Genomic DNA, 72,089 nt, shown 5'->3' on the forward strand with positions numbered 1-72,089 from the left:
GATTAGTTGCCACCACTGGGCTGATGCAACAATCATATCCAATTGTCACTCTCCCCGCCCAATGCTTACAACTGCATTTTCAAATTCTCAACTGTCTAGTCTTTGGTCCTCCATTCACCACGACATTTCTGCAACTACTGATCTGCACAATCACAGCCTCACCTCCACCTTTGATGCCCTTGTCCCCATTTAAACCATTACTCTCTTTTACCCTTGTTGTTCTCCCTGGTATGGCCCTCATCGGTGCTCCTTTAAGCCCAAGGGATGCAGACTTGAATTTTATGGCGGACAAATGGTTTAGCTATTCATCACCAGATCTGACTGGACCACATAAAGCACTATCGGGCCCTGCTCTCCTCGCCCAAAACTGCTCACTATCCCAGGATCATCCTGCAATGATAACCTCTGGCTTCTATTCTCCACTACAAACAATGCTTAAATCCCTCTCCCTGTCCATTCCACCCTCATCTCCAATAACAAGTATGAGGAGGTCATGAACTTCTTTGTCACGAACATTGAGACCATCCGTTCAGCGGCGTCTGCTGCTTCTGTCCCTTCACCTAGCCCACCAGGACAAACTTCACCTATGGTTTCCCCCTGTCCTAGTCCTGAACTTGCATCTTTCTCTAGTTTCTCTCCAATCTCCCCTCATGCCCCCTCCAAGCTCACCTTGTCCATGAGATCCACCTCCTGCTCACTCGAACCCTATTTCCACCAAATTGATAACCACCCAACTTCCCTTCCTGGCTCCCATATTGGCTGATATTATTAACGGTTCCCTCTCCTCAGGTACTGTCCCCCTCCCCTTCAAATCTGCTGTCATCACCCCTCTCCTCAAAAAAACATCCCTAACACCTCTGTCCTTGCAAACCACAGCCCCATCTCCAAACTCCTTTCCTCTCCAAAGTCCTTGAATGTGCTGTCGCCTCCCAAATCCATGTGGATCTTACCTGCAATTCCATGTTTGAATCCCTGCAATCAGTTTTCCGCCACAGTACTGAAACGGCCCTTATCAAAGTCACAAATGACATCCTATGTGACTGTGACTGTAGTAAACTATCCCTATTCGTTGATCTCGATCTGTCTACAGCCTTTGACACGGTTGACCATAACATCCATGTGTAACGCCTCTCTCCCGTCATCCAGCTGGGTGGGACTGCACTCGCCTGTTTCCATTCTTATCCATCCAGTCATAGTCAGAGAACCACCTGCAATGGTTCTCATGGCACCACAGGTGGCTCAGCTGCAGAGGGGTGGAAGAAGAAGATTGAAAGAACAATAGCGATAGGGGATTCATTAGTTAGGGGAAAAGATAGGCGTTTCTGTGGCTGCAGATGTGACTCCAGGATGGTATGTTGCCTCCCTGGTGCCAGGGTCAAGGATGTCACTGAGCGGCTGCAGGACACTCTGAGGTGGGAGGGTGATCAGTCAGATGTTGTTGTCCATATCGGTACCAACGAAATAGGCAGAAAGAGGAATGAAGTCCTGCAGGCAGACTATATGGAGCTAGGAAAGAGATTAAAAAGCAAGACCTCAAAGGTGGCAATCTCCGGATTACTCCCAGTGCCACGCGCTAGTGAGTACAGGAATAGGAGGATAGAACAGATGAATACATTGCTGGACAGATGAAGCAGGAGGGAGGGCTTCAGATTCCTGAGGCACTGGCGCCATTTCTGAGGAAGGTGGGACCTGTACAAGCCGGACGGGTTGCAGCTCAACAGAGCCGGGACCCATATACTCATGGCGGGGGGGGCGGGGGGCGGTTTCTAGAGTGCTGTTGGGGAGGGTATAAATTAGCTTGGCAGGGGGATGGTCACCAGCATATAGGAGCAGAAAAGAGGAATAAGGTGCATAAAAGAGTAAGGGCTAAAAATTCAGTTTGGGGCGCCAAGCTCGCCTGGGCGCCGGAATTACCGCTGTGAGCGGAGCCACTTGCGCCATCCGGATATTCAGTTTCTGCGCCCCAAATGGAAGCGGGCCGCTAATCGAGGCTTCCCGCGCCCCGCTTGGGGCGCTGAAACTGAATATCGGCGCGCTAAGGGCCGCAGCGCCACACGCTGCGGCACGGCACGCTGCGGTACTGCAGGCCTTCCTCCCACCTTTAAGGGGGAGGTGCCTGCAACAGCGCGATCCCCGCTCGCGAGTGCCGGCAAATGAGCCCGGCACCAAGGAGAAGTGCCGGGCTCTCGGGACACAGCCGGCAATGCCGCGGGGGGGTGGTGTAGGAGGCCGGGGATGGAGGTGCTGGCAGGCGGCCGCCGAAAAAGCGGCCGGCCGCACCTCCACCTTAACTAGCGCCACTACCGCCACAGGTAGGCCCCTGTGTACCAGTCGCTATTTGCGGCCGGCGCTGAAGAGGTGGGCGCAACCAAATATGGTCATCGGGGCGGGAGCGGGGTGCTGCGCACACCGATGACGTCATTGGTGGCGGCGCAGCGCTACAGGCTAACACCGCCATTAGCGCCCAGCTAAATATCGCGGTAGGTGTGGCCAGTGGCGCAAAAGCCACTGAGTGCCCTCTTTGGGCGCAAACTGGTGGCGCAGGCCACTGAATTTCTAGGCCTAAGAGTGTTGGATAGTACTAGAGAAGAAAGTAGTACTAGAGGTGGAAGTAGTACCATAGTAGATAGGAGCAGACTAAGAAAGACTTTGAAAAATTCAAAAATGTATTTAGAATGCATGTACGTAAATGCACAAAGTGTGGTGAATAAGGTGGATGAGCTACAAGCACAATTAGCTGTGTGGCAATATGATGTTGTGGCAATAACAGAAATATGGCTTAAAAACAGTGAGGACTGGGCACTTAATATTCAAGGGTACAAGTTACATAAGAACATAAGAGCATAATACATAGGAGCAGGAGTAGGTCATTTGACCCCTCGAGCCTGCTCCGCCATTCAATAAGATCATGGCTGATCTGGTCTTGGCCCTAACTCCACTTCCCTGCCTGCTCCCCATGACCCTTGATTCCCTTATCATTCAAAAATCTGTCTATCTCCACCTTAAATATATTTAATGACCCAGCCTCCACAGCTCTCTGGGGAAAAGAATTCCAGAGATTGACGACCCTCTGAGAGAAGGTACAGCAAGTAATTAGGAAGGCAAATGGATTGTTGGCCTTTATTGCAAAGGGAATGGAGTATAAAAGTAGGGAAGTCCTGTTACAACTGTACAGGGCGCTGGTGAGACCACACCTGGAGTACTGCGTACAGTTTTGTTCTCCTTATTTAAGGAAGGATATACTTGCAATGGAGGCAAATTCCTCCTCATTTCCGATTTGAAAGGGTGCCCCCTTATTCTGAAATTATGCCCCCTAGTTCTAGATCCCCCCACAAGGGGAAACATCCATTCTGCATCTACCCTGTCAAGCCCCTTCAGAATCTTATATTTTTCAATAAGATCACCTCTCATTCTTCTTAATGAGTATAGGCCCAACCTGCTCAACCTTTCTTCATAAGACACCCCTTCATCTCCGGAATCAACCTCGTGAACCTTTTCTGAACTGCCTCCAATACAAGTATATCCTTCCTTAAATAAGGAGAACAGAACTGTACGCAGTACTCCAGGTGTGGTCTCACCAATGCCCTGTACAGTTGTAACAGGACTTCCCTATGACCAAGTCTGGATGATGTGCGATTTGGAGGGGAACTTGGAGGTGGTGGTTTTCCGATGCACCTGCTGCCCTTGTTCTTTTAGGTGATAGAGGTCGCGGGTTTGGGAGGCGAGTTGCTGCAGTGTATCGTGTAGATGGTACACACTGCAGCCACGGTACACCAGTGGTGGAGGGAGTGAATGTCTAAGGTGGTGAATGGGGTGCCAATCAATTGGGCTGCTTTGTCCTGGATGGTGTTCAGCTTTTTGGGTGTTGTTGGAACGGCACTCTCCAAGTAAGTGGAGAGTATTCCATAACATTACTGACTTGGGCCTTGTAGATGGTGCAAAGGCTTTTGGAAGTCAGGGTGTGAGTCACTTGATGCAGAATTCCCAGCCTCTGACCTGCTCTTGTCGCCATAGTAATTATATGGCTGGTCCAGTTAAGTTTCTGATCAATGGTGGCCCCCAGGATGTTCATGGTGGGGGATACAATGTTGGTAATGCTGTTGAAGGTCAAGGGGAGGTGCTTAGACTCTCTCTTGTTGGAGATGGTCATTGCCTGGCACTTTATTACTGATAAACAACATTATTATTCAAAGAAAATGAATGTTCTCCCTGATTGCTCAGAGCAATGTGCTGAAGATTAATCTTCAATTCCTTGAGATGTGAAGGAATGAGCCAAATAACCTATTCAGAAAAATACACTATCTTTTGAAAGAATTCTGGCCTTATTAAAACATGACAAACTGGGTTTGGAAATCTAGAAACCCAACGATGAAAAAGCTGTGAAAGCATTCGGGCTATTGAGATAAGATAGTTGTTGGCACTGAATCAATAACCTTATTGAAACAGAAGGTTAAAGGCTCTGGCAGGCTGAACCTTTTGGAATGAAACAATGGTTCATCCTGGAAAAGGTATTCTAACTTACACTTCGTAAAGAAGCACATAAAAGTAAGAAACATCTGCCTTCGTAAAAATGACATCAAGTAAAAAACACACCTGCCGTAACACCGTTTTTATGGTAAACTTAGAACACTTAGAGAGGAGACATAATTCTGTAATGCTACCAGCTGAGGTGACTGTAAGAATTGCAGGGGTCAGCAGAAAAATGACTAGAGATAATTAGCTTACATCAGCAGAAAACCTTAAAGGAAATACCACTGGAAAAGGGTATAAATATTGAACTCTCAAATGGGATAGTAGACTCACTGTAATCGGGCAAAGCGATTTTCGGCTTCAGAGGCGGCTCTGTAAGTCTCCAACTCTTTGTACCTCGGGGATCAAAGGTATTTGATTTTGGTGGATATCCTGAATAGAACTTTAAGAACTGTAAAACTGTAGTGAAGTTAAGATTTGAGAGTAAGGTTCTCTGATAATAAGATTGTAAGCTCTCTCTTTTTGGAATTGTTAATGTTGTGATTGACCCACCAACTGTAAATTACATGTCGGTTCTTTAATAAATCTATATATTTTTAGAATTGTCTCACATAAGACTTCTGTATCTAAAGCTCGCAAACTCAATCTCTGTACACTCTTTGGTGAAGAGTTGCAGAATTCTGGGGGAGTTTTCCGGACCCTCATAATATCCGGAATTTTACAGTCTAGCTAAACTTAGTAAAAGTGCTCTCTGGAGGACGGTAACATTTTCAGATTGTTCCTTTCCTTTAGGGAGAGATAGTCCGGACCTTTAGACCCAATTAAGCATCTTTAGGATTCGGCTACCTCAAACTTTAGTTGAAAATGAACGTCTGAGAAATATGCCTGATCCGGGGTAGCCCTAAAGGGGATAGGATGAGTAAATATCCCTTCAGAGACGCCAGGACAACCCTGGAGGGTTGGCATCCCCAGGTTGAAGGCAGTCACGGTATGTACACGGTTAAGATTAAGTCCTGTCAACTGATTCATCAAGCTTTGTGGAATTTACCTTAACTGAGGATTTGGGTGGAAGAGGGAAGGCTATGGAGGAGACAATTTGAAATACTTTTGTATTTCATAACACAAAGCACCTCTGTTTGAACTATAGACAGCAAAATTATTGTTTGAGAACCAAAGATCTGTCCTATAATTGTTTCCATTGCTTTGTGTAACCCCATCTCTTCTGTTACTATTGGTGGTTTTCTCACTGGCGTCAAGGGCCATGGAGTCAAACCAACCCTTGAATCCCTAAAAGTTAGAATTCAAACTCTCCACTGTCACGTGATTGCCTCAGGGTGAAGAAGCTGTGGATCGTTGAGTCACAATCGGGTTAATTTTCTCGCATCACTTTGCACAAAAGTCTTTTGCTTGCCTGTGAGCACCAAATATATATAACACTCAGTGAGCTCTTGATTAGAGGTGGATACAGTGCCTGCCCAGTACCAAAAAACACAGCCTGGGCCTGGAAGGACCAAAGAGCCTCAAAGGCTTTAGTTTCTCATTTAATATGCTCTGCCAATTTTTCCATTCTTCTCCTCTCATGAAGGTGTTGCCTCATCAGTGGTACAGTCCCATGGACACTGAACATCCTCCAATACTGTTTCCAGTGGGGTTCCGCAGGGCTCAGTACTGGGTCCTTTGCTTTTTGTGGTATATATCAATGATTTGGACTTGAATGTAGGAAGTATGATTAAGAAGTTTGCAGATGATACAAACATTGGCCGTGTGGTTGATAATGAAGAAGAAAGCTGTAGACTGCAGGAAGATATCAATGGACTGGTCAGGTGGGCAGAAGAGTAGCAAATGGAATTCAATCCGGAGAAGTGTCAGATAATGCATTTGGGGAGGGCTAACAAGGCAAGGGAATTTACAATAAATGGTAGGACACTGAGAAGTGCAGAGGGTCAGAGGGACCTTGGAGTACATGTCCACAGATCCCTGAAGGTAGCAGGACAGGTAGATAAGGTGGCTAAGAAGGCATCAGGATACTTGCCTTTATTAGCCAAGGCAAAGAATATAAGACCAGGGAGGATATGCTTGAACTGTATAAAACACTAGTTAGGTCGCAGCTAGAATACTGCATGCAGTTCTGGTCACCACATTATTGGAAGGATGTGATTGCACTAGAAAGGGTGCAGAGGAGCTTGACGAGGATGTTGCCTGGGCTGGGGAATTTTAGCTATGAGGAAAGATTGGATAGGCTGGGGTTGTTTTCTTTGGAACAGAGGAGGCTGAGCGGAGACCTAATTGAGGTATATAAAATTATGAGGGGCCTAGATAGAGTGGATAGGAAGGACCTATTTGCCTTAGCAGAGGGTTCGATAACCAGGGGGTATAGACTTAACGTAATTAGTAGGAGGTTTAGAGGGGCTTTGAGGAGAATTTTTTTCACTCAGAGGGTGGTGGGAGTCTGGAACTCACTGCCTGAGAGGGTGGTAGAGCCAGAAACCCTCATCACATTTAAAAAGTACTTGGATATGCACTTGAAGTGCCATAACCTACAAGGATATGGACCAAGTGCTGAAAAGTGGGATTAGGCTGGATAGCTCTTTGTCGACCGGCACGGACTAGGTGAGTCGAATGACCTCCTTCTGTGCTGTTAATTTCCATGATTCTATGATTCAATACCTAAAAACCAGTTTCCAGTATTGCACATAACTGAGAAAATACCTCCACAGAAAGGCTAAACCCTTCCAGGTGCTGCTTTTCCAATAGGTCTACGTGTGGCGTGAGGCCTCTGCAGTCTCTCCCAATGATAGGTTCTTCAATTGTCTGAACTCTCTGGACCTTCCCAACCATTCCTTCCTAACCTTTCTCTAATATCGCTATGGCTACAACGAGCTGTGCAAGGGCCTTGTTTCACTCCACAATCAACAGCTGTTAAGTTTACTGCCTGTGTTAAAGGCTGGTCTGCATGTTCCTTACAGAGCTGGTACAGTTCACCATCACAAATTATGGACTATGAGAGACACTTACTGCCAGCATCAGCACAGATCATTGACACTAATAAAATTGTATCTGTAATTTTTTTCTATTGTTTATTTTAATACTCAGTCTCTGATATTACAGCAAATTAACATTGCTGGTTGGAAAATCTGTATCTGCAACTATAAAGCTTCATTATTTTTAACCATTTTAATCTATTTTTATATCCTTTAGCCGTAAGTCACCCAGTGGAATTGAACTGCTTCCATTGAAGAGGCTGGAAATCAGGGAGCTGCGGGCGGCTCGTTACAGAGAGAGAGAGAAAATAATCTTTCTTCAGGCGTTATACCGACCATTCGCACAAATGCGTCCACTACATGCGGCGGGGACAGCACTCACAAATATTTATGCATTTACAAACAAAAGGTTGCTTGGAATGAAAATATTAACAGCATATATTAAATAAGTTAAATCAGATGAGTACCCTGCCAAACCTATTCATAGCTCACAGAGCATCACTGCATCTTTCAATTGCTGTGTTTAGTTTTAGCTGAGAAAGGCAGTGTTGACCTAGAGAGAAAGGCATAATCCACAAAGAGCAGTGAGATAGTGGAGGGGCGCTGGACTTTCTGGTGGTGCTCTGAGGAGTGAGGATCTGATGGCAGGCTTCCTCGGCCCATTTTCCTGCTCCTTCCATTATTGGGTGGTCTAACAGAAGTAAATCCAGACCCTTCTTTCTCACTCAGTGTTGGATGTGTTTAACAGGTTCAGTTAATAGTTTCACATTGATAAAACAATAAGCTGGAAATGATAACACACCGAGCACTGATCTCGATCAACTCACCATTGGAGATAAAGTTGAAGAAGGAAATGCACAGAGCTGGGAACGTAAGAACATAAGAATTAGGAGCAGGAGTAGGCCATGTGGCCCCTCGAACTTGCTCCGCCATTCAGTAAGATCATGGCTGATCTTCTACCTCAACTCCACTTTCCTGCCCTATCCCCATATCCCTTGATTCCTTTAGCATCCCAAAAACTATCGATCTCTGTTTTGAATATACTCAACTACTGAGCATCCACAGCCCTCTGGGGTAGAGAATTCCAAAGATTCACAATCCTCTGAGTGAAGAACTTTCTCCTCATCTCCATCCTAAATGGCCGAACCTTTATCCTGAGACTATGACCCCTAGTTCTAGACTCTCCAGCCAGGGGTAACAGCCTCTCAGCAGCTTGTCTAAGAATTTTATACATTTCAATGAGATTACCTTGCATTCTTCTAGTTTCTACAGAATATAGGCATATTCCACTCAATCTCTCCTCATTGGACAACCATCTCATCCCAGAAATCAATCTAGTGAACCTTTGTTGCTCCCCCTCTAAGGCAAGTATATCCTTCCTTAGGTGAGTAGAGCAAAATTGTAAACAGTACTCCAGGTGTAGGCTCACCAAACCCTATATACAGTACATAATTGCTGCAAGATTTCCTTATTCTTATACACCAACCCCCTTGCAATAAAGGCTAACATATAATTTGCCTACCTAATTGCTTGCTATACCTGCATGATAACATTCTGTGATTCGTGTACATGGACACCCAAATCTCTCTGCATACCAACATTTACCAGTCTCTCACCCTTTAAAAAGTATTCTGCTTTTCTATTCTTCCTACCAAAGTGGATCATTGACCTGAAATGTTGGGGTCGATTTTAACTCAGTCGTGAGGCAGGCTTTGAGGCATGCGGGGGGTTAAAAATCGCAAAAACTGGGGGTCGGGACCCCCCCTGCCTGGTTCCTGACACCTAGCCATTTTAACCCAGGCGTGTCTGATGGTCCCGAATCAGTCCCGCCTCCAACAGGCGGGGCTGGTCTTTAAGGCCCTTAATCAGCACTGATTGGCCTTTATAACGCCATTTTAACCATCCCTTGCAATTTTAACCCTTTTCCCACGTAAAACACGCCTGGTGGGAATCACACCTCTGAAACCTGGCGTGAGCACTATTGGCTTGCTGACTATCAGCTGCGGGACCACCATTAAAGAGAAGATTTGATCAGTCATCATTTGCAGGTGGCAGGACCTTGTTGTTTCAGGCCTGAGGCAACTTTTACCAGGCTTAACCACACCTGTGGAAGGTTGGAGCCTCACACACTTCTCCAGTGTGAACTCCTGGGAAACCCCTCTTGCCACCCTCACTCAGCGCTTCCTCAACTGAGGCATCTACCAGAAGCATGGGAGGCCTTTTTTTCCTTCCCTTCTTGGCATTAGAGGAGCTCGAGCACCAGGTGCGGCAGCAGCAGAACCAGGAACAACAGCAGCACCAGCAACAGCAGCAGGAGCGAAAGGCTCCTGCTCACCCACCGGAGGCAGCACAGGCCAGAAGGGGCCAGCGCATGGAAGCCTGTCGGCGCAGGAGATACCCCCCAAACAGGGTCTACAGACACATGGTCAGCTACCTCAAAATGACTGAGCAGCAGTGCCAAAGGCGGCTCCGACTTTCGCGACAGATAGTGACTGACATCTGCACAATGCTACAGCAAGACCTGCTGCCCAGAGGACCAGGTGGACACTCCTTACCAGTGGCCATCAAAGTCACCACCGCACTCAACTTTTTTGCCTCAGGCTCATTCCAGGGATCAGCAGCAGACATCAGCAGCATTTCCCAGGCGGCCGCACACACTTGCATCACGCAGGTAACCGATGCTCTCTTTGCCCTCACGCACAATCACATCCATTTCACCAAGGATCGCGTAAGTGTGACGGCGCGAGCGGTTGGATTAGCCCATCTGGCAGACTTCCCAAGGGTGCAGGGCATCATTGACTGCACACATGTGGCCCTTAGGGCACCCCATCGCAATCCAGGTATTTTTGTCAACTGCAAGGGCTTCCACTCCCTTAACGTTCAGCTGGTGTGCGACCACAAGAAGGAAATTTTGCATGTTTGTGCCAAGTACACTGGCATTTGCCATGACTCCTTCATACTGCGCTAGTCTAGTGTGCCTCCGATATTCAGGCTGCCAGACGAACTTCACGGATGGCTACTTGGAAACAAGGGCTATCCCCTGAGGACTTGGCTAATGACACCGTTGAGGAGGCCAGCCAACGAAGCTGAGGAGCGCAACAACTCCAGCCACATTTCCACCAGATCCATTATCGAGCAAACCATTGGCTTGCTGAAGATGCGCTTCAGATGCTTGGATAGATCAGGTGGAGCCCTACAGTACTCAGCAGCCAGGGTCTCCAGAATCGTCGTGGTTTGCTGTGCACTTCACAACATGGCACAGCGTCGTGGCTTGCAGGTTCCTGAGGACCAAGTGGCTCCCCACATACCCTCCTCAGATGATGATGATGATGATGAGGAGGAGGAAGAGGAGGGCGAAAACGAGCATCCTGACAACTGCAAGTAATCCTAAGCCCTCAATATGAAAGCCCCATTCGCGAAATGACACACGCCAGAACTGCAACAGTTGCCATCAGAATTTTTATGGACAAGAACCAACTGATGGCATTTTTACAATATACACAACATTTCACCCAAGTGACTACCCTTGTGACTATTCGTGCTTTATTTTCCTCTTACGCGTGCTCCTACATAATGGTTCCTCTGTGGCTTCAGCAGATTTGGAGGCCCCTTGCTCACTTTCCTGCTGCTCCTGTCTCGACACCTTTGGCAGGAGTCCTCTGGGATGGCGAGCCTGTAAGGGCTCGCCAGCAGTCTGCTGCTCCTACGGCTATGCAGGGGTTGAGACGTCTACCTCACTTGGGTGTGGACTCTGGCGGGGCTCTGACCGAGGGCTCTGCAGTGGCATGGAAGTGTGAGCGCTTGGAGGGGAACCCCCAATTCCTTGAGGTCTGCCACCAACCTCCCTCTCATGGGTCAGGTCCCCCTCAGTGCCTGCAAGTGGCTTGAGAGCACCTTGCTGCACATCGGGGGGCCATGGGGACCCGTATCTGCAATGGCAGTCCCACTCAGAAGGACTTCCATGAAGGTTTGGTTTCTCTGTTCAATAGATGCCCATAGCTCCTCAAGAGATATCATTCTATTCTGAACACTCACCATGTTTTCCATACCCTGGCGACTAACCTCCTCCATGGCCGTAGCCCTCCTCTCCTCTACTGTAGCCATCCTCTCCTCTACAGTAGCCAGCCTTACCACGGAGGTAGCAATCATTTCCACGTAGGTAGCCATCCTTTCCGTGTTCATGCGTTCATGCGCCACTGACTCCACATAAGGCTCTGCTCATGGTCGCTATGGACTCCTCCATTCGCTCCACACTCGCAGCGACCTTGGAGACAAAACCTGCCAGAGACTCCTGCATCTGTGCATGGAGTTCCATCACCTCTGATCTTATGGATGGACCCAGAGGCAGAGGGTCGACATGCAGCTGAGCCGAGCTGGCAGAGTCCTGCGCCCTTTGACGAGGACTCTCCACTGCTGTCCCTGCCTCCACAATCTGCTGATGCTCACTTGTGAGCTTTGATACACCAAGTGACAACACTACTCTATGTCCCGAAGGTCCCACCGAGGTGTGAGTGTCTGCGCTGGTGCTGGGTGCACTTATTTCTGCTGACGCTGCACCCTCAGATGTTGCAGATTCCTCTGAGGAGTCTGGAATCTCAGGGTCTTCCTCCTGCACAGTGGGGAATGAGGCTCTCAATGGTCCTGTGGGGGAGTAATGGAAAGAGTTAGAGATGTGATGCCAAGGTTACACGCACATTGCATTTTGCAGATTATCATAAGTCCATATGATGTAGCTTCAGAATCATTATCAGCGACTCATGCAATGTCAATGAGAGAGATGGAAAACTATTCTGTCACCAGCTTGCGGGGATGAACCCTGTCTGTCCTTCCCCAACTTCCACATCTGTATCAGCCCCGACAAGCTCCAGGATGGCTTCCTCCCAGGGTGTGAGCTGGGCTAATGAGGGTGGCCCTCCTCCTGTCCTGGCTCACTCTCTCCTATTGTGAGCTCTCTTTTCCTGCAATGAGGGAGACAAGTGGAGGTTGAGTGAGAATGAAGGAGTGAGTGTAGAGATTGCGTAGCATTGATACTTAGAAGGAGACAAAGGTGGAGTGAGGTTGCAAGACCAAGGGCCCTCCCTGTGTGTTGTCAGCTGTGTTCAAAGCATCAAAGTGAGAGGGAGTGTGAGGGCTGCATGTTTGAATAGTTATGTGAATGTGAGCATAGAGAGAGAGGGAATGGCTAATGGTGCATGGATGTGAGTGTCAAGTGGGATGTGGAGGAAGAGATTGCTAAAGCTGAGTGCTGGTGAGGAAAGGCAATGGGGATCAGATTGAGGGTGATGGAAACTTCATACTTACTTTTCCAGCGCGATGAAGGTCAAGGAATCTTTTCCTGCACTGCATCCAGGTGCGCCATGTGAGCCCCAAGGAGTTGACAGTCACCTGTAGCCACACAGCCTTCGTCTGACTGGGAGGCCTCTTCCTCCCTGAAGAAGGGAACAGGACCTCCCTGTGGGTCCTAGCCCTATCCAACAATGCCTGCAGTGATGCCTTCCCGCTGGCCATTGTTCCTGCAGGCTCCTGTGCCATCATAAGGGGAAAGCTTGGAAGCCTGCAGAAGAAGCAAGGCTTGCTGTGGACCTTAAATGCAGCAGCAATGATGACATCATATTATGCGACTTTCTGACTGGAAATACTCATTTGCCAAGGGTTCCCACACGTTGGAAATCAATTGGCCAATTGAGTTAAAATTGCATCAATCTCATACATCCATTTAGATTCGTGTGGGAAACACCAAAGTCGGGGAACCTGCCAATTCCCCACACCTGAGTTAAAATTGACCCCGTTAACTCTGTTTCTCTCTCCACAGATGGTGCCTGACCTGCTGAGTATTTCCAGCATTTTCTGTTTTTATTTTGGATAATTTCACATTTCCCCACATTATACTCTATCTGTCACCATCTTGCCCATTCACTTAACATGTCTATATTCCTTTACAGCTCCTTTGCATCATCCTCACAGTTTACTTTCCCACCTAGCTTTGTATCGTCAGCAAACTTGGATACATTGCACTCAGACTCTTCATCTAAGTCATTGATATAGATTGTACATAGCTGAGGCCCCAACACTGATCCTTGCGGCACCCCCCTAGTTACAATCTGCCAACCCGAAAATGACCAGTTTATTCCTACTCTGTTTTCAAGACACGCCTAGCAGTTTCTCTGGAATGTGTAATAAGATCCTCCCTGCCTACTTAATCAGTTACTTTGCAAAGTCTAATTCAAGCCATTCTGACTGCCCAACTCCAGACAGAACAGAGCTCACTTGGAGCAGACAGAGCTCACCCTCATGGATTATGACCTTCTCCCACCGCCCCCAAACATGTTCCTGCCCCCACTGCCCAAGTTCTTGACCTCCTCCCCCCGCCCAAGCTCCTGACCCTCCACTCCCCCCGCCAAAGCTCCTGACCTCCTCTCCCCCCCGCCCAAGCTCCAGACCTTCTCCCCCCCAAGTTTCTGGCATTCTCCGCCCACCCAAGTGCCTGACCTCCCCTCGCCCAAGTTCCTGACCTTCTTTCCTCCCCGGGCTCCTGACCTTCTCCCAGTGCCCAAGCTCCTCGCCCCCGGATTCATGAACTTCTCCACCCCGCCACACAGATGGGGCATTGTGTGTGGGTCATGGATTGTTAACAGGTTTATTGGGTATGAAGTTAATAGTGACAGTGTCATGACTTGCAGATCTCGTCCAGTCCAATGATGTCACTTGCCTCGCATGCGGCGAACTTTCCGAGAAAGAAGGTCTAGGGTGAGGAGAGAAAGAACGTGGTGCGGGTGTAAAGGAGATGGGGTTGGGAGAACGAGATCCGTCTTACCGTCTGGATCACGCTCTCACTCTCATTCCCCCCCTTTAGACCTGGATCACGTTGTTCCTCTGTCCTCATTGTGTTATCCATGCTCCTTACGCCACCCCACAGTTGCTGACCTTCTCCCTCCACCCCGAGTTCCTGATGTTCTCTCTCCCCCGCGAGTTCCTGAACTTCTCCCTCCACCCCGAGTTCCTGATGTTCTCTCCCCCACTGAGTTCCTGACCTTCTCCCTCCACCCCGAGTTCCTGATGTTCTCTCTCTCCCCCCCCCCCCGCGGAGTTCCTGACCTTCTCCCTCCACCTCAAATTCCTGATGTTCATTCTCTCCCCCCCCCCCGGAGTTCCTGACCTTCTCCCACCACCCTGAGTTCCTGAGCATCTCTCACTACCCCGAGTTCCTGACCTTCTCCCTCCACCCCGAGTTCCTGATGTTCTCCCCCCCCGAGTTCCTGACCTTCTCCCTCCACCCCGAGTTCCTGATGTTCTCCCCCCCCGAGTTCCTGAGCTTCTCCCTCCACCCCGAGTTCCTGACCTTCTCCCTCCACCCCGAGTTCCTGAGCTTCTCCCTCCACCCCGAGTTCCTGATGTTCTCTCTCCCCCCGAGTTCCTGACCTTCTCCCTCCACCCCGAGTTCCTGATGTTCTTTCTCTCCCCCCCCACGAGTTCCTGACCTTCTCCCTCCACCCCAAGTTCCTGATGTTGATTCTTTCCCCTCCCCGAGTTCCTGACCTTCTCCCACCACCCCCAAGTTCCTGAACTTCTCTCCCAACCCCTCAAGTTTCTGACCTTCTCCCCTTCCCCCCCGAGTTCTGGACCTTCTTTCCTGCCCCTCCGCCCGAGATCCTGACATTCTCTCCCGCCACCTGAGTTCCTGACATTCTCTTCCACCCCCCTGCCCTCCTGACTTCCTAACCTTCTCTCCCCCACCCCATCCCCGAGTTCCTCACCTTCTCTCCACTCCTCAGTTCCTGATCTTCTCTCCCGACCCTCCCCCCGAGTTCCTGACATTCTCTCACCCCCTCCCTCCCTGAGTTCCTGACCTTCTCGCCAAACTGCCTTGTTCCTGAAATTCTTGCCCACCCCACCCCCCCAGTTCCTGATCTTCCCTTCTGCCCCTCCCAAGTTCTTAACCTTCTCTCCCCCACCTCATCCCCGAGTTCCTCACCTTCTCGCCACCCCTTAGTTCCTGACCTCCTCCCCACCCCTCCCCTCCTCTCTGAGTTCCTGACTTTCCCTCCCGACCCTTCCCCCGAGTTCCTGACCATCTCGCCACCCACCCCGAGGTCCTGACCTTCTCTGCCTCGCAAGTTCCTGACCTTCTCTCACCTCCCCTCGAGATCCACATATTCTCTCCCACACCCCACCCCAAGTTCCTGACATTCTCTCCCCCACCGAGTTCCTCACCTTCTCTCTCCCCCACCCCAAGTTCCTGACATTCTCTTCCCCCTCGAGTTCCTGACCTTCTCTTCCGCCCCTCCCCCCGGGTTCCTGACCTTCTCTGCAGCCCGTTCCCCAAGTTCCTGACCTTCTCTCCCACCCCCCACTGAGTGCCTGACCTTCTCATCCCCCACCTTATTCCTGACCTTCTCTCCACCCCCCCGAGTCCCTGACCTTCTCTCCCACCCCACACCGCTCGACCTTCTTTCCCCCCCCGAGTTCCTGACCTTCTCACCCCCACCTCCCCTCCTCCAGTTCCTGACCTTCTCTCCCCCACCTCTCGAGTTCCTGACCTTCTCTCCCGCACCCCTCCAGTTCCTGACCTTCTCTCCCCACCCCTCGAGTTCCTGACCTTCTCTCCCGCACCCCTCGAGTTCCTGACCTTCTCTCCCTCTCTCACGAGTTCCTGAACTTCTCTCCCCTTCTCCCCCCCCGAGTTCCTGAACTTCCCTCCTACCCTTCCCCCAGTTCCTCACCTTCTCTCCCACCCCACACCACCCGACCTTTTTTCCCCCCACTGAGTCTCTGACCTTCTCTCCTGCACCACCCGAGTTTCTCACCTTCTACCTCCCTCCCGGCCGAGCTCCTGACATTCTCTCCTGCCCCTCCCCCCCGAGTTCCTGACATTCTCTCCCCCACCTCCCCTCCCCCAGTTCCTGACCTACTCTCCCCCTCTCCCGCCCTGAGTTCTTGAACTTCCCTCCCGTCTCTCCCCCCAGTTCCTGACCTTCTCTCACCCGCCGAGTTCCTGACCTTCTCACTCCACCCCGAGTTCCTGACCTTCTCTCCCCCGCCGAGTTCCTGACCTTCTCTCCCCCTGCCGAGTTCCTGACCTTCTCTCCCCCCGCCGAGTTCCTGACCTTCTCTCCCCCCGCCGAGTTCCTGACCTTCTCTCCCCCCGCCGAGTTCCTGACCTTCTCACTCCACCCTGAGTTCCTGACCTTCTCTCCCCCCGCCGAGTTCCTGACCTTCTCTCCCCCCACCGAGTTCCTGACCTTCTCTCCCCCCGCCGAGTTCCTGACCTTCTCACTCCACCCCGAGTTCCTGACCTTCTCTCCCCCCGCCGAGTTCCTGAACTTCTATCCCCCGCCGAGTTCCTGACCTTCTCTCCCCCCGCCGAGTTCCTGACCTTCTCTCCCCCCACCGAGTTCCTGACCTTCTCTCTCCCCGCCGAGTTCCTGACCTTCTCACTCCACCCCGAGTTCCTGACCTTCTCTCCCCCCGCCGAGTTCCTGAACTTCTATCCCCCGCCGCGTTCCTGACCTTCTCACTCCACCCCGAGTTCCTGACCTTCTCTCCCCCCGCCGAGTTCCTGACCTTCTCTCCCCCCGCCGAGTTCCTGACCTTCTCTCCCCCCGCCGAGTTCCTGACCTTCTCACTCCACCCCGAGTTCCTGACCTTCTCTCCCCCCGCCGAGTTCCTGACCTTCTCTCCCCCCGCCGAGTTCCTGACCTTCTCACTCCCCCCGCCGAGTTCCTGAACTTCTCTCCCCCCGCCGAGTTCCTGACCTTCTCTCCCCCCGCCGAGTTCCTGACCTTCTCTCCCCCCGCCGAGTTCCTGAACTTCTCTCCCCCCGCCGAGTTCCTGACCTTCTCTCCCCCCGCCGAGTTCCTGACCTTCTCTCCCCCCGCCGAGTTCCTGACCTTCTCTCCCCCCGCCGAGTTCCTGACCTTCTCTCCCCCCGCCGAGTTCCTGACCTTCTCTCCCCCCGCCGAGTTCCTGACCTTCTCTCCCCCGCCGAGTTCCTGACCTTCTCTCCCCCCGCCGAGTTCCTGAACTTCTCTCCCCCCGCCGAGTTCCTGAACTTCTCTCCCCCCGCCGAGTTCCTGACCTTCTCTCCCCTCGCCGAGTTCCTGACATTCTCTCCCCCCGCCGAGTTCCTGACCTTCTCACTCCACCCCGAGTTCCTGACCTTCTCTCCCCCCGCCGAGTTCCTGACCTTCTCTCCTCCCGCCAAGTTCCTGACCTTCTCTCCCCCCGCCGAGTTCCTGACCTTCTCACACCACCCCGAGTTCCTGACCTTCTCTCCCCCCGCCGAGTTCCTGACCTTCTCTCCCCCCACCGAGTTCCTGACCTTCTCTCCCCCCGCCGAGCTCCTGACCTTCTCTCCCCCCGCCGAGTTCCTGACCTTCTCTCCCCCCGCCGAGTTCCTGACCTTCTCTCCCCCCGCCGAGTTCCTGACCTTCTCTCCCCCCGCCGAGTTCCTGACCTTCTCTCCCCCGCCGAGTTCCTGACCTTCTCTCCCCCCGCCGAGTTCCTGAACTTCTCTCCCCCCGCCGAGTTCCTGAACTTCTCTCCCCCCGCCGAGTTCCTCACCTTCTCTCCCCCCGCCGAGTTCCTGACCTTCTCTCCCCCCGCCGAGTTCCTGACCTTCTCTCCCCCCGCCGAGTTCCTGACCTTCTCTCCCCCCGCCGAGTTCCTGACCTTCTCTCCCCCCGCCGAGTTCCTGACCTTCTCTCCCCCCGCCGAGTTCCTGACCTTCTCTCCCCCCGCCGAGTTCCTGACCTTCTCACACCACCCCGAGTTCCTGACCTTCTCTCCCCCCGCCGAGTTCCTGACCTTCTCTCCCCCCACCGAGTTCCTGACCTTCTCTCCCCCCGCCGAGTTCCTGACCTTCTCTCCCCCCGCCGAGTTCCTGACCTTCTCTCCCCCCGCCGAGTTCCTGACCTTCTCTCCCCTCGCCGAGTTCCTGACATTCTCTCCCCCCGCCGAGTTCCTGACCTTCTCTCCCCCCGCCGAGTTCCTGACCTTCTCTCCCCCCGCCGAGTTCCTGACCTTCTCTCCCCCCGCCGAGTTCCTGACCTTCTCACTCCACCCCGAGTTCCTGACCTTCTCTCCCCCCGCCGAGTTCCTGACCTTCTCACACCACCCCGAGTTCCTGACCTTCTCTCCCCCCGCCGAGTTCCTGACCTTCTCACTCCACCCCGAGTTCCTGACCTTCTCTCCCCCCGCCGAGTTCCTGACCTTCTCTCCCCCCGCCGAGTTCCTGACCTTCTCTCCCCCCGCCGAGTTCCTGACCTTCTCTTTTGCCCCTCCCCCCTGAATTCCTGATCTTCTCACCCCCGCCTTGTTATTGAACTTCTCTCCCCCACCGCCCGAGTTCCTGACCCTCTCTCCACCCATACCCCCGCCCCACTTCCTGACCTTCTCTACCCCCACCACCCCTCACCACCGCCCCCCCCGCCCCAGTTCCTGGCCTTCTCTCCCCCTCCGATTCCCTCTCTCTCTCCCTCCAATCCACTCTTTTCCCCCAGCCAGAAGGGATCCAGTTCCTGAACTTCTCCCATGGAGCTTAAGGAAAGTGTGGCCCACGCTTCACTGCAGGCACAACTGCTGGGGCTGCGCATGCGCGGCCTTGGTGATCAGTGCACATGTGCGGCTCCAGCATACCACACGCGCGCACAGAAGGCCACAAAAATTCGTGCAGATAATCACTTTGTTATAAATTTCCCCTAACCTGAACCCTCCCCACGACCCTGCATTATTACATTAAAGCCCTGTCTACCACCCTAGATATTCGATTCTCCAGGACACTCATCCCAGCCTGGTTTATGTGGAGTCCATCCTAATGGAACAACTCCCTTTTGCCCCAGTGCTGGTGCCAGTGCCCCATGAGTTGAAACCCCTGCCTCCCACACCCACCACTCTTTCAGCCACGCATTTAACCTTCTAATCTGTTTGTCCCTATGCCAATTTGTGAATGACTCAGGTAGTAATCCAGAGATTATTATCTTTCAGATCCTACTTTTTAGTTTCTACCCGACCTCCTCAAACTCCCTTGTAACGATCAATAACATATCATTCTAGAGTGGACACTAGGTGGAGCCATAGAGCTGTATATAGCTGTATGTATAAGACTACACTACCCAGCTGTATGATATTAAGACTACATTACCCATGAGGCACTAGGCTACCCACAAGGCAGCAGTCAAGATGGAAGCCTCCACAGATACAGTACCTAGTCTGCACGTGCTCAATAAAAGGCCTAGCAAAAGCTAGCTGTGTTCATAATAAGAATGTCAAGTTATTAATGAACATAACATGGTACCAGGAGTGGCATGCAACACAGGAACCACCAGCTCCTGCTTGCCAATGTTCTGTTGTTTCAGAGCAACGCTGATTTCTCCCTCTGCAGGTTCTGGGACACCCACCATCACTGCACAGTAACTGGCTAATGTTTCCTTTTTACTACGAGCCTGGATGAAGACATCTGTACTGGCCGCGCTAGACGTGCTCCTATCTAGCTATCCAGCAAGTTAAACACTCATTCATAATAATTCTTCCTGAAGCGGTTGCTGTTTTGAAGCTTTTACTTGAACAAATTTGTGAAAAGATATTGCGTTTGGCCTAACATATGAAGTCAGATTACACTGGATTGAAAATCCCTCATGGAATTCTCCATTACTTAAGTCAGGTTCTTCCTGGTAAAACTGCTTCCTGGGGTCAACAGGAAGAAAGGAAAGAAGGTCAAATGACCTCTCACAGGAAGAAAGGAACAAAGGTCAAATGACCTCACACAGGAAGAAAGGAACAGATGACCTTTCCAGCTTACAAACTGTTAACACAATAACCGCCACCAGAGGGTGCTATTGCATGTAAAAACATCCAGGATGTCACAATGTCCATCGGTCCAGAACACTCCCCGTCTGGGGTCAATAACGACTCCACATAGTCCGAACTCTCCTTGTCACTGGAGTCCTCTGGCGACAAAAGAAGAACCACCTCAGAGACAGTCCGTTGGTGTCGACGATAGGATGCAGCTTCCGTAGACTGCTGTGAGGGGGTAGGTTGCGTTCTGCTATGTACAGTTCCAATCTGGGTATGGTGAGGTCTGGCTGGTGCGCCAACTTGCCTCTATCAAAGACGAAGCCGATTTTGCTTTGTCCTTCTTGAGTGGTGACCTTCAGATAAGCCACACTTGCAATGGCCTTAGCGGATGCGTCTGCAAAGACACAAAGCTCTTTGAATTGGGCATTTAAGGGAGAGAAAGACGAATAGCAGCGAGGTATTCGGATCTCCTGTAAGTCTTGGAGTGAGTCTCTCCATCTGTCCCACTCTGCTTCCATCTCTTCAGGGAGAGGTGAATCCCACTCTTCAGCGCATATGGAGAGTTCCCTGAGGAGCAGCCTGCCTTGTATGGTGACAGGAGCTAAGAAGCCGAGAGGGTCGTATAGGCTGTTGACTGTAGAGAGCACTCCTCTACGTGTGAAGGGTTTCTTGGCGTCTAGGACTTGGAACGTGAACGTGTCTGTTGCTATGTTCCACGACACCCCTAGGCTATGCTGTAGGGGGAGGTCATCAGTGAAGAGGTCTAGATCCTTGACGTCCTTAGCACGATCTTCAGGGGGGAATGCCTCCATCACTGCTGGTCTGTTAGAGGCTATCTTATGCAGCCTGAGGTTGGACAGTGCAAGTAGTTCCTGGGCTCGTCCGAGGGTACTGATGGCCTCTGCTTCGGTCGGGAATGACTTCAGTGCGTCGTCGACGTAGAACTCTCGTTCGATGAACCCTCTCACATCACTGCCAAAGTCGTCGCCTTCTTCCTTGGCAGCCCTCCTTAGTCCGTATATGGCGACAGCAGGGGATGGGCTATTCCCAAAGACATGGACACGCATTCTGTAGTCCACAATGTCTCTATTAGGGTCATTGTCCCGATACCACAGGAAGCGGAGGAAGTCTCTGTGGACTTCTCTCACCACGAAGCAATGAAACATGTGCTGGATATCGGCAGTGATGGCGACGGGCTCTTTCCTGAATCTCATGAGCACTCCCAAGAGGCTGTTGTTAAGATCGGGCCCTGTGAGGAGTACGTCGTTGAGAGAGACGCCCTGATATGGTGCACTGGAGTCAAACACCACGCAGCTCTGTCCACTGCATGGGGTAAGGTAGCTTGGACGACCATTCTCCAAGATGGAAGTCTTGAGTGTGCTCAACTGAGATGGCTTGTGAGTGCCCTTGAGGCACACATCTCCAACAACAACCCAGCCGAGGTCTAGCCTTTGGGCAAAAGGGGCGTCATGTGGACCGTTGATCTGCTCCCTTATCTTATGTACCCTCAGGATGTCTCTACCCAACAACAGAAGTATGCTTGCATCTGGGTCAAGAGGTGGGATCTCGTCTGCAATGCGTCTCAGATGACGGTGATGACGAGCTGCATTCGGAGTGGGAATCTCAGAACGGTTGACGGGGACTTGATTACATTCGATGAGTGTAGGAAGGGGGAGACTAATCTTCCCGTCGACTGACTCAACAATGTAACCGTAGGCCCTCCTGCCGGCTGTCTCTGAAAGTCCAGCACACGTCTTCAGCGTGTAAGGCGACGAACTTCCTTTGATCTTGAAGATGTTGAAGAACTCGGATCTTGCTAGAGAACGATTGCTTTGTTCATCTAGTATGGCATACATCTTTTCAGATTCCTGGCGACATCCCGCAGGGTACACATCAACGAGGCATATCTTGGAGCATGCTCTTGCGCTCACTCCTTCTCCACACACCTCGGTGCACCTGGATGTAATCTCCGTACCAACAGCTCCCTCTCTCTCCCCGCCGTGCTCTGATGCGGGAGGAGGCGTTTCTGACTTCCAAGGAGCTGGGCCTGGGTGTAGTGCTGAAACGTGCCGATCACTTTCACATTCAGTGCATTTTGCATCCACCTTGCAGTTCTTGGTGAGATGGCTCGTGGACGAGCAGCACCTGAAACATATAGAGTTCTCTTTAAGGTATTGTTTCCGATCTTCCAGGGACATCTCCCTGAAGCCTCTGCACTTCTTTAAAGGATGGGGCATGTTGTGGATAGGGCATGGTTTGCTCATATCCTCAGGTTTCTTCTGAGTCTTTGTGTGCTCAGTTGAGGACACTTGCATTCTGTGGACAGATATTGGTGTCTTTCCATGTCTGTCGAACTTGTCTCTTCTGGCAAGTGCTGGTTGGGAGGAGAAGAAGTTGAAGCTGGGGTCGTTCCTGGCTTTGGCTTCTTTACGGATGAATTTAACGAACGCAGAGAATGGTGGGAACGCCACATTGTGCTTTAGCTTGAACTTTGATCCAAACGTTATCCACTTCTCTTGCAGGTTAAATGGAAGCTTCTCAATGATGGGACTTACCCCTCTGGAAGTGTCTAAGTACGATAGACCGGGTAGGTAGCCGTCCTGCTTTGCGGCTTCGAGTTCCGACAGCAGATCTCCAAGGCCGCGGAGCTTCTGGGGTTCCCTACTCGTCAACCTCGGAAAGTTCGCCAACCTGTCAAAGAGAGCCCTTTCAATGGCTTCGGGCGAGCCGTAGCTTTCTTCCAGCCTCACCCAAGCCTTCTTCAACCCCTCTGGCAGCTGCCCCACATTGGCCGCTTTTATCCTGCAGTCCTGTCAGGCGGACTCTGGGCCGAGCCACTTGATAAGGAGGCCGAGCTCTTCTCCTGTCGACAGGTCTAAGCCCGATATGGCATCGTGGAAGCAGGACTTCCAAGCCCGATAATTCTCTGGCCTGTCATCAAACTTGATTAACCCCGAAGTCACCAGGTGGGTGTGTGCAAGGTATTTGGCGAGGTCGTAGGTGCTGGGACCTGGGCCAGGGTTGCCTTGGCTGGGGGCTCTGTTGGGGGTCTCAAGGGACCGAGAGGGGATTTGCCTCCGACTTTCTCTATTCGGCGTCCTATTCCTTTGCACTGTGTCTTCAGTTCTGCTAGTGGAGACTCTGCGGCTTGAGGCACGCCATCTGCTTTGACCTTGGTTGGCAACTTGCGGCATGTTATACGAAGTGTTTGCATCTGTAGAGATGTGCGGGCTTCCATCCCTTTCTCCTGTAAACTGTATGTCGGCATGGTCGCTCACGTAATCTATGGTGCGCTGTCGTGGACTCTGCCACGGAACGGGAATTAAAGGTTTGTAAGCTGTCTCGGGATCAGCTCCCTCCAAAATTGCCTCGAATACTTGTGTCTCGGCTAATGCAGCATCTATCTCTTTTTGTTGCTGCAGAGCCTCTAATGTCGCTTGGAGACGGGCCTGTTCAGCCTGGCGTTCCACTTGGTGTCGGGCCTGTTCCGCTTGGTGTCGGGCCTGTTCAGCCTGGCGTTCCACTTGGTGTCGGGCCTGTTCAGCCTGGCGTTCCACTTGGTGTCGGGCCTGTTCAGCCTGGCGTTCCACTTGGTGTCGGGCCTGTTCAGCCTGGCGTTCCACTTGGTGTCGGGCCTGTTCCGCTTGGTGTCGGGCCTGTTCAGCCTGGCGTTCCACTTGGTGTCGGGCCTGTTCCGCTTGGTGTCAGGCCTGTTCCGCTTGGAATTCAGCTTGGAGACGGGCCTGACTTACTTTTATTTCTATTTCACTGTCCGTATGCGCAGCTCTGGCTTGAGCTGCTACTAGTTTAGCCCGTGCTCTGGCAAGGGCTATGCTTACTCTAGAACCACCCGATGACCGTGAGCCAACTTGCGACCTGTAGTAACCGGTGCTTATAGACCGATTGTCACGTTCTACAGTTTCGTCTGCCTGTTTAAGGTCTTCTACTTGCTGCAAAGCATTTTCGCTATTATCTTCTGACATGTTGATGTGAGGTAGATGTGCTCTACGAGGTTAAGGCTTACTCTGGGTTCCTCCTGCTCCGCTCTTCACAGCTAGCCGTATTGCTATCTTTTCACTGATATCTTTTCACTGATATCTTTTCACTGTACTGGCCGTGCTAGACGTTCTCCTATCTAGCTATCCAGCAAGTTAAACACTCATTCATAATAATTCTTCCTGAAGCGGTTGCTGTTTTGAAGCTTTTACTTGAACAAATTTGTGAAAAGATATTGCGTTTGGCCTAACATATGAAGTCAGATTACACTGGATTGAAAATCCCTCATGGAATTCTCCATTACTTAAGTCAGGTTCTTCCTGGTAAAACTGCTTCCTGGGGTCAACAGGAAGAAAGGAAAGAAGGTCAAATGACCTCTCACAGGAAGAAAGGAACAAAGGTCAAATGACCTCACACAGGAAGAAAGGAACAGATGACCTTTCCAGCTTACAAACTGTTAACACAATAGCCGCCACCAGAGGGTGCTATTGCATGTAAAAACATCCAGGATGTCACAATGTCCATCAGTCCAGAAAAGCATCCTCAATGTGTTTGGTGGTTTGGTGACAGGTGGAAAGCAGAACCAGGCCAGAATAGTCCGTGTTACTTGCTTTTACAATATGGAGCTCTTTTGAAAGATGCAATCACTGCTGAAGTTCTGGAAGTAGTGAGGTCAAGCAGAGCTCTTTACCTGTGATGGGGAGCCCTGGAGGCTTATTGATGCCAATCAGAGGATTCTCCTGGTATACCACACTGGTTGCCATCAGTTCCAGGAGCTCTTCTCTGCTCAGATTTCTGAGCACCGGGATGCCTGGATCCCGGAGGATACTAACAGCTTTGCCTTTTTTCAAATGCTGTCTATGTTCATGTATCTGCTCCTTCAGCTGTATATCGTACCAGAACACTGTACTAGAGAGACGCGATGCTGAGTTAGTCACAAGTCTTTGTATGAAAAAACAGGAACGTCCCTGCATGGCTGCTATCCGAGTCACACTTCCTGTCTGAATTTGCTTCCATATGCGGTTCATCCCAGTGCCATGGAGAGCAGGGCAGGGGGGTTGGTTTTTCAGTTGCTCCAGGGATGGGCCCAATAGCCTCCTCCTGCGCTGACAATGTGTGTGGTTCTCACACTGCAGCTCTCCTGGTTTCCCGGGACTCGCTGCAATCAGCTGCCATCTCTCAGGCCCCCGGGCATAAGAATGTCAAGTTATTAATGAACATAACATGGTACCAGGGTGGTGAAGATCTGCTGAAAATTGTGAAAAGCGACATGGAGAATTTGAAGCCACCAGAGCGCTTGAATCTCGAGGAAAATGTCGACTACAATTGGTGGATTTTTAAACAACAATTCGAACTCTACATTGCAGCCATCGGATTCGGTACGAAGCCAGACGCAAGGAAGATAGCATTGCTGCTTACGGTTGCAGGCCCACAGGCGATAGAGGTATTTAATACATTTGTATTTAATCCAGAGGAGAAAAGAGGGAAATTAGAAGATGTGCTAAAAAAATTTGATGCACAGTGCTCTCCCAAAAAGAATGAGACCTATGAAAGATACATCTTCCGTTCTCGGACACAGCAACAAAATGAGGCTTTTGATAGCTTTATAACTGATCTGAAACTGAAAGCACAGACATGTAATTTCTCTGAGCTCAAAGCATCCATGATTCGTGACCAGATTGTGTTTGGTATTCATGATAAAAAAGTCAGGGAGCGTCTGTTGAGAGAAACCAAACTAAATTTGGAAAATGCGGTGAAAATATGCCAAGCCAGCGAGCTAGCTCGAAAGCACGCGAAGACTTTCAGTGAAATCAATAATGATGCGAATGTAATGAGTGATAATGCTGCTGTCGGTGCTGTGTCCTACAAGGGGAAGAAACGTGGGCAGAACAGAAATGAAAAGCAATCGGAGGATGACATTTTTAATTGTAAACGCTGTGGTTACAAACACCAGTTAAGACAATGCCCAGCGTTTGGAAAAATGTGCACAAAGTGTAATGGAAAGAATCACTTTGCCAAACAATGCTTAAAATGTTTTTACAGAGCTAAAAATAAATTTACCTTTTTGAAGAGTAATTTTACTTAATAAATGAGTTATCAAATTTAATTTTTCTATTTTTCAACACTCTTAAGCTGGTAAAAGCAGGACTTACATCTTCTTTTACCAGGCATAAGAATTTTATGGCCTTTCAGCGGGCGGAGGTTATGCAGAAAGTGGAACTCTCCACTCGCAGAGGCCCTTCTCCAGGGCAGGTGGAGGATCTGTCAAGAGAATTCTTGACAGATCGGAAGTGCCGGTTTTCAGCGCATGCACTTTGCATGCCTGAAACCAGCACTTTTGAGGCCCCTACAGGTGCGTATGAAAGGATAATTACTAGTCCTAGCCCTTTTCGGGCTACCTCAGATCAGGCGTGTTCCCCAGACATTCACCTTCAACTAAAGTTAGAGATAGCTGAATTCTATAAGACACTTAATTGGGTCTAAAGGTCCAGGCTATCTCTTCCTGAAGGAAAGGAATGACTGAAGATGTTACCATCCTCCGGATAGCACGTTTAATAAGTTTAACTAGGCTGTAACCTTTTGGATATTATGAGGGTCTGGAAAACTCCCCAGAATTCTGCAACTCCTTTCAAAAGAGTATACAGAAATTGAGATCATGAGTTTGATACAAAAATACTACTTGCGACAATTCTAAAAATATATAGATTTATTTAAGAGCCGACATACAGTTAACAGCTTGCGAGTCAATCGCAACTTTAATAGTTCAAAAACAAACAGCTTACATTTCTTATCCTCAGAGATTCTTATTCTCAAATCTTAACTTCGTACATTTTTACCTTTCTTATTAATTCTAATCCAGAATATCCACCAAAATCAAATTAAAAGTACCTTAATTCCCGAGACTCAGAGTTAAAAACTTACAGAGCATGCCTCTGAAGTTGAGAGAATCGCTTTGCCCCTTTCCAGTGACTTCTGACTGTCTATCTGAAAAGCTCTATTTTTATACCATTTTTTAGTGGTTTAACCTTTGAAGTTTTCTGCTGATGTAAGCTAATTATCTCTAGTCATCTTCCTGTTGACTTTTCTCTATACTTACTGCCAATTCAACTGTTAGCTTGCAGACTTCTGTCTGTTGTTTAGGTGTTTCAAAAACTTATCATAAAACACAATATGACAGTAGTATTTATTTGATGCCAGTCATATCGAAGGACTTCCATTCAATTCTAAAACCACAGACTCCTGTTTCTGTGGTGTTCCAATTTCAATACAAACACCATGTGATTGCTTGGTGCATCTATTGAAGTCATATCTTCAAAGTGTTCTGTTGGTATCATATTTACAACATGTAAATTAAAGACACTTCAACTGCGGTGTTTGTTTTCCTAGCCATCTTAGTTGGTTATATTATATTGTGTTCCCTGTTTCATTTGATGTTACTTTTACAAAGGCACGTGTTTTTTTAATATTCTGTGTTCCTGTTCAAAGTGTCAGTTTTTAACACTTCACTTGGGTCATTCCATTGTGTTTCTCCCAAACTCCAGACCTTCTGGAAACAACAAACTGCTATTTCAATAGGGCCATTGTTTTAGTATTTTTAACCAATACCCATTTCAAAAGCTTGTGGTGTTTACAACTTTTGTGTTATCAAACCATCCCATCTCAGAAGCCTGTTTGCACAGCTTGTGTCGCCAAGGCTTTAGATTTTTAAGCCAAGTATATCATGCATTAATAAAATCAGAATTCTGTTCATATGACGGTGTATTTTTTCTGAAATATGGCTTATTCCTTCACACGTACACAGCTTGTACACACCCGTGGGGGTCGGAAAATCTGGCCCATTATGGATCATGGTTATCTAGAGGTATTTACTAATGTTAAAAGTTTGAGTTTCAGCACATCCTGATGAACAGATTAAAGCACTCAGAATTGTAATTGTCAGAGCAACAGAACATTCAATAAATTTCAGAATGCAATTGGTCATCTTGAACCTGAATTTGGCTCCAGAGGTCACTCAGCTGGTCAGCAGATGTTGGCAATGAAAACCTCCTGCAGTCGCTGTTGCCTGTTTCCATTAACCTGCTGCTGGTTGGTACTGGTCTCTGGTCCATTGTCTGATATCTGCTGGTTGGTATAGGTCTCTGGTCCAGTGACTGCCCTGCTGGTTGGTACTGGTCTCTGGTCCATTGTCTGATGTCTGCTGGTTGGTACTGGTCTCTGGTCCAGTGACTGCTCTGCTGGTTGGTACTGGTCTCTGGTCCAGTGAATGCTACCTGCTGGTTCGTACTGGTCTCTACTCCAGTGACTGCTACCTGCTGGTTTGTACTGGTCTCAGGTCCAGTGACTGCTGCCTGCTGGTTGGTACTGGTATCTGCTCCAGTGAGTATTCTGCTGCTTTAATCTCCTTGCCTCCCATTCTCTCCTCATTACCAGGTACTATAAGTAGAAGTTAAATATTATTAATTTGCGAAACAGATACTTTTTTAAAATACAAAGGGCTAGAAATTCACTTTGGCCCCGCCAGCTGGCTAGTGCCCAAAAGTTAGCGCTGCGCGCGGAGCCAGTTGCGCCCGTCAGAAATTCAGTTTTTGCGCCCCAAGTCGGAACCGGGCGCTATTCCAGGGTGTGCCCGCCCCCGCTTGGGGCGCTGAAACTGAATTTCAGCGCTGTAGGTGCCACAGCGCCACCCGCTGCGGAGCGGCAGGCTGCGGTACTGCAGGCCTCCTCCTTCTCTTAAGGGGGAGGTGCCTGCAACTCGGAGATCGCCGCTCGCTAGTGCCGGCAAATGAGCCCGGCACCACGGAGAAGTGCCGGGCTCCCGGAAAGCAGCCGGCAATGCCGCGGGGGGGGTGGTGGAGGAGGCCGGGGAAGGAGGTGCGGGCAGGCGGCCGCCGAAAAAGCGGCCGGCCGCACCTCCGCCTTAACTAGCGCCACTAAGGCTGCAGCACGGCCCAATCTTCACATTGTTGTTTGCGGCCGCTGCGGAAGAGGCGGCCGCAACTAAATATGGGGGTCGGGCCGGTAGCGGGGCGGAACCGGGGCACTGCGCACACCAATGACGTCATCGGTGCCGGCGCAGCGCTACCGGCTACCGCCGCCATTACCGCAGCGCTGAATATCAGCGCAAACTCCTCTACTGGCGCAGAAGCCCTCTTTGGGTGGTAACTGGGCGCAAAGCCCACTGAATTTCTGGCCCAAAGTGTGTAGTTTTTCCTAATCCCTTGACCCAAATTGTATATGTCTGATAGTGTTTCAGGATGTTAACAATTATATAACAAGAAAGACCTGCATTGATATAAGTCATTTCACGACCTCAGGACATCCCAAAGCGCTTTACAGCCAATGAAGTACTTTTGAAGTGTTGTCATTGTTGTACTGTAGGAAAACGTGCAGCCATTTTGTGCACAACAAAGTCCCACAAACAGCAATATGATAAAGACCTGATAATCTGTTTTAGTGATTGATGTGCCTCAATAATCCCGAGACTCGATGTTAGCGAAACAACAAGGCTTTTATTAACTTAGAAGATAACACGCAGTGGAGAGAGGTATCTTCCCTGGAGGTCTGCAGTACTGGCTGTGAGGCCAGACTGAGCTGGCTTACATAGAGGCCAGGTATGGGCGGAGCCCTACACACAACACATTCCATACATTCCAATACACAATACAATGGTGAGGAGAAACCTGAAACCAACCACAGTCACAGGCAATACAATGGTAAGGGGGAACCTGAAACCAACCACAGTCACAGGCAGTGATGAATGGAATATTTCATCACAGTGATGTTGTGTTGAGGGATAAATATTGGCCAGGATGCTGGTGAGAAGCTCTTCTTTGAATATTGCCACGGAATCTTTTACGTCCACCTGAGAGGGCAGATGGAGCCTTGTTTAAACATTACATCTGAAAGTCAGCACCTCCCTCAGCACTGCACAGCAGTGCCAGCCTAGTTTAGGTACCCAAGTCTCAGGAGTAGAGCTTGAACTCACAACCTTCTGACTCGGAGATGAGGCATGCAAGCTCATGAAGGGCAATGATGACTAAGAATAGCTGGGAAAAGTTGAAGATATTGTTCCCAGTCTTCATTGTCCCATGCTGCTGGTTTTGCAGAGTTCTATGGATTTTGTACAGTTTTGAATCTTGCGTTATGGCAGGATTTGAGGGCAGTTTATAATGCAAAAGATACACTGCTTAGGATACAATGACCTCGAATTTAATGGAGGAGGCGGATGGAGTCAGGCTGCCTGGTGGGCGGGGTCCGGACCCGCTGCTGGCTGCATCCGATCCCCAGTTGAGATTGTAGCTTAATTGGCCCCTTGAGTTGAGTGGTACGCGCTGGCCGGTCCAATGACTGGGATCGGGTCTGTTAGTCGCCTCTGATGACGTCTTTAGTGCGGATGTTTTTAGGGGCCCCATGCAGCCTCAGCCTTTCAGTTCTTGATTCTGCTGGAGTCTGGAATTGGCAAGGCCACAATGAGTTCATCGAAAGCTAAAGCAGAGGGCGCAGGGAGATTCTGTTCCTTGCGGATGGTCGGAGGAAGCCTCCTCAGCAAACCGAGGCAGCCTGGCTGCGCATTGCTGAGGAGGTCAGCGCAAGGTCTGTTTGTTCATGCAGAAGGATCCAGTGCAGGAAACATTTTAATGATCTTCTGTGATCATCAAAAGTGAGTATCCCATCACACATACCTTCAATCTGCTTCCCTTCTCTTCTCATCACCAGCATTCTGCTTTGTAAGCCTGCTGCTCCACATCCCACCTTATCCTTACTTCCCTTGCACCCTTACCTATCACCTCTGTCTCTGCACTGAATCACTTCACCATCCTGCTATGCACCCCTTAGACTCGCTCTCACTGTTATGCATTGACAACAACTAACAACGCACAGGGAGCTAGCTTCCTCTTGGCACCTCACTCCATCTTGGCCTCTCTCTAAGCTTCTATGTTATGGATCCTTCACACTCACTCCATCACTCTGGCTGAAACTCCGCTTGTGTCCCTCCTTGCAAGAAAAGATAGCTCACAATAAGAGGGAGAGAGCACAGACAGGAGGAGGCACACCAACCCTTGCAACATTGACAAGTGCTGAGGAGGCTGCGCATGAAATCATCAGAGGCGGTGAGGATCTGGAAGTGGGCAATGGAGAGACGGATGCACTAGATGAAGCTGGTGACAGAATAGAGTTTCATCCCTCTCATTTACATTTACTGATTGACTGCAATGGCATATGATATTCATAGAGATTCGCTTTGTATCATCTGCACAAAAGGATGTGTTTGCTACCTCAAAATCAGATGTCTAACTCATGCCTTTACTCTCCCACAGGACCATCGACCGCCCCCTCCCCACTGTCCAGGAGTAATAGCCAGATGACTCCTCAGAGGAACCTGCAGCCTCTGAGGGAGCAGCGTCACCAGGACTCAGCGCACCCAGCACCAGCACAGAAACGCACACCTCGTTTCTATGCCTTTGCGACATAGAGTAGTGTTGTCACCTGGTGTATTACAACTCACAAGTGAGCATCAGCAGATGGTGAAGACAGTGACAGCTGTGGAGAGTCCTCGTCAGAGGTTGTAGGACTCTCCTAGCTCTGCTGAGCTGCATGCAGACGCTGTGCCTCCGGGGCCATCCAGAAAGAGAGCAGTGCTGGAACTCCAGGGACAAGTGCATGAGTCTCTGACAGGGCTTTCATCCAGGATAACTGTGAGTGTGGAGAGAATGGAGGAGTCCATCTCTAACATGAGCACTGCCTTTGTGGAGGCAATGGCGCATGAACATTCCACCATGGAGAGGGTGGCCACCGCCATGGAGGACATAAATCGCCAGACTCAACAGAGCATGGTGACTCTTCAAATTAGATTGTCAGCTATGGAGGAGATATGGGCATATATTTTGGAGAGACACCAGAGCTTCATGGACATCCTTGTTATGAGGACTGCCAGTACACATACGGGTCCTCATGGCCCCACTGATGTGCAGCAACGTGCTAGCACTGAAGTGCGGGTGACCCATGAGAGGGATGTTGGTGGCAGGCAACAAAGAAGTGTGGGCTCCTCTCCAAGCACTCACACGGCCATGCCACTGTAGAGCCCTCACTCACAGACCCACATTGCACACCCAACTGAGATGGCCATCTCAGCCCCTGCACAGCCGCAGGAAGAGCAAACTGTGGAGGAGCCCTCCCAGGCTCCCAAACCCAGAGGATGCCCACCAAAGGCATCTAAGCAGGTGCAGTATCAAAGTCAGCAACGTGCCTCTACATCTGCTGAAGCCACAGGGGAAGCATCATGTAGAAGCATGCGTAAGAGGAAGAAAAAGCACAATTAGTCACAAGGGGAGTCACTTGGGTGTTTTGTTCTGTTGTATTTGGTTCTGGTTAATATTTTTCATTGTCATGCTTTTGTGAATGTAGCAAACAAAAGTTATGGCAAGCAGCTGAAGGTTTGGCCTATGTGTTCTGGGAAATGGAAGTTACACATTGAGGTCTCAGGGCGACTTGCATTTGTAATGATGATGCTGAGAGTGATAGGAAAGCACCGTTTATTGGAGAGATGATGTATGCTGTTTTAAGAATGTTGTCCACACATTCATAGCCATATGCTAGCCACCTGTGGCTGTAGCGTAAGCTTTCGCGAATCTGGCATGGATGAGTGTATCCCTTGCGTGACGGCCAGCAATGTGCTCGAGTGCTGCTGCTTTGGCCACATTCAGCCCCCAAGGCATGCCTGGTCATCCTCGTCCTCCTCCTCATCTTCATCCTTGTTCTCCTCGTCCTCCTCATCTTTGTCCTCGTTTTCCTCATCCTCCTCCCGCTCGTCCTCCCCCTCTTCTTCCGAGGATGCTCTGCGCGGAGCCACTTGTTCCTCAGGGATAGCTAAGCCACGCTGCTGTGCGATGCTGTGTAGGGCACAGCAGACGATGATGATGCTGGACACCATAGCTGATGCATACTGCAGGGCTCCAGCAGATCTGTCGAGGCATCGGAATTGCATTTGGAGAAAGCCGAATGTTTGCTCTATGATGTTACTGGTGGAAATGTGGCTCAGATTGTACCGCTTCTCAGCCTCATTTGATGGCCTCCTCATCGGTTTCATGAGCCACTTTTTCAGGGGATAGCCCTTGTCGCCAAGTAGCCATCTGGAAAGTTGGGTCGGTGGATTGAAGAGCTGAGGCACAGACGACTGCCACAGGATAAAGGAGTCATGGCAACTGCCAGGGTATTTTGTGAAAACATGCATGATGGTCTACCTGTGAGTTACACACCAGCTGGATGTTAAGGGAGTGGAAGCCCTTGTGGTTGACAAATACAGCTGTGTTGTGATGAGGTGCCCTAATGGCCACATGTGTGCAGTCTACGACGCCCTGCACGCATATTTGCAAAGCCAACCGCACGCGTGGTTACACTTGCTTCATCCGTAGAGAAGTGGATGAAATTGTGCATCTTTGCAAAGAGGGCATCGGTAAACTGCGTGATGCAGGCACTTAGAAACTTAGAAAATTAGAAATTAAAAAAAATATCAATGGGATTAGACAAAGTCAACCTGGATTTATGATAGGGAAATCGTGTTTGACAAACCTACTGGAGTTTTTTGAGGATGTAACTGGTAGAATAGATAAGGGAGAACCAGTGGATGTGGTGTACTTGGATTTTCAGAAGGCCTTTGATAAAGTCCCACATAAGAGGTTAATGTGCAAAATTAAAGCACATGGGATTGGGGGTAATATACTGGCATGGATTGAAAATTGGTTAACAGACAGGAAACAGAGAGTAGGACTAAATGGGTCTTTTTCGGGGTAGCAGGCGGTGACTGGTGGGGTACCACAGGGGATCAGTGTTTGGGCCCCAGCTATTCACAATATATATCAATGATTTGGATGAGGGAACCAAATGTAATATTTCCAAGTTTGCTGACAACATGAAACTAGGTGGGATTGTGAGTTGTGAGGAGGACGCAAAGAGGCTTCAAGGCGCTTTAGACAAGTTAAGTGAGTCGTCAAATACATGGCAGATGCAGTATAACGTGGATAAATGTGAAGTTATCCACTTCAGTAGGAAAAACAGAAAGGCAGAATACTATTTAAATGGTGATAGATTGGAAAATGTTGACGTACAGAGGGACTTGGGTGTCCTTGTACACCAGTCACTGAAAGAAAACATGCAGGTGCAGCAAGCATTTAGGAAGGCAAATGGTATGTTGGCCTTCATTACAAGAGGATTTGAGTACAGGGGCAAAGATGTCTTACTACAATTGTACAGGGCCTTGGTGAGACCACACCTGGAGTACTGTGTGCAGTTTTGGTCTCCTTACCTAAGAAACGAAATACTTGCCATAGAGGGAGTGCAGCGAAGCTTCACCAGACTGATTCCTGGGATGGCAGGGCTGTCACATGAGGAGAGATTGGGTCGACTAGGCTTGTATTCACTAGAGTTTAGAAGAATAAGAGGGGATCTCATTGAAATGTATAAAATTCTGACAGGGCTAGACAGACTGGCTGCAGGGAGGACGTTTCCCTGGCTAGGGGGTCTAGAATGAGGGGTGTTGGGGAACTCGTCGCCCACCTGTAATTAACCACTCAGAGTCTGGGGTTTCACTAGAGTCAAATAGCTTTTATTACAAGTTAACAGGGGAGACATTCATCTAAGGACAAATGCTTTCCGAACAGAGTTTCCCTTTACGTTTTGTACAGTTTGTGGCATCATTGTGCCGTGTGCAGAACTCATGCTTCAGGTGCAAAGTAGTCTGTACCGAGTGCAATGCCCTTGTGTTGAGTGCATAGCAGTTCAATCACAACTCCATATCTAGCATAACAAGTCCTACATGGATATTTCCGGGCGTTCGGCCAACTTCCTTATCACTACATTTCTGTTGAATTTACAGCATGTTCTCACATTTCAACAGTCCCTTTGTCCTGTGTTACTCTAACTACACTTATATACACATTGTGCATATTAGCACAAAGTTGTTGACGCTTTAGTTCCCTTTGTGTCCAATTTTATCCCCTTTCAGTCCCCTCGCTTGGTCCTGATTAATCATGAATCATTGACCAACCTAATTTATTACTAGCTATCCTGCCAAGATGGTGATCAAATCCATCTCTTAGGGAGAGCCTTTGTGAGGTTATATTATATTGTTTCCCTGGGTGGTTGTCAGGTTTTTTATATTACTGGATATAGGTATAGAGGCCTAGAAATTCAGTTAAGGCCCGCCAGCAGGCTAACGCCCAAAAGTTAGCGCTGCGCGCGGAGCCAGTTGCGCGCGCCAGAAATTCACTTTTAGCGCCCCTAGTCGGAACCGGGCGCTGTTCCAGGGTGTGCCCGCCTCCGCTTGGGGCGCTGAAAGTGAATTTCAGCGCTCCAGCTGCCGCTGCGCCACCCGATGCGGTGCGGCAGGCTGGGGTACTGCAGGCCTCCTCCTTCTCTTAAGGAGGAGCTGCCTGCAGCCGTGAGATCGCCGCTGGATTCTGCCGGCAAATGAGGCCGGCACCACGGAGAAGTGCTGGGCTCGCGGGAATCAGCCACCAATGCCGCGGGGGGGGTGCTGTAGGAGGCCGGGGAGGGAGGTGCGGGCAGGCGGCCTCCGAAAAAGCGGCCGACCGCACCTCCACCTTAAAGCGCCCCAGTAGCGCAGAGTACGGCCCCGTTTTTCAAACGCTGTTTGCGGCCGCTGCAGAAAAGGCGGCTGCAACTAAATATGGGGTTTGGCCCGGAAGCGGGGCGGTACTGGAGCACTGCGCACACCAATGACGTCATCGGTGTCGGCGCAGCGCTACCGGCTACCGCCGCCATTACCGCAGCGCTGAATATCAGCGCACCCTCTTACACTGGCGCAGAAACCCTCTTTGGGCGAAAAGTGGGCGCAAAGCCTACTGAATTTCTAGGCTAGACACTCTTTACAGTGTATTCAGGCGATATCCTCCTCTTCCTCATTGTTATTAATTCCCTTGTTATTTCTTATGGGAATTACCCGACAATTTAATTGCAGCTCTAGTTGGCACATCAACCATCCAAGGACATATGTGAGGAACATAGCTACCATCAATACAATTAGGCCTAGAAATTCGGTGGGCTTTGCGCCCAGTTAAGGCCCAAAGAGGGCCTCTGCGCCATTGGAGGAGTTTGCGCTGAAATTGAGCACTGCGCTAATGGCGGCGGTAGCTGGTAGCGCTGCGCCGGCACCGATGACGTCATCAGTGTGCGTAGTGCCCCGGTTCCGCCCCGATGCCGGCCCGACCCCCATATTTAGTTGCGGCCGCCTCCTCCGTGGCGGCCGCTACTAACATCGGGAGACCAGGGCCTTCCTGCAGCCTTAGTGGGGCGCATAAAGGTGGAGGTGCGGCCGGCCGCTTTTTCGGCGGCCGCCTGGCCGCACCTCCCTCCCCGGCCTCCTCCACCACCCCCCCCGCGGCATTGCCGGCTGGTTTCTGCGAGCCCGGCACTTCTCCGTGGTGCCGGGCTCATTTGCTGGCACAATCCAGCGGCGATCTCCCCCTTGCAGGCACCCCCTCCTTAAGAGAAGGAGGAGGCCTGCAGTACAGCAGCCTGCCGCACCGCATCGGGTGGCGCAGCGGCACCTGGAGCGCTGCAATTCACTTTCAGCACCCCAAGCGGGGGCGGGCACACCCTGGAACAGCGCCCGGTTCCACCTTGGGGCGCTAAAAGTGAATATGGGACGGGCGCAACTGGCTCTGCGCGCAGCGCAAAATTTTCGGCGCAACCGAGCTGGCGGGGCTTTAGTCAATTTCTAGGCCTTAGTCCTTTTACTAAGTCCGATTCCCATTTTGTATGTTGTCTGTATTAATAATCCGTTTGTTCAATGGGTGCTTGCTCGGGTTCCATCTGTAAAGATCATATAGTCAAGAGTTCTGTTTGTTGTTTTAATTGTGTCACTCGATTATATATTCGCCTTATCCAAGATATGAGGCAAAGTTGGATGATTATACATAGTAGCACACAGGCTAACATGATTACTACCGGATGCCATGCCATGGCAATTATGGCATTAGCTTTGGGTGACCAACCCTTAAACACATCCCACCAATGATGGATAGTCAAGTCCGATAGTTCATTTGACACACGGGTCAACTGTCTCTCATTGCCGTAGCAGGCGTGTCTTCTCGTCCTTCAGGTGGTCAGTTACTTGTTGGTTGTCTTTCAAGAATTGCTGTAGCTTCTCCAAGGTTACCATTGGGGGTGTGAGGTAGATTCCTCTTGTTGCCTTGTACCTCGTGATGTCCCTCCAGCATCCAAGCTGGAACGTCCTATTTGTCCTTACATCAAAGATCACATATACAATTTCCCTACACTCATTTATTGGCGGTTCCAATCGTCCCGCATTTACAAATACTGTCTGAGTACTGGTTATACATACATGATTCTGTCCTATTTCATGAAGGACAGTGTCATTAACTGGTTGCATTTGCCAGTAACTGTTGTGTATGTACCTTTAAGAGAGAACTGATTTTATACTGTAGTACCGGCAGTGACCACACCTGTATATAAAGCCATAGCAGGCTTCTGTACTTTCAGTTTAAGCTTACCCTCTGTTCAGTAAATACCTGTTATTATTGTTCTCCTGCAGTCTGTGTATTATTGATACTCGGACACTACACTGGCGACGAGCAGGTTCGAACTCACCTGCAGTACTGCATCACCTCACGGGGATCTTTCCCTGAAAAGAAGCTTCTTGGAGGTCGAAGTCAGAGCAACGGGCGTCGACCGCGGGCAACCGCCAAGGATCCATCGGAGTTCGGAGAATTGCAGGGGAGGCTGTGGAGAGCTGGGCTTGGCTCCCCAGTCGAGGTGTTCCAGCAAATCGTGCTGGTAGCAGGTAGTGCGCTGACCTTTCTGGACTGCGGCGGGCTCGAGCTCGATCAAGCGGCTCTGCAAAGGGGCCATGCAGTGTCGTCGGGAGCAAAAGAGAGAGAGAGAGGGTGGCGCGCACAGGGCGCAGTCGGTGCTCAAGAACCAGGCAGCGTAGAGAAAATAAAACGAGGGGAAGGAAAAGTGAGACGCGCCGAAGCCGCGGGTCACCGCCATTACCCTGTAGAATGCTAGGAGCAGTGTGGCAGCAAGGGGAAGAAGGAAAAGTGCGGGAGGCACCATTTTATTCCATTGGGGAAGGAGGAAAAGCGCGGGAGGCGCCATTTTAATCCATTGGGGAAGAAGAAAAAGCGCGGGAGGCGCCATTTTAATCCATTGGGGAAGAAGAAAAAGCGCGGGAGGCACCATTTAAACCACCCAAGATGCCAAAGAGTGGCAGTATCACTGCTTTCGACAACGAGGTAGAAGACTGGACCACGTATGTGGAAAGAATTGAAGTGTACTGCAAGGCAAATGAGGTGGCCGATTTGATGGGCGCGAGAACATACGGCCTATTGCGGAATTTAATTATCCCAGCTAAACCAATGGAGAAAAGTTTTGAAGAGATTGTTAACATCTTACAGGAACACCTAAACCCTACACCGCTGCTGATAGCAGAAAGATTCAAGTTCCATAAAAGAAACCAGCACAAAGATGAGAGCAATGCTGACTCTCTTACGGAACTACGCAAGTTATCGAAGCACTGCCAGTTCGGAGCAGGACTGGCAGACACCTTAAGGGATAAGTTTGTCTGCGGGCTCCAGAGTGAAGGAACCCAGAAACGACTACTTTCGGAAAAGGACCTGAAGCTAGAACAGGCTTTCAGCGTGGCAGTATCCTACGAAGCAGCAGCACGGGGAGCAGCAGAAATACAACAGAAACCACAAGAATACAGCGCTAACGAAATGGCATATGGAGCAGAAAAGTGCTATCGCTGCGGCAGAACAACCCATGATCAGAAGGACTGCTGGTTTAAGGACAAAGTATGCAGGCAATGTGGGAAAATGGGACACATAGCAAGAGTCTGCAGGTCGGGAAAGAAAACCAACACTAAAAGAACTACTAAGGAAAAGTACAAGAAAGTAAAAAAAATGACAGACAGTAGTTCAGATGATCAGGAGAGTGATAATGACTCCGGGAACAGGAGACTAAGTTGTCTAAAGTTACACAACGTGATCGCAAAGATGGATCACCGAACCATTTGGGTCACCCTCATGATAGCAGGGTCCCAAGTAAAGATGGAATTGGACACAGGATCAGCCCTAACTGTCATGAATCGACGAGACTATGAGTGGCTATTCTCACACATACCCTTAAAGGACACGTCCATTGTATTGAAGACATACACGGGGCAAAAAGTCTACCCCAGAGGAAAAATAAGGGTGCCAGTTAAATACAACAGCAAGGAAACACAGAAACTGTATCTATATATACTACAAGATGGAGGACCACCATTATTGGGATGTGAATGGATCCGAAAAATACAATTGGATTGGCATTCCATTCAGGCGCTAACTGTGACTGACAAAAAGGACGACGACGCCACACCTGGACGACTGTCAAAAATTCTAACTGATGTGAAAGAGGTGTTCCAACAAGGACTTGGGACTCTAAAAGGAGTAACGGCAATGATAAAAATCGAAGATAACGCAAACCCAAAATTTTTTAAGGCCAAACCGGTACCGTACGCAATCCGCCCAGCCGTTGAAGCAGAGCTGGAGAGTCTGGAGCGTTCGGGTGTGCTGTCCAAGGTGGACTGGAGCGAGTGGGCCACACCCATCATTGCTGTAATGAAGAAATCATTGAGCAGCATGCCTGGGGAGCAGAAGAAGGTTCGCATCTGTAGAGACTTCAAGGTAACTGTGAACCCAGTCCTGCACACAGTACAATATCCACTGCCACGGATAGAAGATATTTTCACCTCACTATCTGGAGGGAAACGCTTTACGAAGATTGATCTGGCCCAAGCGTATCTACAAATGGAGGTGGAAGAAGCATTTAGGAAATACCTCACGATAAACACTCACAAAGGTCTTTACCAGTACAACCGATTGGTATTCGGGGTAGCATCAGCCCCGGCTATTTGGCAGAGGGCGATGGAACAAGTCCTGCAAGGGATCCCGGGAACCCAGTGTTATTTGGACGATATCCTGGTTACGGGCGAAAATGACAATGAACACCTTGCCAACCTGGAGCAGGTGCTCACTAGATTACAAGAATATGGGCTACGAGCCAACCGCCCCAAATGCGAGTTCTTCAGGAGACAAATCTCGTATTGTGGCCACGTGATTGATGAGGAAGGGTTGCATAAGTCCCCAGACAAGATTGAGGCAGTAGTCAAGGCTCCAGCACCGGAAAATGTGTCGCAACTGAGGTCGTTCCTCGGGTTGGTGAACTACTACCATAAGTTCTTGCCGAATTTATCTACAATTCTGCACCCACTGAATGCCCTGCTGCAAACTGGAGTAACATGGAAATGGAGTGATGAGTGTAAGCGTGCCTTTCAGAAATGTAAATGCCTAATCACTTCAAAAGAAGTATTGGCCCACTACAATCCAACACTACCGATTCGGTTGGCATGTGATGCATCTCCCTACGGCGTTGGAGCGGTGCTGTCACACAAATTGCTTGACGGTTCAGAGAGGGCAATAGCCTTTGCGTCGCGCTCGTTAACCTCAGCCGAGCGTAACTATGCCCAGATTGACAGGGTGTTGGGGGTGAAGAAGTTCAATCACTATCTGCAAGGGCAGAAATTCACCCTACTTACTGATCATCAGCCTCTGGTCTCCATTTTTAACCCAAAGAAGGGCGTTCCGGTGATGACGGCGCAACGGCTGCAAAGATGGTCACTTTTTCTAGGGGCACATCAGTACGACATAGAGAACAAGGGTACGAAACAGCATGGAAACGCTGATGGGCTGTCGCGCCTACCGTTGCCTACGGTGGAGGAAGCACCTGCAGTGGACCCTGTTGAGATATTCCATTCGACCATAATCGAATGTCTACCTGTTACAAACTCAAGTATAGAGAAGGAAACCCGAAATGACCCGACACTCTCTCGGGTCTATGATTTTACGCTGAATGGATGGCCAGCATATGGCGACTCACTGTTGCCAGCATTCTCGCCAAGGACAGAACAGCTGTCAGTGTGCCGGGGGACCTTGATGTGTGGATCCCGAGTGGTAATCCCACCCAAGTTGAGAGATAGAGTGCTCAATGAGCTTCATGAGGGTCATCTGGGAGGGGTAAAAATGAAGAGCCTAGCCAGGGCGTTTGTGTGGTTTCCGGGAATCGATAAAGAAATCGAGGATATGACCAAGAGATGCATAGGATGCCAGAAGGTCCAAAACGCTCCACCACAGGCCCCGCTACACCCATGGGAGTGGCCCTCATCTCCATGGCAACGGGTACACATTGATTTTGCTGGTCCATTTATGGACTCAATGTTTTTAATCGCCGTGGATGCCCATTCGAAATGGCCAGAGGTAATCAAAATGTGCTCCACCACCACGGAGAAAACTATTGCAGTCCTACGGACCATCTTCGCCAGGAATGGCTTGCCAGAACAGATTTGCTCCGACAATGGACCACAGTTTGTGTCCGAGGATTTCCGGAGGTTCCTGAGGAATAATGGGGTGAAACATTACATATCTGCCCCATATCATCCAACCACAAATGGATTGGCTGAGAGGTTTGTTCAGACCTTTAAAAAGGCAATAAAGGCGATGTATAATGACGACATACCACTACAACACAAGATGGATAATTTCTTGTTTGCTTACCGGAATGCGGCACATGCAGTCACCAACCAAGCTCCCGCCATAATGTTCTTCAACCGAAATCTAAGATGTCGCCTGGATTTGCTCAAACCAAACATAAGACGAGATGTTGAGGATAAGCAATTCCAGCACATCAATGAGAAGCCAACCAGGAGCTTCAAGATAGGGCAACCAGTCTTGGCCCGCGACTACCGAACCAAAAAATGGCAGCCAGGAACGATATGCACACAGCAGGGACCACTAATGTACACAGTGGACGTTGGGGAGAGCATCGTGAGACACCATGCTGACCAGATTCTAGAGTCACAGGAGCAAGCCAAACCCATACCACGAGCATGTGCACCTGGTAATGAACCCGAAGTACAGATTGCGTCTACCTCAGAATCAGTGGTATTGGAAGCTGACGAACCAACCAATGACAATGAGCCAGAATCGACTCCGCCGCAAGAACAGGATACTCGAGAAAGGTGCTATTCAGTCAGGATCAGGAAGCCTCCTCAAAGACTGAACTTAGAAATGATTATTTCAGTTGATGTATATAGTACAGAGAAAATTGTAATTGTAATTAGTTATTATTTAATTGTTAAATGAATGTTATGTACTGTTTATCTAAAAAGGGAGGAATTGTTGTGTATGTACCTTTAAGAGAGAACTGATTTTATACTGTAGTACCAGCAGTGACCACACCTGTATATAAAGCCATAGCAGGCTTCTGTACTTTCAGTTTAAGCTTACCCTCTGTTCAGTAAATACCTGTTATTATTGTTCTCCTGCAGTCCGTGTATTATTGATACTCGGACACTACAGTAACATGCACCTGTGTCCCCTTTCATGGTACATGGTTCAAATACCAGGATGTGCAAAGGACATACCAGGCCAAATGGCCATTTTACACAATCCTTTCCCTCATGGGTTTTATTTTGTGTGTCTATCCATCTACCATAAAATTCTGGTTTCCACAATTTCTGACCAAAGAGTTGGGGTAATGTTATAAATCCACAACATATATCGTACTTAGACATGTTTGCTATTACAGGAAACTCTTGTTTAAACGGCACCTAAATATCTGGAATTCTCTAATAACCGGCAAAATTCATACTCCAAAAAGAACACCTCAATAACCGGAAATGTTGCCGAGTCCAAGTCCGAGTCACCTGCGGCAGCCGAGTTAGTTAGTGGGGGTAGTTCTTCAAACTGCCACTACTCGGCTTCTTGGCACTGTCGGAGGTCCCTTCCGATCCGAACACCTCAAATAACAGGGGTCTAACTCTCCCACGCTGCCGGTAGCCTCTTCCGATCTGAGTTATGGATTACCCTCAACTGGTAGTACTGTACTTAATCAAGCATCTTCCACCATCCATTTAACACAACATTCTGTGAGTACCCAATTATACTGCACATTTCTTGATTTTTTTTATTTTTGTTTGTTAAAAGTAGCCTCGGTAGATATACCTTTCCGTTATCCGGAATTTGTAATCAACCGGCACCATCCCAGTCCCGTCGGTGTCGGATACGAAAGAGTTTCCTGTAACATAGTAAAACTACATCCCTTCGCGTTGCATCTAGTATTTTTCACTTCAGGCTTAATGGTTAGGTTTCATTTAGTGTATCCAAACAACTCTGCCCATCTGGGTGCATTCACAGAGAATGCGATCCTTTCCAATTCGGCCCTTTGTTCTTCTTTTATTAGGGCCCTTATTAGACAGTAAGTCCAATTGTTAGCTGTTGTTATACTCTTGCCTACTTCAAGTTGCTCCCACATTGTTTTGTTCATACCCTCCCATATCATTACGTCTGAGAGCCAACCTTGTAGGTCATTCCCATTTAGGGATTTCGTCCATACATCCGATAGTCTTACAGCATCTTTAGTTAGCTGACCTGCTTTTTGTATTTATTCTGTAATGTTTCAATATCCATCGCATTCAATGCTGCTAATCCGGTCCCTACCCCACCTAAGAAAGTGTCGAATAAACACCTTTTTGTTCTTTGGCTGGTTTTAGTCAGTTGCAAACTTAGATCAGGGAGTTTACAATAAGTGAATATAATGGTGGTATCATATTTTACCACAATAGTCAGGTGGTAGATTCGGGTGTCTCACACTTAAGATTTGTCCCCAAGGGCCTCTCCCCATGATTGGGGAGCTATTCCTACATATCCACCAGTCTCCATTTCCCAGGGTGAACTTATTCCAGTCGCTACTTGGTGTATACTTTCCGCTGAAGGTGTATAACTTAAGCTTTATTTTTGCCCTATTAGTTGGGGTATCATCATTACCCTTTTTACACATTATATTGGGCCCTCCACTTTCCCATTTTACCCATTTTACAGCCAAGTTGTTTTTATTAAATACTCCTGTGGCCCAATTAACTTGAATGGTCACATTCTCATTAGTCTCAGTGATTATCTTCAGGTTTCCGGGTTTTGACAGGGGGGTACATTGCCCACAGCTGTAGGTTATGTCCACCACTGCGCACCCATTCCCACCTGAGCATGTAAAATTACCCTGGGTTCTGTTTTGTTCGGACACCGACCAGCCCCCAGGTTTATTCTGCCCCGTAACTGTAACTGTGGGGGCATTAGTCTCGTGGGTCAGCCCCAACATCCCAGGATTATTCCCAGGGTTAGGGTTATTCCTAAGATTACTCTGGCCATCGCACTGGCTTACTTATCTTATTCCGTCTTCTGTTGTTGGTGCACCATTCCTAGAAGAGAAGGGGGAAGCGGGGTGTTTAGTACTATATGGCTTAACCTGCGTCCAATGCTTCCATCTCATACCTGTGGGTTCCTGTAGACAAACACATGTATCACTTGTCATTAGTACCGTATCCGGCCCCATCCATCGGGGCTTCCTCCCTCTCCTTCATATGACCTGCATCATTACCTGCTGACCTATCTTGGGTAGTTCATCTGGTTTAGTCCCGACATTTTGTCTTTCCAGGTCCTTAATTTGTTACTGATTTAATACCTCCTTGCTCAGAGCTTGTACTTCCTGGTTTAATCATATTAGATACCTTCTCAACCTATCTTGTATTGGTCTGTTTCTCCTTTTCCCCCTACTAGGTCTTCTGGTAGCCTCATTGCTCTGCCTGTCATTAATTCATAGGGTGTTAGTCCGGTTGCTCATCCCAGGGTTGTTCTTAATCTCATTAGTATACTGGGGAGTAATTCTGACCACCCTTTTCCGGTTTCCTGTATTGCCTTTGCCAGGGTGGTTTTTAAGGTTCTATTCATTATTTCCACCATCCTGGAGCTCTGCGGGTGGTATGGGATGTGATACCTCTGGGTTATCCCTAGCAACTTACAAGTCTCCTTCATTATTTTTCCAGTAAAATGCGTACCATTATCAGATTCAATTTGGAGTGGGACTCCCCATCTGGGTATTACTTCACTGGCTAGTATTTGTGCTACTGTCCTTGCTGAGCAGTCTCGTGTGGCAAATGCTTCCACCCATCTGGTAAATTGGTCAATTATTACCAGACAGTATTTCTTTCCCCTGTCCTGGGCTAGTGGTCCAGTAAAGTCGATTTGAAAGTTTTCCCAGGGCCCCTGTGGTCTCGGTTGGTTCCCCATCCTTACCTTATAACCTCGTCCCACATTATTTCCAGCAAATATTATACATGTCTGGTGATGCTTTGCCACATCCCTTCCCATTCCGGGCCACCACCAGTATTGGGATAGTAGGTGTAGCATGTTACTCCTTCCAGTGTGGGTTATCCCATGATTTAGTGTCAGCAGTTGTTGCCTACAGCACTCTGGTGCTACTACCTGATTCCGTTGTCCCTATTTCCATATCTCATCCTGCTTTTGTGCCCCCGCCTGCAGGGTTTAATCCACCATCTTTAACAATCTGTACGGACTTATCCTTCCCACGCTGCTCTTCGGCTATCTGATATTGCTCTTAACCTTCCAGTATTAAGTAGGATATTGTTTGTGGTTTGTGGGTTTCCCCCTTGATCATGGCAGGTGTCATATCGACCCTCCCGCAATCCTGTTTGTGTCTAGCCCTTACCTCTGGAAATTGTGAACACACAAGCCCAAAGACGCCCTCAGCCGTCCAATGCAAATTCCATGTAACTCTTCACTTAAACTTCAATTTCAATTCCTCTAACAGGTACCAGTGTGTTTAACTCTATTCTGATTGTTTCATTAATTAGATAGTTTCTCGGTGGAGTATGTGTCAATGCAGGGACACAAATGTCTCCAAGAGAAAGCTACCAATTTACTATTCGTAACTACACTTTTCTGACTTTCACTAGAAAGGTAGGAAAATTCTCATTATCCCAAAATCCAAACAGCAGTATTGTTGAACTGACAGGTTTTGTCAATGTTCAATTTCATTTCTATCAATTTATCTTATCAATTCCAATTTCAGAAACAAGTGATTCCCAGGCTAGGTGGTTTACACAGTGTTTTAACATTAGAGACAGAAGTGCTACAATTAGTTTACAAGGTAACTTCCATATAACAAAAGAAAGCAGAGAATCCATTGTGGCACTGCTTAAGAGCCCAAGGGGTTAATTTATCAAATCTTAATTTTCCTTCCGTCACTGTGGGGAAATATTAATATAAAATTAAGACACTTAAATTTAATAACGTCCAATATCTTTAAATTTCATTCAGCAATACTAAAGTTGTTGCTCGATGAACTTAAACAGCTGTCGGAGGAAAGAGTTAACCCCTTTGTAGATTTTTTAAGAAGGCAGAGCAAAACATTATCAGGTGCACGCAATTGCATCGCTTCACGTAAATTTATAAAATAAAAAAAGACTTTCACAAACGAAAAAGACTTTCACACTTTAACTAAACATGAACAGAAGAGATAAAACAAAACAAAATAGCACATGCTTGTGGAAAACAAAGGGATTAATTAAGAAGGGGAAAATAGAATATGAGAGTAAGCTTGCAGGGAACATAAAAACTGACTGTAAAAGCTTTTATAGATATGTGAAGAGAAAAAGATTGGTGAAGTCAAGTGTAGGTCCCTTGCAGTCAGTATCAGGGGAATTTATAATGGGGAACAAAGAAATGGCAGACCAATTAAATATATATTTTGGTTCTGTCTTCACAAAGGAGGACACAAATAACCTCCCAGAGATGTCGGGCAACATAGGGTCTGATGAAAGGGAGGAACTGAAAGAAATCAGTATTTGTAGGGAAATGGTGTTAAGGAAATTGATGGGATTGAAGGCCGATAAATCCCCAGGGCCTGATAATCTACATCCTAGGGTACTTAAGGAAGTGGCCCGAGAAATAGTAGATGCATTGCTGATCATCTTTCAACATTCGATGGAATCTGGAACAGTACCCTTGGTTTGGAGGGTAGCTAATGTTACCCCACTATTCAAAAAAGGTGGTAGAGAGAAAACGGGGAATTACAGACTGGTAAGCCTGACATCGGTAGTGGGGAAAATGCTAGAGTCCATTATAAAAGATGTAATAGCAGAGCACTTGGAAAACAGTGACAGGATTGGACAAAGTCAACATGGATTTACAAAAGGTAAATCGTGCTTGACTAATCTACTGGAATTTTTTGAGGATGTAACTGGTAAAATAGATAAGGGAGAACCAGTGGATGGAGTGTATTTGGACTTTCAGAAGGCTTTCGATAAGGTCCCACATAAGAGATTAGCGTGTAAAGTTAAGGCACATGGGATTGGGGGCAAGGTATTGACTTGGATAGAGAACTGGTTGGCAGACAGAAAGCAAAGAGTTGGAATAAACGGGTCTTTTTCTGAGTGGCAGGCAGTGACTAGTGGGGTACCGCAGGGATCGGTCCTTGGGCCCCAGCTATTCACAATATATATTAATGATCTAGACATGGGAACTAGATATAATATCTCCAAATTTGCAGATGACACAAAGCTGGGTGGGCGCGTGTGCTGTGAGGAGGGTGTCAAGATACTCCAGTATGATTTGGGCAGGTTGGGTGATTGGGTAAAAGCATGGCGGGTGCAATATAACGTGGATAAATGCGAGGTTATCCACTTTGGTGGCAAAAACAGGAAGGCAGATTATTATCTGAATGGCAATAGATTGGGAGAAGGGGAAGTGCAACGAGACCTGGGTGTACTTCTGCACCAGTCGCTGAAGGTAAGCATGCAGGTGCAGCAGACGGTTAAGAAGGCAAATGGTATGTTGGCCTTAGTAGCGAGAGGGTTTGAGTACAAGAACAAGGATGTCTTGCTGCAGTTGTACAAGACCTTGGTGAGACCACATCTTGAGTATTGTGTGCATTTTTGGTCGCCTTATCTGAGGAAGGATGTTCTTGCCATGGAAGGAGTTCAGTGAAGATTCACCAGGCTGATACCTGGGATGGCAGGAATGACGTATGAGGAGAGATTGGATCGATTGGGCTTGTACTAGCTGGAGTTTAGAAGAATGAGAGGGGATCTCATCGTAACTTATAAAATTCTAACAGGACTAGACAGACTAGATGCTGGAAGGATGTTCCCGATGGTTGGGGAGTCCAGAACCAGGGGTCACAGTCTAAGGATAAGGGGTAGGTCATTTAGGACAGAAATGAGGAGGGATTTCTTCACTGAGAGAGTGGTAAACCTGTGGAATTCTCTACCACAGAAGGCAGTAGAGGCCAATTCATTAAATATATTCAAGAAGGAGTTGGATATATTTCTCAAGGCTAAAGGGGTCAAGGGGTATGGGGAGAAAGCAGGGACCGGGTACTGAATTTGGATGATCAGCCATGATTGCATTGAATGGCAGAGCAGGCTCGAGGGGCCGAATGGCCTACTCCTGCCCCAACTTCTATGTTTCTATGTTTCTATGTAAAACAGTACATAACATCATATTTCTTATTGTCCTTTCTTCAGATGCCTTTCCAAATGACTGTAAAAACATTGAATACAACTGGAGAAAAATTAGTTTTTCATATTTAAATAAATTGCTTTGGAGGATTTCACTATAGCAACCGCGACTCCAAGGTTAAATCTTAGACTGAAACTTAATCTTTTGTTAAACAAGCTATTTTGTTTTTCTCAGTTTTTCCACACCAGCTTAACTTAAATTGTAGTTTGAAGTTTTGTTTCAATTCTGGGTGCACAATCTTATTTGCACATTCTTAAAACTTCCAAAATCCAAGATAAGACAAAAATGCTTTTTTAACACAGAGAAGTGGGTGGAGCACATACAACAGACATTTTTCTTTTTTTAAGGACAGACTTTCAGACAAAAGGAATACTGTAACTTCTTAAACATCCATAGTCAGGAAAACTTTCACACTTTAACACACACTTTCACACAAACTAAAATTTCAGCATTTTTTAAGGTTCCTTTCACTCAGCAATCTTGTGTTTTATTTCTCTCAGCACAGACGTTAATAACTTCTGTGTCAGTAAAACTTTAGGTTTATATTTTTCAGGTGGCCCTGACAAAGAACCACTATTGCTTTCTCCTCCTTATTTTTGCTTTCCTTACTCCACCAGTTGTTTTTCCACGCAATTTTCTGTTTCTCATCATATCCCTTCTTTACCATCTTTTTCTTAACTTTCTCATTTTTATCACACACAAAGTCATACGGCAATTTAAACCTTATGCCGTCCTGTTTGTTGCTTTCTCTAGTCAAAGCTTTGTCTCTTACAACAGCATTTTCATACTTACAATGCCTTATGCGCATCCGCCCCGGTTATTTTAATTGGGGTCCGGACTCCACTGTTTCAGATTCGTTGGATCTCCGGCGTCGGGCTCCTTTAGCGAGGAGAACTCTGTGAAGTAGCTCTCAACTCGTGGTCTAGTAAGGAGGGTTCTGGATTTAAGCGGCCCTCGACACTTCTGCTCATCCGGGAGATCCTGCCGACTACGCCAAGTTGCCCACCGGTAATGAACCACTCAGAGTCCAGGGTTTCACTAGAGTAAAATAGCTTTTATTATGAGTTACTGGGAGACACTCATCCAAGGACAAATGCTTTCTGAACACAGTTTCCCTTTAGGTTTTGTACAGTTTGTGGCATCGTTGTGCCGTGGGCAGAACCCATGTTTCAGGTGCAAGGTATTCTGTACCGAGTGCAATGCCCTTGTGTTGGGTGCATAACAGTTCAATCACAACTCCATATCTAGCATAACAAGTCCTAGATGGATATTTCCAGGCCAACTTCCTTATCACTACATTTCTGTTGACTCTTACAGCGTGTTCTCACATTTCAGCTGTCCCTTTGTTCTGTTTTACTCTAACTACACTTATATGCACATTGTGCATATTAGCACAAAGTTGTTAACCATTTAGTTCCCTTAGTGTCCAATTTTATCCCCTTTCAAGGGGTCACAATCTCAGGATACAGGGTAGGACATTTAGGACTGAGATGTGGAGAAATTTCTTCACTCAGAGTGTGGTGAACCTGTGGAATTCTCTACCACAGAAGGCTGTGGAGGCCAAGTCACTGAATATATTTAAGAAGGAGATAGATAGATTTCTAGACACAAAAGGCCGTCAAGGGGTATGGGGAGAGAGCGGGAATATGGTACTGAGATAGAGGATCAGCCATGATCATATTGAATGGTGGAGCAGGCTCAAAGGGCCATAAGGCCTACTCCTGCTCCTATTTTTTTCTATGTTTTTCTTTCTTTCTCTTTTTTCTTTCTCTTTTTTCTTTCATTCTCTTTTTTCTTTCTCCTTTTTCTTTCTCTTTTTCCCTCCATCCTTCCTTCCTCCCCCCTCCCCCCCGCCCCCACTCTCCCTCTCGCCAGATTTCCCCATCCCTTTGTGTGAAAAAGTGCTTCCTGATTTCACTCCTAACTGGCCTAGCTCTAATTATAAGATTCTGCTCCCTTGTTCTGGATTCCCCCACCAGAGGAAATAGTTTCTCTGTATCGACCCGATCGAATCCCATTATCATTTTAAACATGTCAATTAGATCTTCCCACAACTTTCTAAACTCAAGCATGTACCAAACAAGTTTATTCAACGTGTCTTTATAATTTTACCTTTTAAGCCCTGGTATCATTCTGGTTAATCTTCAAATGTGAGTGTCTGTTGGGAAATTGGAAATTCTGTTCCTCTTGCAGTCTCAGCCTCTCACGTTTTGTGGGTGGTGTGAAGATGTTATAAGGTATGGGCAGAAGTGGGTTGGACTAAGATGGCTTCCATGGCCCCAATGCCTGCTCCGTTCAGCGCTGATGAATTTCCAGGCGAGTTCCTGAAACAGGGGCGAGTTCCCTCATTAACATATGCAGGGGGCCTAATGCCTGTTTTAGGCAGCCATCAGGAATGCCTGAATATCATCGACCCAATGGCGCGGATGTATTTCAGGCACACTTGGGTACATGAGAGACAGCGCTGGGAAATTGATGCTTTTTGCCCTCATTATGTACCCGAAAAAACAGGTTCTGCATGGTCCAATTTCCACTCCACTTACTACAGAAAGTAAGTTGGTGTCTGTACACCTGGGGTACAGTTCATGGAAATTATCTCATCGCTCCGCTATCATCATAATTCCACCCACTTAACATTCAATGAATTATTTTATGAAGTTCAGCCATTGTTCCTATGCAGCAGAATATAATATCAACAGAGCAACCAATATTCACACAGCAAGTTCAGAACAACACGTGAATCATTACATAATCCAGGATCTGTTGTGTATGTACCTTTAAGGGAAGAACTGGTTTTAGACTGCAGTACCGGCAGTGACCACCCCTGTATAAAAGGCCCTAGCAGGCTTCTGTATTTCAGTCTGACGTTGCCCTCCTGTTAGAGCTGCCTCAGTCAGCAGGAGGAGAAGGAGCAGCCAAACCAGGAGAGTGGAAAGTGGTGGTCTCCTGACCAGGGAGAGGAGGAGAAGGAGAAACCACAGACCACCACTACCACAACAACAACTACAACAACAACTACTGAGGTGCCTGGGGAGAGAGGACAGAGGAGAGGAGAGGGAAAAAGGAGGCCAACACCGACCAGAGGAGAGGCCTTTCCACCACTGCCTCCCCAAATTGGCCTCCATTCCAGGAGAGGGAGAGAAACAACAACCAACACCCACCATCAACTGCTTGGAAGGAGGGAAGGATAACATCTTCACTGAACATCTGCAGGTGGGTGTTATTTGGTGCACTCTCCAAAAGACTTTGTACTGTAGGTGGGGGGAGGAAAGAAGACCGGAACACCAAGGGGTGTCTGTGTGTGTGTGTGGCTCTTGTAGAACACTAGGCCACACACACCACTATCAAACAGCCCCTTCTATTGCCTGGCCTGGGACAGCTGGAGCTGCCTAGGTGAAGTGGTTAATTTCCATTAAACATCATTAAGACCTGGTGCAGGACTGAGTCTGGGCATCTCCAGCTTTCCCAGGCGAAGACATCTTCTCCCCCTGCCAGAAGACCACCAACAGAGACTTTGTTTATTCCATCGGAGAGTGCACCCCTGCCGACACCCACCCACCCACCATCCTGAGTGGCAACCCTGCACTTGCGGCCTCTCTCCTTCCCACCCCCCCTCTCTCTCTCTCTTTGTCTCTCTCTGCTCTCTCTCTCAAGAGGCACCTCTATTAATCATTTTGTTGATTGCCACTTGAGCAGAGGGGAGAAGGCCCCTCTCCCAATTCCAATCAATAAGGGGGAGAGCTGTGCCTTCAATTTAACAGCTCCCTCTGCTCAAGGGAGGACTTTAAAATAATCCGAGGCCATTAACACCTTCAGGCCTGTGACTTGGGGTGAGTGTAGCTCTTTTTAAAAAAAACGCCCCATAATGGCGTCTGCTTCATCGCCGGTGGCAGGGCCAGCTAGGTCTTATGCGGCGGTGGCAGCCACAGCCACGGCTGCTCCCGCTGCTTCTGCCGTCCCGTCACCTTTCTCACTAATAACCAAAAAGCTTGGGGTGAAGAGCTACACCCACCCCACAATGACAATTGAGGCGTGTGTAAAGGCTATGGCTGGGGTTGTCGGCCCTTCAGCCATCCTCGCCGCCTCAAAAATGTATGGGAAGGCTGTGTTCTTCCTGGGGTCGGAGCGGGCGGTGTCCCTGGCCGTCGCCAAGGTGCTCACCGTGGGCGGGACCTTCCTGCCGGTGGACCCCCTTGAGGCCACCGCGCAGAGGGTGGTTATTTCTAACGTCCCGCCCTTTGAGCCTGGTGAGCTCCTCCTCCCCAACTTACGCCAACTCGGGGAGGTGAGGTCGGGGTCACACCCATCCCGCTCGGCTTCCGGGAAGCCAGCCTTCGCCACGTCTTCTCCTTCCGGCGCCAGCTCTTTATTCAGCTGGCGCGGGAGGAGGACACCGACGGGGCTTTCGTCATCCTCCACGAGGGGACCGCCTATCGCGTCTTCTGGACGTCAGACGGTATGCGGTGCCACGCCTGCAAGGAGGTGGGGTGCATCAGAAAAAACTGCCCCGCCTCCAAGGCCGCCAGGTCATCTAGTGCGGCCAAGGCTGGCGCCGCCGCCGCTCATCCCCCCGGGTCTGTCGGCGCATCCCGAGCAACCGATGCGCGGTCGGAGGCCGATGCCACCAAGGCCTCCAGCGGGGGGGTGGGAGCGCATCCGGGCGGAAGGAAGGCGCGGCGAAAATCAAAACACCTCAGGGTGGGTCCCCCCGTGAAGGGCTGGCCCTTAAACTTAGAGCCCCTGACAGCCGCGCTCCTCGCGGAGTTGATCGGGGCAGACGCGAGTGGGAGGGGCCTCGTGCCCGAGCCTGTGGCCGCAAACGCCGTAGCGGTAACGCCAATACCTGCGGCCGGGCTCGGGCCCGAGGAACCCGACAAACCTGCTCCGCTGGAGGGAGCAGAGGAGGAGGCCTCTGCAGACATGGAGGTCTCCCTCGCTTCCTCCGTGCTAAAAAGAAGGCACGACCCCCTGGAAGAGGAGGAGGACCGGGAGGAGGAAGGTCCTTCCGGGCAGGGGGAGTCGTCGCCCGCCGCGGGTACTGCGCCACCCCCCCCGCTGTCATCATCACCAGCGATCGGCAGGTGTCGCCTGTCCCTCGGAAGGCTGAGGCAGATGTGTCTGTCCGGCACATGCCTCCCGGGGATGGGGATGAGACCCTGCCCGTGGTGGGGGTCGTGGATCAACTTGCGGAAATTGACATTTTATCTGTGCCGTTACCCCTCGCCGGGTCGGGCGGCCTGGGGTCTGGGTTGGGCGAGTTTGAAGAAAATGAGCTCGCCCAATGCGACCCGGACATCTCCCAGGGGCTGCTCGACCTGGCCGAGGTTTTAATTCAAGACACCCCACCCGCTGGGTCAGAGGTTGGTGGCGGGGAGGAGGATGGCCCCCTGGCTGCGTCTCTGGTGCCGGACATACTAGAGGAGCTGGGAATTGTTCTCTCCCCGGTTTCTCCGGTCATTCCGGCGTCTGGGGCAGAGGGGAGCTCTGAACCGCCGCCGTCTTCTGGCCCGGCGCCCCTAGAGGAGCCCAGGGAGGAATCCTCTGCCGCCAATCCTGGGGGTGGGATCCGGACGGAGGCGGGGCCGGCTGGTGCGGCCGAGCCGTTCGCTGCGCACTGCGCGACGGATGGGTCAGCCGCTGGTGACGACCCCCTGGAGGAGGATGGGAACTCGGTGATGGGCACGGAGGACGATTTGGTCTCCACCGTCGACGAGGCGCTGGATGAACTCATGCCCCTCGCCGAGTCTCTCCTCATTCCCGTAAGGGAACTCCGGGACTTTATGGCCACGTGCCAGGGTCGGCACAATAAGGTCCGGCTGGCCCTCGACAGGTGGTCGGAACTGGCACTGCTCATCGTGTCCGTCCGCGCCACCGTTAAAATTATGGGCGCGGACGAGGGCGTGGACCCGCTCGAGCTGCGTCGGCTCAGAACGTTTCTCATTGGGCTGCTGAGGAAGTGGCGGCTGACCAGCGGCTGCACTCCCTCCCCCCGTTAGGTGTAGGTAGAGGTTGCACTATGCTTCTGACATGAAGATAACCATAGCTAGCCTCAACATCAACGGCAGCAGGGAGGCGCGCCGCAGATTCAATAACTTCTCGGTCCTTCGGGACGGGAAGTATGCGGTGTGCTTCCTGCAAGAAACCCACACCGTTCCAGGAGACGAATCCACGTGGCTCCTGGAGTGGCAAGGAGGGGTCAGCATGAGTCACCTCTCCAACAATTCCAGCGACGTGGCTATCTTGCTGGCCCCGCATTTTCAGCCGGACATCTTGGGGGTCAAGGAGCACATGCCAGGCCGCTTGCTCCAGGTCACTGTTCACCTGGGGGGCGTGCCGCTCCATCTAGTGAACGTGTACGCCCCTCAGACCGGTGCGCAGCAAGTGCGCTTTTGGGCTCCGTCAACGCGGGCGAGTGCGTCATCCTCGGGGGGGATTTTAACTGCACCCTCGAGGCGAGGGACCATTCAGGTGCCCCGCGAAGCCCGGCGGCGATGGAGAAGTTGAGGGACCTGGTCGGGTCCTTCGACTTGGTGGACGTCTGGCGAAATCTCCACCCCGACTCCAGCGCCTTCACTAGCGTGAGGTCTGGGGGAGGAAGGTCCAGAATCGACCGCCTCTACATTTCCCGGGCGTACGTCTCCTGCGTTCTGGCGGCTTCCATGCGGCCGGTGCCATGCACGGACCACCACCTGCTGTGGGCGGAGCTCGCTCCGCTGCGCGCATGGGGGGGGTCCGCGTATTGGCATTTTTACAACCTGCTGCTGGCGGATGCGCTGTTCCGGGATTCATTTCGTCGGTTCTGGGCCGACTGGAGAAGGAAGCTGGGGGGCTTCCCCTCCTTGAGGCTATGGTGGGACGTGGGCAAGGCTCACGTCCATCTCTTCTGTCAGGAGTACGCGAAGGGGTCGACCAAGAGGCGGGAAGTCCGGGTAGGGCGGTTGGAGAAGGAGGTGCTAGACCTGGAGTCCCGTCTCGGTCAGGTCGTCGAGGACCCGGCCTTGCGGAAGGTGTACGAAGAGAAGAAGGGCGCGCTGAAGGACCTGCAGCTCGTCGGGTCCCGAGGCGCGTACGTGAGGTCGCGGATCCAGCTCCTGCGGGACCTGGACCGTGGTTCCCCCTTCTTCTACTCGCTGGAAAAAGACGGGGGTTCCGTAAGCAGCTCTTGGGGCTGCTGGCCGACGACGGATCTCTGGTCTCGGATCCGGAGGGAATCAGCGCGGAGACCCGCGCCTATTACGGGGCTCTGTTCTCTCCGGATCCATCCAGCGAGGATGCGCGCAGAGTTTTGTGGGAGGACCAGCCGAAGGTCAGCCCAGAGGGCGCCGAAAAACTGGACGCTCCGCTAAGTCTGGCGGAGCTGACCGGCGCCCTCCGCCAGCTCTCCAGGGGAATGTCCCCGGGGCTGGACGGGCTGACCGTGGAGTTCCACAGGGCGTTCTGGGACGTCTTGGGGGGCGACTACGCGTGGGTCCTGGGGGAAAGTTTGGCGACCGGGGAGATGCCCCTCTCTTGGCGCAGGGCGGTCATTGTCCTGCTGCCTAAGAAGGGCGATCTCCGCCTCCTTAAGAACTGGCGCCCGGTCTCCCTCCTCAGCACGGACTATAAAATCTTTGCCAGGGCCATGTCTGCTCGCCTTGGCACCGTGCTGGCCCACATGATCCACCCCGACCAGTCCTACATGGTCCCGGGCCGGACCATCCACGATAACATCCATCTGGTCCGGGACCTGGTCCACCACTCCCAGAGGGCTGGTCTGTCGGTCGCCTTCCTTTCCCTGGATCAGGAGAAGGCGTTCGACAGGGTGGATCAATAGTATCTCTTCGGGACTCTGCGCGCATTCGGGTTCGGGACGCATTTTGTCGCCCGGATCCGACTTCTGTACGCCGCCGCGGAGTGTCTGATTAAATTTAATGGGTCCTTGACGGTGCCCCTTCGCTTCGGGAGGGGGGTGCGTCAGGGATGCCCCATGTCCGGTCAGTTATATGCCGTTTGCGTGGAGCCTTTCCTGCGCCTCTTGCGGAAGAGGTTGACGGGACTGGCCCTGCAAGGGCCGGGCGTGGAGGTTGTCCTCTCGGCTTACGCCGATGACGTGCTCCTCACGGTCACGGATCCCGCTGACTTGCGGAGGATGCGGGAATGCCAGCAGATTTACTCGGACGCATCCTCCGCCAAGATCAACTGGGAGAAATGTTCCGGACTCCTGGTGGGTCAGTTGCGGGTGGACTCCCTGCCGGAGGAGTTCAGGCCTTTCGCCTGGAGCACCACGCACCTCCTCTATTTGGGAGTCTACCTTAGCCCTGCCGAGGACGCCTGGCCGGCGAACTGGCAAGAGCTGGAAGCAAAAATCACCGCTCGCCTAGGACGCTGGACAGGACTGCTCCGAGTGTTGTCCTACAGGGGTCGAGTGCTGGTCATAAACCAGCTGGTGGCCGCCATGTTGTGGTACCGGTTGGTCCCTTTGATCCCTCCCCCTGCGTTTGTCGCCAAGATGCAGAAGAAGCTCATCGACTTCTTCTGGGACAAAAGGAAGCACTGGGTCGCTGCCGTGGTTCTGAGTCTCCCGCGTGGGAGGGCGGTCAGGCGCTGGTGTGCCTTCGCACCCAGGCTGCGACTTTCTGTCTTCAGACACTGCAGAGATACCTGTACATCGAGAATCCTCCGAGATGGTGTGCGCTGGCGACGTATTTCTTCCGCCAGTTGCACGGCCTCAATTACGACACACAGCTCCTGTTTGTGAAAGTGGGCTGCAGGCGTGCCGGCCTGCAGGAGCTGCCTGTCTTCTACCAGGAACTGCTATGGGTTTGGAACTACATCGCTTCCAGGCGGAGCTCTCCCCTGTCAGGAGCGGCGGCTCTCCTTCGGGAGCCGCTGCTCAGGAATCCGCACCTCCACGACCGCGGGTTCGGGCGGCTGGCGGAGGGCAGGGCTGTGCCTGGCAAGGTGACCAGAGTCGGGGACCTGCTCGATGGCGGAGGAGCGGGCTGGATGGCACCGGAGGAGCTGGCGCGGCGCCTGTCCTGGGCTAATGTCCGGCTCGCGGTCGAAGCCATCGAGTCGGTGAAAGTGGCACTGGGCCCCGACTCCACTAGGTGTATTGAGGCGGCTCAAGCACATGGGGCGATCCCGTCCGAGCTTACCCCCGTTCGGACGGAATTCCTCATCGGCGCCCGGCCCCGAAACTCCCCTCGGGAACCGACACCTCACAACTTGAGCCTTCTCGAGGAAATACCCTCCGTGCCTTTTCATTCCGCGCAGAGGGGTTTCCTGTACGGGCTGCTCCTGCACACTCTCCACTTTGCCATCTTCGTCTACTGTCCGGACACGCCTTGGCGTGGCGTCTTGCCGACCGGCGGAGGCGGAGGTCCCCAATGGAGGGCTCTCTACGCGGGAGTCCTCCCTTGTTCCATCAGGGACTTGGCCTGGGGGGTGTTGCACGGAGCGGTCCCGTGCAATATGGTTTTAAGTAGGTTCACGGACTCCCAGGCCGCCTGCATTTTTTGCGGCCTGGAGCAGTCCGTGTTTCACGTTTATGTCGAGTGTGAGAGGTTGCAGCCCCTCTTTCACTACTTGAAGGTGCTGCTCCTCGATTTTTGGTTGCACTTCAGTCCCACGCTCTTGATCTACGGTCACCCGGTGCGGAGGGGAGTGGGCAGGTTGGAGGACCTCCTTGTAGGCCTGCTCCTGGGCCTGGCTAAAAGAGCCATCAATTGGTCCAGGCAGTGGGCGGTCGAGGGGGTCGTCCGGCCGGATTGCCTGCCTCTCTTCCGCGGCCATGTTCGCGCCTGGGTGGCCCTGGAGATGGAGCACGCGGTGTCCGCCGGCACGCTTGAGTATTTCCGTGAGCGGTGGGCGCTGCGGGGACTGGAGTGCATCATCAACCTGGAAAACCAAATTTTTATTTGATTTGTTAAGTTTTAGTTGAACTTTTGTTTATTTACAGTCCAATTTTTTTTTTTTTTCTTTTGTTGTGTCCAAACAAAAGAGTGCCCTCCTGTTCAGTAAAGTACCTGTTAAACTGTTCTCCCGAAGTCCGTGTATTATTGAGGCATGGACTTTACAGTGGCGACGAGTAACTTCGAACTCACCTGCAGTGTGGCATCATCTCACGGGGATCTCGCCCTGAGACGAGGGTTCTTGGAGGTCATAGTCTGAGCAACGGGCATCGACCGCGGGCAACCACCCAAAGAATTCATCGGTGTTCAGAGAATTGCGGGAGAGACTGTGGAGAGCTGTGCTTGGCTCCCCAGTTAAAGTGTTCCAGCAAATCATGCTGGTAGCAGGTAGTGCGCTGACCCTTCCGGACTGCAGCGGGCTCAAGCTCGATCAAGCGGCTCTACAAAACGAGCCGCGCAGCGTCGCTGGGAAAAGAAAACAAGAGAGAGAGAGGGTGGAGCGCACAGGGCGCGGTCGGTGCTCAAGAATCGGACAGCGGAGAGAAAATAAACGGGGGGGAAGGAAAGCGAGATGCGCCGAAGCTGCGGGTCGCCGCCATTACCCCGTAGAATGCTAGGAGCAGCGCGGCAGCAAGGGGAAGAAGGAAAAGCGCGGGAGGCGCCATTTTATCCCGTTGGGGAAGAAGGAAAAGCGTGGGAGGTGAAATTTTATTCCATTGGGGAAGAAAAAAAAGCGCGGGAGGCGCCATTTTAAATCACCCAAGATGCCGAAAAGTGGCAGCATCACTGCTTTCGACAACGAGGTAGAAGACTGGACCACGTATGTGGAAAGAATTGAAGTGTACTGCAAGGCTAATGAGGTGGCCGATGGAAAGAGGGCGTCGGTATTATTGAATTTGATGGGCGCGAGTATGTACGGCCTATTGCGGAATTTAATTACCACAGCTAAACCAATGGAGAAAAGTTTTGAGGAGATTGTTAATACCTTACAGGAACACCTAAACCCTACACCGCTGCTGATAGCAGAAAGATTCAAGTTCCATAAAAGAAACCAGCACAAAGATGAGAGCAATGCTGACTATCTTACGGAACTACACAAGTTATCGAAGCACTGCCAGTTCGTAGCAGGACTGGCAGACACCTTGCGGGATAAGTTTGTCTGCGGGCTCCAGAGTGAAGGAACCCAGAAATGACTACTTTCAAAAAAGGACCTGATGCTAGAACAGGCTTTCAGCGTGGCAGTATCCTACGAAGCAGCAGCACGGGGAGCTGTGGAAATACAACAGAAACCACAAGAATACAGCGCTAACGAAATGGCGTATGGAGCAGAAAAGTGCTATCGCTGCGGCAGAACAACCCATGAGCAGAAGGACTGCTGGTTTAAGGACAAAGTATGCAGGCAATGCGGAAAAATGGGACATATAGCAAGAGTCTGCAGGTCGGGAAAGAAAACTAACACGACAAGAACTACTAAGGAACAGTACAGGAAAGTAAAGAAACTGACAGACAGTAGTTCGGAAGATCAGGAGAGTGATAAGGACTCCGGGAGCAGGAGACTAAGTTGCCTAAAGTTACACAACGTGATCGCAAAGGAAGATCACCGAACCATTTGGGTCACCCTCATGATAGCAGGATCACCAGTAAAGATGGAATTGGACACAGGATCAGCCCTAACTGTCATGAATCGACGAGACTATGAGCGGCTATTCTCACACATACCCTTAAAGGACACGTCCATTGTATTGAAGACATACACGGGGCAAAAGGTCTACCCCAGAGAAAAAATAAGGGTGCCAGTTAAATATAACGGCAAGGAAACACAGAAATTATATATGTATATATTACGATATGGAGGACCACCATTATTGGGACGTGAATGGATCTGAAAAATACAATTGGATTGGCATTCCATTCTGGCGCTAACTGTGACTGACAAAAAGGATGATGACGTTGCACCTGGACGTCTGTCACAAATTCTATCTGACGCGGAAGAGGTGTTCCAACAAGGACTTCGGACTCTAAAAGGAGTAAAGGCAACCATAAAGATTGAGGATAACGCAAACCCAAAATTTTTCAAGGCCAGACCGGTGCCATACGCAATCCGCCCAGCCGTTGAAGCTGAACTGGAGAGTCTGGAGCGTTCGGGTGTGCTGTCCAAGGTGGACTGGAGTGAGTGGGCCACACCCATCGTTCCTGTAATGAAAAAAGCATTGAGCAGCACACCTGGGGAGCCAAAGAAGGTTCGCATCTGCGGGGAATTCAAGGTGACTGTGAACCCAGTCCTGCACACAGTACAGTATCCACTTCCGCGGATAGAAGATATTTTCGCCTCACTATCTGGAGGGAAACGTTTTACAAAGATTGATCTGGCCCAAGCGTATCTACAAATGGAGGTGGAAGAAGCATCTAGAAAATACCTCACGATAAACACTCACAAAGGCCTTTACCAGTACAATCGACTGGTATTCGGGGTAGCATCGGCCCCGGCTATTTGGCAGAGGGCAATGGAACAAGTCCTGCAAGGGATCCCGGGGACCCAGTGTTATTTGGACGACATCCTGGTTACGGGCGAAAATGACAATGAACACCTTGCCAACCTGGAGCAGGTGCTCACGAGATTACAGGAATATGGGCTACGAGCCAACCGCCCCAAATGCGAGTTCTTCAGGAGACAAATCTCGTATTGTGGCCACATGATTGATGAGGAAGGGTTGCATAAGTCGCCGGACAAGATTGAGGCTGTAGTCAAGGCTCCAGCACCGGAAAATGTGTCGCAACTGAGGTCATTCCTTGGGTTGGTGAACTACTAACATAAGTTCTTGCCGAATTTATCTACAATTCTGCACCCACTGAACGCCCTGCTGCAAACTGGAGTGACATGGAAATGGAGTGATGAGTGTAAGCGTGCCTTTCAGGAATGTAAATGCCTAATCACTTCAAAAGAAGTATTGGCCCACTACAACCCAACACTACCGATTCAGTTGGCATGTGATGCGTCACCCTACGGCATTGGAGTGGTACTGTCACACAAATTCCGTGACGGTTCAGGGAGGCCAATAGCCTTTGCGTCGCGCTCGCTAACCTCAGCCGAGCATAACTATGCCCAGATTGACAGGGAGGCCCTCAGCCTGGTGTGGGGGGTGAAGAAGTTCAATCACTATCTGCACGGGCAGAAATTCACCCTACTGACTGATCATCAGCCCCTGGTCTCCATTTTTAACCCAAAGAAGGGCGTTCCGGTGATGACGGCGCAACGGCTGCAAAGATGGTCCCTTTTTCTAGGGGCACATCAGTATGACATAGAGTACAAGGGTCCAAAACAGCATGGAAACGCTGATGGGCTGTCGCGCCTACCGTTGCCTACGGTAGAAGAAACACCGGCAGTGGACCCTGTTGAGATATTCCATGCAACCATAGTCGAATGTTTGCCTGTTACAAACTCGAGTATAGAGAAGGAAACCCAAAATGACCCGACACTCTCTCGTGTCTACGATTTGACGGTGAAGGGATGGCCAGCATATGGCGACTCACTGTTGCCAGCATTCTCGCCAAGGAGAGAACAGCTGTCAGTGTGCCGGGGAACCTTGATGTGTGGATCCCGAGTGGTAATTCCACCCAAGTTGAGAGATAGAGTGCTCAATGAGCTTCATGAGGGTCATCTGGGAGGGGTAAAAATGAAGAGCCTAGCCAGGGCGTTTGTGTGGTGGCCGGGAATCGATAAAGAAATCGAGGATATGACCAAGAGATGCACAGGATGCCAGAAGGTCCAAAACGCTCCACCACAGGCCCCGCTACATCCATGGGAGTGGCCCTCATCTCCATGGCAATGGGTACACATTGATTTTGCTGGTCCATTTATGGACTCAATGTTTCTAATCGCTGTGGACGCCCATTCGAAATGGCCAGAGTTCATTAAAATGTCCTCCACCACCACGGAGAAAACTATTGCAGTCCTAAGGACCATCTTCGCCAGGAATGGGTTGCCAGAACAGATTTGCTCCGACAATGGGCCACAGTTTGTGTCTGAGGATTTCCAGAGGTTCCTGAAGAATAATGGGGTGAAACATTACACATCTGCCCCATATCATCCAGCCACAAATGGATTGGCTGAGAGGTTTGTTCAGACCTTTAAAAAGGCCATAAAGGCAATGTATAATGACGACATACCACTACAACACAAGGTGGATAGTTTCTTGTTTGCTTGCCGGAATGCGACACATGCAGTAACCAACCAAGCTCCAGCCGTACTGTTCTTCAACCGAAGGCTAAGATGTCGCCTGGATTTGCTCAAACCAAACATAAGACGCGATGTTGAGGATAAGCAATTCCAGCACATAAATGAGAAGCCAACCCGGAGCTTCAAGGTAGGGCAACCAGTCTTGGCCCGCGACTACCGAACAGAAAAATGGCAGCCAGGCACGATATGCACACAGCAGGGACCACTAATGTACACAGTGGACGTTGGAGAGAGCATTGTGAGGCGCCATGCTGACCAGATTCTAGAGTCACAGGAACAAGCCAAACCCGTGCCACGAGAAGGTGCACCTGGTAATCAACCTGAAGTACAGATTGCATCTACCTCAGAAGCAGTGGTATTGGAAGCTGACGAACCAACCAGTGACCATGAACCAGAATCAGCTTCGCCGCAAGAACAGGATACTCGAGAAAGGCGCTATCCAGTCTGGATCAGGAAGCCTCCTCAAAGACTGAACTTATAAATGATTATTTCAGTTGATGTATATAATATCCAGAAAGTTGTAATTAGTTATTATTTAATTGTTAAATGAATGTTATGTACTGTTTATCTAAAAGGGGAGGAATTGTTGTGTATGTACCTTTAAGGGAAGAACTGGTTTTAGACTGCAGTACCGGCAGTGACCACCCCTGTATAAAAGGCCCTAGCAGGCTTCTGTATTTCAGTCTGACGTTGCCCTCCTGTTCAGTAAAGTACCTGTTAAACTGTTCTCCCGAAGTCCGTGTATTATTGAGGCACGGACTTTACAGGATCGAGGGGTTATTTTGTTTTAGTGATGTTGATTAACACATTTTCTGCAGCTGATAAGGTATCTGTTGATTTCAACTTCCAATCTCAAGTAAAATTCTGCAAAGTCATATGACTCTAAAGGGTGTAGATGGTATATATAAATATGTTATAAGAGCTGAAAGCACTTAGCTCTGTTTCTGCAGCTGATCAGACAACAGAAGTAAAAGTAAACAAGAAACAGGACTATTCATTCCGATCATTATGAGGTAAGGGAGAATGTCATGTGTAATAACTTATATAGTATAGGAAATAAAAACAGAAACTGCTGGAAATACTCAGCAGGTCAGGCAGTGTCTGTGGAGAGAGAAACAGAGTTAACGTTTCAGGTCGATGACCTTTTGTCAGAACTCTGTTTCTCTCTCCACAGATGCTGCCTGACCTGCTGAGTATTTCCAGCATTCTCTGTCGTTATTTCAGATTTCCAGCGTCTGCAGTATTTCACTTTTCTACATAGTATAGGTGTCAGATGTGGCTCAGTGGTAGCAATCTCACCTCTGAGTTCGTGGTGTAAGGGTTTGGGGGCTTCTTTAAACTGGTTTAAAGTAATTTTCCTGGTCTTGCAGCCTTTGCCTGCACTCAGACCAATTTTAAAATAAAACCAATTTTAAAACAACGGTTTTGAATCGCTACCCCACCTTCCAGTTCTGACTGCAGGGCTTATAATTATTGATATTAAAACAGACACGTAGTTTGGATGAGAGAAAAAAATCAAGTTTTATTAACTGAAAGAAACTATAATCAAAATATCAAACTATCCCACACGCACACAGTAATTACAGTAAAATTGCTTCAAATGGGGTAAGGCAGACAGCAAAAATGAGGGGTAAGTGACTACAATGTTGGTTAAACAATCTTAGTAATAGCCCCTTAAATTACCATCCCCCAAACTCCTTAACTAGGTTGCTTTGCTGAGGAGTCAGAAACTCTGCTCACCTGTGGTCCAGCGAAGTGAGAGAGAGAGAGAGAGAGAGAGAGAGGCTCGCCTATGGTCCCAGGAAGTCAAGAGAGAGCTAGCTTCTCAGCAGCTTATCTTATATATGGTGAGCCCCCCCTCCCCCCCTGCTGTTCTGTCCTGCAAGGGCTGTGTGCAAAATTCCCCACCCAAAAGGGTCCAATACACAAGAGAAAGCTGTGATTGGCTAACTCAAAGTGGTTAGACTGGGTTAATGTGTCTTCCGGAGCTCCCTGGGCTGAAACAAAAGGGAGATACAACTGCTCTATTGTCCAGTGCTGGGTGATTTAAAACCTATTCAAATGTTAAATGTTTCCCATTCAAGGTACAAAAGTCTCTTCTGCAGTTTAGATGTATCCACTCGATATACAAACAAATGCTAATAGCATTCAATTGCTTTGTAAACAAAGCATTGTCCTTTGTCTTCGGCCATGTGGTGACAGCCATTTTTATCCCTGGAAATTTAAAAGCACATCGCCCAGGGATTCTTTAATCAAAAAAATGAATCTTCAGAACTATAAATTATTGCGAATTCTTACAGTGGGTTGTGGGCAGTACTGAGGGAGACTGCACTGCCGGAGATGTTGACTTTTGGATGAGAAGTTAAAGCGAGTCCCTATCTGGCCTCTCAGTTGTATGTAAAAGATCCTGTGGCACTATTTCGAAGAAGAGCTGGGTCGTTCTCCCCGGTGTCCTGGAAATATTTATCTTGTATATTAAACTTGTATTAAACCTTGGTTAGACCACACTTGGAGAACTGTCGACAGTTCTGGTCTCCATATTATAAAAAGGATATAGATGCACTGGAGAAAGTGCAAAAATGATTCACAAGAATGATACCAGAATTGGGAGGATTTTTTATCAGGAAAAGCTGAACAGGCAGGAGCTCTTTTCTCTAGAAACAAGAAAGCTGTTGGGCGACCTGCTCGAGGTCTTTAAGATTATGAAAGATTTTGACAGGGTAAACAGGAGAATATGTTTCCACTTGTGGGGGAGACCAAAACTAGGGGCATCAATATAAGATAGTGACCAGTAAATTCAACAGGGGATTCAGGAGAAACCTGTAGAATGTAGAAGTCTCTATCACAAGGAGTAGTTGAGAGGAGCACCATAGATACATTTAAGGGGAAGCTAAATAAGCACATGAGGGAGAAGGGAATAGAAGGATAGGTTGATAGGGTTTGATGAAGTGGGGTGGGAGGAGGCTCGTGTGGAGCATAAACAGCAGCACAGGCCAGTTGAGCCGAATGGCCTGTTTCTGTGCTGTAGACTCGATGCAATTAACCAACATCACTTAAACAGATAATCTGACCATTATCACCGTCAGACAGAACATGGAGAGACTGGGGGAGGGGGGCAGTGAATGCAGGAAGGCAAAGAGAGGCAAGAAAGCCCCGAAAGCTGTTTGGAGAGGGGGGAAAAGAGCTCACAGGGGGAGAGAGGAGCTCGGAGAGGGGGTAAAGGTCAGGAGCTCAGGGCACGCTCAACCAACATCACTACAAAACAGATGATCAGGTCATTATCACATTGCTGTTTGTGGGAGCTTGCTGCTTGCAAAATGGCTGCCACATTTTCAACATTGCAACAGTGACTACACTTCAAGGATACTTCATTGGCTGTAAAACACTTTGGGATGTCCTAGTGTTGATTGGTCTTTTAATAATGTATAACTATTAAAAGGGTAGTCAAACAACGGGTTGGGCCCATTAGGGAACAAAAATTAGATCTTCTTGTGGAGGCTGAGACACTAAATGAGTACTTTGCATTTGTCTTCATTAAAGAAGATGATGCTGCCGATGTCACAATAAAGAAGGAGGTAATAGAGAAATTGGATAGGATAACAACAGATAAAGAGGGGGTACTTAAAAGGTTCGCAGTGCTCAAAGTAGAAAAGTCATCCGGCCCAGATGGGATGCCTCCGAAATTCCTGAGGGATGTAAGGATGGAAATTGCGGAGGCTCTGGCCTCAATCTTCCAATCCTTCTTAGATATGGGAGTGGTGCCAGAGGACTGAAGCACTGAAAATGTTACACCCCTGTTTAAAAAAGGGAAGATGGATAAACCTGGCAATTACTGGCATTTGATAGAGTACCACATAATAGACTTGTTAGCAAAATTGAAGCCCATGCGATTAAAGGGTTGCTTGGATATGATATGAGCTAAGAGACAGAAAACAGAGAGTAGTAGTAAACGGTTATTTTTCAGACTGGTGTGAATTGTACAGTGGTGTTGCCCAGGGGTCAGTATTAGGACCACTGCTCTTTTTGATATATATCAATGACTTGGATTTGGGAAAACAGGGCATAATTTCAAAGTTTACAGATGAAACAAAACTCAGAAATGTAGTCAAGAGTGAGGAGGATAGTAACAGACTTGAAGAGGACACAGACAGATTGGTGAAATGGGCAGGCACATGGCAGATGAAGTTTAACACAGAGAAGTGTGAATAATTTTGGTACGAAGAATGAGGAGAGGCAATATAAACTAAATGGTACAATTTCAAATGGGGTGCAGGAACAGAGAGAGCTGGTGTGTACGTACAAAAGTCTTTGAAGGTGGCAGGACAAGTCGAGAAGCTGTTCAAAAGGCATAAAAAGGGATCCTTGGCTTTATAAATGGAGGATAGAGTTCAAAGGCAAATGCTAAACCTTTATAAAACACTGGATCGGCCCCAGCTGGAGTTCTGTGGCCAATTCTGGGCTGCCTCACTTTCGGAAGCATGGCAAGGCCTTGGAGAGGGTGCAGAGGAGATTTACTGGAATGGTACCGGGAATGAAGGACTTCAGTTAACATGGAGAGACTGGAGAAACTGGAATTGTTCTCCTTAGAGTAGAGCAGATTAATGGGAGAATTGATAGAAATGTTCAAAATCATGAAGGGTTTTGATAGAGTAAATAAGAAGAAACTGATTCCAGTGGCAGAAGGGCCGGTAACCAGAGGAAAAAGTTTTAAGGTAATTGGCAAAAGAGCCAGAGGCGACTTCAGGGAAAAGAAAATTAAACCGTGAGTTGGAATGCACTGTCTGAAAGGGTGGTGGAAGCGGATTCAATAATAACTTTCAAAAGGGAATTGGAAAAATACTTGAAGAGGAAAAATTTCCAGGGCTATGGAGAAAGAGCAGAGGAGTGGGACGAATTGGACAGCTCTTTCAAAGAGCCGGCACAGGCACGATGGGCCGAATGGCCTCTGTCTGCGCTGTGTCATTCTATACTTCTATGATTCTATGAAATATTGTGATGGGATCTTTCATGTTCACCTGAGAGTTTAAAATATCATCCAAAAGAACGCACCTCTGCCAGTGCAGGACTCCCTCAGTACAGCGCTGAAGAGGCAGCTCGGATTTTGAGCTCAAGTCTCTGGAGTGGGATTTAAGCCCACAACCATCTGAGTCAGAAGTGACAGAGTTATCACTGAGCCATGGCTGATACAGGTCCTCGTTCAATTGAATTTGTTTGGTTTTTCCAATGGCTCATCTGTTTAAAGCAGTGAGTAGCTCAGCCATGTAATCAGAAAAATCCCAGGATCCGACTCTGGATTCCTGCTGGCTGCAAGTTCCCTGGTATCAGCGGCCTGAGCCTTTGACGATCTTTGCTGTGACCCACTTGTGCCTATTTTCAGGGAGGCTGCGAGGCTGGCTGGTGGGGAGGGGCAATGGGGGTTGTGGTGTTAAAGTGCACCATGACGGTATGGGACAGGCTCCATGGTCCAGCTGCTCTTTTCCTGTCTGTTGTTTTCATTTGTTCCTGTGTTTGAGCTTCTGGTTGTTATTTGAGTTGTCAGCTTTTTTGGAGCTGCTTATTCCTGAGTTCCTAGGTTGGCCAGAGTGTAATCATTTCCCATCACTATTCCTATCTGAATGTGTAACAAAACTAATAAATATTTAAACATGTTTCTTACAGTGATATTGAAAGTGAAATGACTTCAGCTACAATATCACTTCACGTGGAATCTGCAGGTGGAAAATGTTGAGTGGGATGATTTGCAGGAATGACTAAATTATACAATAAAGTCTGATATTGTGAAATATCAAGCCATGCCTTACAATCTACTTGCTTTTGTAAACTGTATGCAAGGCAACTGTGAGGAGTTGTTCAATAATTTATGGGACTCTGAAGAGATTCTGAGGAAGAATCACGAATTTGAAATTGAAAAATGGATCATCATCACCTATGGAAACTATGCCTGGGTATATTATCACATGGGAGAACTGGCAGAGGCCGAATCCTACCTCGACAAGCTGGAGAGGATCTGTCAACAATTTACTGATGGCTCTCGGTATACAGCACTGATACCTGAAGTATACGGGGAAAAGGGTTGGGCACTGTTGAAATTTGGCAGGAGATATTATGAAGAGGCAAATGAATGTATTGAGAAGGCTCTGGAGAGGGATCCTGATGACATTGAATGGAATGCAGCTTATGCAACTGCTCTGTTTTGACTTAAAGAAACCTTTGGATACCCACAGCATCCTGAACACTGCAAGGTAGTGAAGCAGTTACACCGCGCATTAGCACTGAACCCAAATGACTCTTTCGTCAAGATCATGTTGGCTCTATGTTACAGATTACTTGAAGAAGAGCTGCTGAAGTCTCCTGATGATCCATATATAATCCAGTATGCAGCCAAAGCTTTAAGAAAACAAGGATTTGTTGAATATTCCGTACATATAGTAATCTCGGATGTAATGCTTAAGTTATCCACCAGAGGGAGACAAATGCTAAGGGATTATATTTACTAGTATTAAGGTAACATTGCATTCTGGGAATGACTCATAGGATCCTCCATGTTTTGCTCGTGCAGTAGAATTACAATTGCATGCCTATAGCTGTAAGAGCTCTGTTCTCTCCTTATTCTGTGTAATTAAAAGTAAAGTTCTGAGTTCCTGAAGTCTCACTTATCGTAGTTATTGGACCTTACTACTCGGATATAACAGTACAGCTATTGAAAAAGGCACTGAAGGTTAAACCATCTTCTGCACTCCTTCACCACCAGATCGGCTTATGTTACAAAACTAAGCTGATTGCACTGCAGAGAAAACCTTGTCAGTACTTTGCTCGTGAAGACAGCAGAAAATTGATTGAGCTTTGCAAGTACCATTTCCAAATTGTGTTTGATCAGAAACCCTCACTTATTTTTACAATACTTCATTTGGCAGAAATCCTGGCAAAATCTGGAGAATATTCCAAAGCCATGATATCTATGCCAACCTGCTTAGAAATAAAGATTACAACCTTTTGAATAAACAATTAATACATTGGAACTATGGATTCTACCAGCTGTATGAGAAAGGATCCCAGCTGAATGCCATTCATCATTTGAAGGAATGCTTAAAATTCAAAGTTAACAGCAGGAAGAATGAGAAATGCCGCAAAACATTGAAACAAATTGCTAAAGATCGAATGAATAAATATTCAAGAGACAGTGTAGCCTTTGGTATATTGGGGCTAAAACACCAGGTTGATGGCAAAAAATCAGAAGACATTGAATTATTTCAGAAAGCCCTGGAGTGTGATCGTGATAATGAAGAATTTCAAAGTGCTGTCAGGCTACATAGGGCAATGTAGGGGAGAGATAAGGGGGGACATGGTTGCGATTAGGGTGGAAATGGATTTCAATGAAGTGGAGAGGGAAGTGTGGTGTCAAATCTGGTTTGCAAAGCGCTCGGGTTTTGTTGAATCCCCTGATTATTTTCCAAAACTACCTAACCTTAAATTCAATGCGAGCGAATTGAGATTCCGCTCTCCACATTCACTAACATTTAAATCTGTAACATTTGGCAGACAGCTCTGACCGTGTTGTTTCCTAACATGCACAAAGCTCGCTCCTGAACAGGAGAGTTACAGCCAGGCTGTAGACAAGCAAAGTAAACTGGGTACTGCTGACTGTAACTTGCTTTAGTTTAAAGGCTCTCGAAGTGTCAACAGTCTCGCTGGAATGCTTTAACCTGCACTGACTACCCGTAGCCCTGGAACTCAGAGACACCAAATGCTGGCTTGCTGCCAAAACTGAATTTGCACATTTACTCAACAGACCGATATTTAATCAGCACACTGTTCAAACTGTACAACATGCAGATAGTTGGCAATTCAGATTAAGCCGATCAGGTAAAGCAAGAAGTAATGGCCCGAAATTTGCAGTATGGATGACGGCGAACTGGCAGCGCACGCCGTCATTTTGCCTTTGACACTGACCGCAACTTCAGGATTTAGCAGGTGCGCAGCCTAACATCGCAATCCTGAAGTTGCGGTCTGTCATTCACTTTTTGTGCGAAGCTTACTTCGGGGCCAGCGGTGAACGCCTTTGCTTGGCCGCTGACCGCAAACTATGAGCCATTGACTTGCATTTATATAGCACCTTTCACGATCTCAGGACATTTTACAGCCAATGACATATTTTTGAAGTGCAGTTACTGTTGTAAGGAAGGAAACGCAGCAGCCATTTTGCCATTTAGCAAAGTCCCACAAACAACAATGTGATAATAACCAGATAATCTATTTTTAGTGATGTTGGTTGTGTAGTGTATGTACCTTTAAGGGGAGAACTACTTTTTACAGCTCCTGTATACTGTAGTACCGGCAGTGACCACACCTGTATATAAACCCTGAGTGGGGATCTGTACGTTTAGTTTTAGAGTAACCCTCATCCAGTAACTACCTGTTGATTGTTCCCTGCAGTCTCGTGTCTAGTTATTGAAGGACACACAACATCAAAATACACGGATCTAACATTGGCGACAAGGCAGGTTCGAACCTACCTGCAACTCTGCATTACCTCCCAGACATTCGCTCCTGGAGAACAGTGGAAGAAAGTTGAGGCCAGAAGCACGGGCGTCGACCACGAGCAACCGCCCAGTCATCCAGCAGAGATTTGACCTTCGCAGGGGAGGCTGTTGAGAGCTGGGCTTGGTTCTCCAGTCACGGTGGTCCAGCAAAACGGGCTGGCAACAGGTACGGCGCAGACCCTTCCCGGACAGCGGCGGCTAGAGCCGACCGATGGCACAGAAAAGGCCAAGCAGCATCGACGGGAGAAGAGAGAGGGTAGAGCATCACAGGGCGCAGCCGGTGTTCAGGACCGAGCGGCGTCGACGGGAGAAGAGAGAGGGTAGAGCGCACAGGGCGCAGCCGGTGTTCAGGACCGAACGGCGTTGACGGGAGAAGACAGAGAGGCGCGAAGGAAAATGCACAGAGCGCAGCCATTGTTCAAGGGGTGAGCAGCGTCAGTGGGGAAGAAAGGGAAACGCGCAGAGTGCAGCCTGTAATGGCTTCAGCGGCACTTCCCTCTGCTCGCCGCCTGAGGGCGGTTTTTGAGGCTTTGGTGCGCTGCTGCTGTGCCTTTGGGCCCCTCTCCTCACCTGTTTCTCGAGTAATTGTTCTCATCAGAGTAAATTAGGCTAGTTAATAAAGTTGGTTCGGTCCAGTTCCTGTTTCCTGTCCTCTGTGCTCAGTCCTGGGTTCGCCTGCCTGCAAGTAACAGCTCTTGCTGTGTCTCTGGCGTTCTCGAGTCTCT

At 49.2% G+C, this 72,089-nt stretch overlaps 2 pseudogenes; one reads left to right on the forward strand and one right to left on the reverse strand.

The window, feature by feature from the left end:
- Nucleotides 1-24,763: 24,763 nt before the first annotated feature.
- On the reverse strand, nt 24,764-25,267 carry LOC147081960 (mitochondrial mRNA pseudouridine synthase RPUSD3-like; annotated as a pseudogene).
- A 43,202-nt stretch (nt 25,268-68,469) lies between these two features.
- On the forward strand, nt 68,470-70,147 carry LOC147081961 (interferon-induced protein with tetratricopeptide repeats 5-like; annotated as a pseudogene).
- Nucleotides 70,148-72,089: the final 1,942 nt, after the last annotated feature.

Source organism: Somniosus microcephalus, unplaced genomic scaffold (genome assembly GCF_052327205.1).
Source record: "Somniosus microcephalus isolate GS21.2 unplaced genomic scaffold, FLI_Smic_1.0 scaffold267, whole genome shotgun sequence".
NCBI classification, from domain to species: Eukaryota; Metazoa; Chordata; class Chondrichthyes; order Squaliformes; family Somniosidae; genus Somniosus; species Somniosus microcephalus.